Below are 61,315 nucleotides of genomic sequence, written 5' to 3' on the forward strand. Positions count from 1 at the left end.
AAGGGGCAGGAACTCCATGAGCCAGCTGGGCATGGTGAGAGGACAACACACTTCTCTTTGGAAATGGGATATTGAGTACTGAGCTCTCCCTGCTCTCAGCGTTGCCATCTGGTGAATAAAGCCCAGGGTTTGCTCTGATCAGTCCTGTCCATCTGCACAAAGCAGGACCCACAGAATTTCCTCCAAATCCACTTCAACCGAAACATCTGCAAGAATAAATCTGGGAATAAAATCCTGGGCAAAGGGGCTCCACTTGGTGCTGTGGAAGATGCGGGTTTCCCACATCACACACTTTCAAATCTAAATTCCTCTGGGTTTGCCAGACCAAGCCTCTGAAGGAAGAGATTTACACCGTTGTGTCTAAAGCAGAATCAAGCCCTGGATTTATTACTCTCTAGCTCAGAGCAGAAATGCTAAAGTACCACTCCATCTCTCCTTCTCCTCCTCCTCTTCCTCCTGGACCAATCTCTACCTTGTGATATAGAAAAAATGCCTTTCCCAGCTCCACAAAATAATAATAATAATAATTATTATTATTATTTGGGGGAGTGAGCCGTGACGCCTCCCCCAGGCCGGGCGTGCTGCAGAGGGCTCTGAGCTGTGCTGGGGACTGGTGACAGCGGGGTGGCACCTTGTCCCTGCCTCCTGTGCCGCACGCTGAGAGCCGCTCCTGCCCATCCTCGGGGAGCAGGGGACAGCGAGCCTGGCAGCCTGCAGGTGTCTCCCAGCGGAGGAGGCTGCGGAGCCCCCTCGGGAGGAGGATGATGTGCGGTACCCGAGCAGATGTTCACTCGCCTCTGGTGCTCCTGGGCAGGCAGAGCCTGAAGCTCCGCGGCTGCGAGAGCCCGGCCCCGCTGCCGAGCCGGGAGATGCTGCTCTAACCCACAACAGGCTCGGAGTGCAGGGGGAAGGATGGGAGTCTGCCTGCACAGCATCCTTCGACAGCACATTGAGAGTTTTGATGCCCGGACAACTGGATTGTGAAGCGTGAGAGGCTTTGAAACCATCCCCCCCCTCTCTCTCCCAAATAAAACAAACCCCTTTGACTTCTTCTCTCAGCAGGAGGGGGAGGGAGGGCGGATTTACCATGAAGACAAATCGAAGATGCAGAGCCCTGCTAGCAGTGAGTCTGAATCTGATGGCTCTCCTCTTCTCTACAACAGCTTTTATCACGACCCACTGGTGTGAGGGCACACAGAGGGTCCCCAAGCCGAGCTGTGGGAAAGAGAAGAAGACAAACTGCCTCAACTACGGCGGGAATGAGACCGCAAATGAGACGAACCAGAATGTGGTTCATTACAGCTGGGAGACGGGAGATGACCGCTTCCTTTTCAGGTATTTCCACACCGGGATCTGGTACTCCTGTGAGGAAAACATCAATGCTGCTGGTAAGTGGATAAAACAACTTCCTCCCTGCTTTTGTGCTGCGCCGCTTTGTGCGATAAGAGACGGGCAAAAAGCGCCGCGACTCGGGGCAGATTCGCCCTGCGGGGAGACAAGGCAGGGTGCTCACAGTTCTTTGGTGAAAAGCAACCTGTTTCCTGCCACAGCTGGGGGTTTTTTTTGCTTGTTTACCTGCTGGTTTGCTGCAGGGTTTGAGCTGGCCAGCCCAGGCGGCTGAGCCCCGGAGCATCAGTGGGGCCACCGGGGCAGCGGATGGAGGAGCTCCTGGCATCCCACAGTAATAGCCCTTAGCAGGGCAGGGAGAGCCTGGAGGAGCTCCTGGTACCCCACAGCAATAGTCCTTAGCAGGGCAGGGCAGAGGGTGGAGGGGCTCCTGGCATCCCACAGTAATAGCCCTTAGCACTGCAGGGCAGCACCTGGAGGAACTCCTGGTACCCCACAGCAATAGCCCCCAGCACGGTGGGGCAGAGGCTGGAGGAGCTCCTGGTACCCCACAGCAATAGTCCTTAGCAGGGCAGGGCAGAGGCTGGAGGAGCTCCTGGTACCCCACAGCAATAGCCCCCAGCATGGCAGGGCAGAGGCTGGAGGAGCTCCTGGCATCCCACAGTAATAGCCCTTAGCAGGGCAGGGCAGAGGGTAGAGGAGTTCCTGGCATCCCACAGTTATCCCCCTTAGCAGGGCAAGGCAGTGCCTGGAGGAACTCCTGGCATCCCACAGTAATAGCCCCCAGCACGGCGGGGCAGAGCCTGGAGGAGCTCCTGGCATCCCACAACAGGGCAGGGCAGTGGATGGAGGAGCCCCTGGTATCCCACAGTAATCACCCTTAGCATGGCAGGGAGAGCCTGGAGGAGCTCCTGGCATCCCACAGTAATCACCCCCAGCATGGCAGGGAGAGCACAAAGGTCATGGTTTTTACCAGCTGTAGCCTCTTCTCTGCTCTCCCTGACCTCCCCGGAGTGTGTGTTTATTGAGCAGGGAAAATGCTGCTAAAGGGCACAACTGGGCACAAGAAAGCTCGTTTCTGTTCCCCGCTCAGGCATTTACTTGCTGGGAGCCACTCAAAAAGAGATCTCTCCAGCTTATCAGTGCATTTATTTCCTCTGCTGTAGCCTGGCACTTCCCAAGGAATAAAACACTGGAGGGTGGATGGCAGGCAGCTGCCCTGGGACCGGTTTGAGTCTCAGCAGATGCAAACTGACAGCCCCTGCTCCCAGAGCTGTCTGCTGGAGCTAACATCCACACTCTGCTTTTGAAAGGGCTCTTCTCTAGATGATGTGACTGAAAAACTAAGTTTACCAATGTGACAGGGTATGAGATGATGGGCTGTGGGTACTTGTTCCTCTCTGGGCTGTTCCCATCCCATCCTGCCACAGCCCAAGGAGTAGATGAGGGAGTTGTGTGATGTCTCAGCCCCTCTGCAAAGGGAAGTTTAGGGTGGAATTCTGGTAGAATTGATAGAATTCTCTGTGAGAATGTACTACTAAATAGGGCAAGCCTGGGGAAGTGCTCACAGCCTCTTCCCCAAGGGGTTGTGTATTCTCCCTGGTGTTTTTGAGGAGAGTACTTGCAGAAGGAGTTGTTTATTAAAACTCAATTTAATGTAAAAAAAAAAAAAGGAAAGTTCATGAACTCCAGCTCTGGGACTGCAACAGCTCCAGGCTAGAACGAGAGCACCAAAGCAACACTCTTGATGTTAGAAAGAAAAACACAGGAAAAAAAAAAAAAAGGCTTATTTGTCTTACTGGTTTGGGAATCAGTTTAGGCCACAGCAGCCTGAGTGAGCAGCTCAAGACTCTCTGGCTTTTTGAGCATCTTAGCTGAGGTTGGCACCATCAAGGATGCCCATATTTCTGGCAGATATTGAAATCTTTCCAAGTCCAGATTTTATGTGTGAGATAAGTTGTAACTGTGTGACTCTAGCCCACTCAGAAAAGTGAGTTATCTGTGGGAGAAGAGAAACACAGTGATCTATTCTGTACCGGGTAAACAAAGCTGTGCTGTAGTGGGTGATTTCAGGAGAGAGTTGGAAGCCAGCTTTGAAAAGTTATGGTGAAAGCAGGAGAGAAGGGGTTGCTTTTCCCTCCCCACACCCCCAGAGCAGCTCAGTGAGTGTTTCCTCTTACTTGAAACTCTTCAGTTGGCAAACTAGGAGTGACCAACCTTTAGAAATAACCCAGGCAGGTACAGGGATAGACTGGCTTGGACTGACAGCTGCCTCTTTCAGATTTACCACATCTTCTCCTGGTAAGGACAGGAACAATGTCATGGACAAGGGTCTAAATTTGTCCCTAATAGTGCCAACATAAAATACCCGACAGCTCTTGGCTCAGACTGATGGCTTTGTAATACCAGACTGTCAGGGTGTTGTCATGGCCTTTTGCAGCCTGACTGATGATCATTTTATCTGAGCTGCAGGGCACTGAGGCACCAGCCCCAGCCCAGCAGCACAGGGACTGTGCTTACACAGACAGCCCCCACTCAATTTCCCTGCAAGGAATCCCCTCCAGAGGCTCATCCCCCATCCTCAGCACATCTGCTGACCTCAGTCCTCAGAAATCCCCTCCAGAGATTCATCTCCTCATCCTCAGCACACCCTGCTGACCCCTGCAAGCATCACCAGCCACACAGTCATGGGTGTTATATTAATACTGTTAAATAGTGGTGTATTAAATTAGCCAAAATGCCCAGCTGAAATGCACTGTACACTGTCAATAGCATCTCCCTTAAAGCTTCACCAGCAGCACACTGAAGTGACTGCAGCAGCAGCCTTGCTCCAGGCAAAGTCCCTTCCACAGTGACTCGCAGCCTCACACTTTGTCAGCAGAACATATGGCCAGAGCCCATGGGCAGCCCCATTCCCACAGCTCCCAGCCCATCCCTGATTCCTCCCTGACCCACTGATGTCTGAATTTAAGGAACATGAGAGGAGACCTCATCACAGTCTAAAACTTCTTCATGAGGGGAAGAGGAGGGTCAGGCACTGATCTCTTCTGTCATGACCAGTGACAGGACCCAAGGGAATGATCTGAAGTTGTGTCAGGGAAGGTTTAGGTTGGATTTTGGGAAAAGGTTCTCCCCCAGAGGGTGTTTGGGCACTGGAACAGGCTGCCCAGGATACTGGTCCCAGCACTGAGCCTGCCAGAGCTCCAGGAGTGTCTGCGCAACACCCTCAGGCACTGGGTGGGATGTTGGGGTGTCTGTGCAGGGCCAGGAGCTGGGTTTGATGATCCTTGTGGCTCCCTTCCCACTCAGGGTCCTCTGTGAATCTGTGCTGGATCCCACCAGGCACATGTGAATGCCAGGAACTCTGTGTGATCCTGGTACTGCCAAAACTCTCCGGAGCCTCCCAACTTTCTCAGCTATGAGCCAAATTCTTCCTCCAGCCACCAGGCTTTTGATTTCTCTCTCCTCCAGCCACACTGTCAAAACTTTCTGCTCCCTGCACTGGTGCAGCTGCAACACAGCAAATCTTGTAGTGCCAACAGGAGCAGCTCCCAGCAGGCTGATGCTGAAGGAACAGGATTCCAGGGCTCCCAGTTGGCTGGAGGAGCTGGCACTCAGTCACACCTTAAAGATGACATTTAGGCAGCGAGCAAACAAATTTCTGAGTGTCTTCTCCTTGGCCCTGTTTATCTGCAAGGTGCATTTAGATTGCAGAGGCTGAGGTGGGAGCAGCGTGCCATCCACTTTGTGCAGAGCCCAGCGGAGCGTGCCTGCCTCTTGGTGCCAGCTCCTGCCTTCCACTGACAGCTCTAACAGAGATTGAACGCTGTGATTATTTCTGAAATAATTTTGTGAATCTAGAGTTTATTTTTATCCGGCATGTCTAGGACAGCTCAAGAATTCAAAAAGCATTTAGTACCTGAGAAATGTAATTGTGAATCCCCTCTGGGAAAAGAGGGACTGGAGCATTTATATTTCGTTGGTGGGGGAGTCCTGTAATTATTTAGCACAATCTCTGTGACTCAAAAGTGTGCTGGATCCCAAGTCTGCCAGAAAGTCTACCCACCTTCCAGAGTGGGTTCAGTGCTTTGCATGGCACACAGGTGGAGGTGCTTTCTGTAGGAGCAACACACCCAACCTCAGAGGGGGAGGAAGATAAAGCTGTGGTGTTGCTCATGAGCCCTGATCTGCTTTCCCAGGCTGCCCTTGGGGCTGTGAACTCCTTAGCCACAACCAGATATCTCAGAGCCAAAATCAGCAGCATTTGATTTCTTTTTAAATGTGACTTTGAGCACGTATCTTGTTGCACACACAGTCCAGGTCTGTGCTTGGGCACCTCACAAGTGATGCACTGACAGCAGCAGTGGGGAACCAGCTGGTGGATTCCATGACTCCAGAAAACATACACACCATGAAGAAATTAAGCCATGAGATAGGCAAGGTGGCATATCAAACCCAAACAGGGGAGCTGGAGAGCTCAGAAGCAATAACAACTCAGACAGTTTTTGCTCAATAGTGTGTTTGCTTTGATGTTAATAGAAAAAAAAAAAAATCCATGAACTCAGACTTTGCTTTAGTTGCCAGTGAATAGATAAGCTCAGAATTATCATCCACAGCCACAGGGGAAGAGCAGCTGCCCAGCTGCCTTTTAAGAATATTGTCCATTAAATAAACAAGGATGCTCACCATGCTCCCAAGAAATCAGGAGAGCAGGAATGGTAATGAATGGCTTGTTTTGTTTGGATGGAATTTTTTGGAGGGTCTGTAGCCCTTTGTGTGCTCTTTGCCACCTTTTCCTCAGCATTCCTGAAGGAGAAAATGGTAGAGGAGAATTTAGATTGGAAGTCAGTGTCAAAATGGGCCAGAAGTGTGGGCACTGAATGTGCCTTGAGGAGAGAGGTTTCTCTTGCAGAAATGAGTAAATCTGTGACATAAATACCAGAAGTTGCCATAGCCTTTCCCAGCTGCAGAGCGGTTCTGCAACACCTTTGTCCCCTGCCCTCTGTGATAATCACACATCACGGTGATTCACCACAGGTGGCTGCCCAGAAAGAGGCTGGGGAGAAGTATCTTGTGAGCGTATAATTAAAAGCAAGAGGACTTGGGAATTCTTGCTGGATTATGAGAAATACAATATAATTGGCATGACTGAAACCTGGCAGGTTTATTCGCATGACTGGAATGTAAAAATTGCTGGTTATAAATCATCAGGAAGGAAAGAGTGGTAAAAGGAATGGAAGAGGTAGAGCTCTATATTAAAGATAAAATTTCCAGTGCTAGAGGAACTGAACCCAGGGGGCCAGGATAATCTCCATCTGAGGATGTTGGAATAATTGGTACACGAAAATGCAGGTTTGGAAGGGTCTGTACATCACTGTATTTAAAGAAAAGTGGAAAAAAATTGTACGGGCCACTTGACCCAGAAATTTTAGGACAGTTTTCAGAGAAAGCACTCATTGCATGGCAACAAATAGGTTTTATAGAAGGCATGGGTTTATTAAAGGTAAATCTTTTACCAAGATGAATCACTTCTCAGACAAGGGTAATGGATTAGATCCAGTCCCTGTGCATTTGCAAAAAAAATACGTTTGGTGGAATGTCCCAGTGAAAATTCTTCCCAGAAAAGCTGCAGAGAGTGGGGAGGATGGTAAGGACAGAGAGAGAGAGGCAGGCAGGCTCCCACACTGGGGGGCTCTGAACAGCCTGAGCTCCAGCTGGACAGAAGGCCCAGGGCACAGAGATGTGACATTGGTGAGGATCAAGTGACAAACAGCTCAGACAACACACACCACTGACTGCTTCCATGACTCCAGAACAAAAAGGCATAGCAGACAGAAATAATTACTCCTTCCTGCAGAGCTCCCTGCCAGGGAATGCTGAGAAGGCCAAAATTGGGAATTTCATGGATCCAGAGAGGAAAGAACCATTCCTGTTACTGACAGGATGATTTTAGAGCAATCCCCAAAGTGCTGGTGCAGTCCTGGTGTGACAAGGGGAGTACAGGAACAGAATCACCCTCTGCCCACCCCTTTGTTCTTCCCTAAATATCTGTCACTGGAGACAACACAAAGACAGTGGAGCAGAGAGACCTTTTGCATCAATCTGTGTGCCAGATTTACTTTCTTGTATTGATTATCATTGGGATAAGTAGATTGTAAACTGGCTAAAGAACAGTGCTACAAGGAGACTGTGGCAAGTAACACAAAAGGGAGAATTATCTCAATGGAGACCAGATGCTTCTAGTTGTCCTCAAATTTGGTTTTTGGGGCTGATTCTGTTATTTCTGGGATTAGCAACCTAGGAATAAAAGAGCAAGGGATACAATTAGTGTCACCCAAACAAATAAAGGTGAGATGAATCCTACAAATGTGGGTGTCTGTGCCCAAACTGATCAACATCCTCATTTTACAGAGGAGAGAGGGAGCACTCCTTGGGAGGTCACACTCCTCCTCCTGTGGGATGAACTGAGCCCTGGGATTACATATTTGCCTCATTGGCCAAAAGAGAATCCATCTAAGACGTTGCAATTCCCAACACAGAAGTCTTAATTTGAAAAGAATAATCCCGCTTTATGAACGCGCCTCTTACGTACGCGGCCACACAAAATCTGGGAATATTGGCATTACAGAGGAGAGATTTTCCTGCATAACTGAAAATGTGAGTTGTAAGAACAGCATTACATTTTTTAAAAAAAGGTTAAAAGCGCCAGATGCTGAGGACTAAAGCTCTGTGAGGTCACGGGTAGGTACCAATTTTAGGGGGAAAATAAGAATTAAGTTGGTGGCCAGTATTTGTCTGTGGGGTGGCTGGGAGCTGCCAAGTGCTGTGGCATAAAAAAAAAGGTTATTCCAGGGAAAAAATCAGCACTACAGGCAACCCAGTGTGTTTTGTAAATGCCACAGGTGCATGGGTATGGTTAAAAAAAAGAGAAAAGGTGAAATAGGTGCAGAGTGGGGTTTGCAGGGTAGTTAAGGAAAAGAGAATCTCCTTCAAGAAAAGAAAGCTGGTGTTCTGTAGTGTACCAGACTGAAGAGCTGGAGGGGATGTGGTGATATCTTACACATGTATGGATAAAGATAATACTAAAATAATATTACCTTCATAACTCATAATAGAGGGGAAAAAAAGTGACACTCCAAGGACAGGATGTGTGTGGACCTCACCTCCACAGAGGGCAGTGTGAGCAAAGGAAACCCATGGGCTGAAATGGAGCCTTCCAAAGTCCCAGCAAGAGCTGCAGGAGAGAAGAGGAACATTTTTGGCATGAGGAAGCTTGGAGGGAGTCCTGCAGAGCTGATGTGTTGGTGTTTTCAGGAGGTTTGGGAGGAACCCTCTTGCCTCCCTGGCTCACAGGAGACATCCCTGTTCTGTGACAACCCTGCTCCAGGATGACTGGGAGCCAAGGAAAAAATAGCTGCTGACTGAGAGCCCATCACGTTTTCTGGAGGTTTTAATGCCTTCCCTTAATCTGAAGCAGCAGAAATTGGCTCCAGGTGGAGGCAGTGTGTGAGGAGGCTGCTCTGCTGCTGCTGACATTATTACAGCTGCTCAGGATCTAATTGGTATGGCTGCTCATGCACTGAACATTAAACTGATGATCTAATTTGGGATCAGAAGGGAAATCTCCCTCAGGCTAGATAACAGGGAGAGTAACAAATTTTTGCCTTCCTTTACAGCATGGGAAGGATCCACTGCAGAAAAGCACTTGTGAACTCCTCCTGACAAATCCCTGGTATTTTGCTTTCAGGATGAGATAGGTCTGGCCATAGGAATTTACAGATTTATTCGTGCTCCTCACAAGAACTCTTGCTCCCTTCCTGTGGTACATGATAGCTGTGATTTCTGTGCTGGTGATTGCTTTATTGCAGACATTCAGGTTTTTATAGCATGTTGGGGATATTTTGTGTCCGCGGTGCTGTGGGAGTTTCAGATTTTAGGTCCTCCTGATCCTGCTGGGCAGAGTAACTATGTGAACATCCATCATCCATAAAACATGGACATAAAGTCCCTGCAGGCTCAGCCTCATAACGGAGCTAAGTAAGGGACCAGGCAGCTAACTACTCCTTATTAGTATGTTACTCTTCCACACGAGTGGTTGGCTGTGTCTGCTCTCAGCCATTTAACCCAGCAGCCTGAAAGGAAACATCTGAGCAGTTCTGGTAGTTCCTCATAAATGGGATAAACTTCAAAGTGCTGGAAGATTAACACACAGGTCCCAGATTTCAAAGGGAATGGAGATGCTTTACCCCAGTGTCAGCACAAAATATGAACAGATGCATTCAGGGCTGAGGAAATACAGAAGGGATGGAAGATCAATCACCGTGGTGTCCCCGTGGGTTTTAAATTACACCAACCTCAATCCTGGTGTTAAAACTTTCCTTATGTTGAGTTGGGAGACCTGGCTGACTGGCAGATCTCAAAATGGGGATGTACAGGTTGTTGTGGTTTAATAAGTGATAATTAAATATTGCTCAGCCCCTCACTCACTTCTGCCCCAGTGGGCTGGGGAGGAGAGTCAGGGAAAAGTAACCCCAGTGGGTTGAGGTTGGAACAGCTTAATAATTGCAATAAAATAAAATAAAATACAACAACCAGCAATAAAAATAGAGCAAAGGGGAGAGAGAGGACTAAACCCACCCAAAGTGTTGCACAGTGCAGCTGCTCACTGATGCCCAGCCCATCCCAAAGCCGCAACTGGCAGCTCCCAGCAAACTCTCCCCAGTTTACACACACAGCATCACATTCTGTGGTCAGGAATATCCCCCTGCCCAGCTGGGGTCACCTGTCCTGGCCATGCTCCCTCCTGCTTTTTGTGCACCTCCTCAGTGACAGAGCATGAGACACTGCAAAGTCCTTGATTTGGGCAAGCCCATCTCAGCAACAACCAATCCACCTCAGTGTTATCAGCATTATTCTCATCCTAAACCCAGCACACAGCCCTGGACCTGCTACAGGAACAAAATCAACTCTATCCCTGCTGAAACCAGGATAACAGGGAATAGGGCTGCTTCTTCCAGGAGCCTCTGGTAGTCACAAATTGATGTAACATCAGTGTCCTTGTTCCTAAACCAAAAGGTAATATCAGTCTTTGCTGATCTAGCTTAGAAAGGAATACAAAAGGCAGTGAGTAATTTCAAAGCAGATGTAATTACTGTGCAATGACATGGCTTGTAGAACAGTCACAGGCAAAACAAAATCCACTTTGCTGTGTTCCACCTTCCATTTGGCTACAAAAGGGACTCAAATCATGCCTACAGTGTGGAAAAAGAAATTGAGAGGTAGGGACATTCCACCATGCTTAGACTCACTAGGTTTGGAGAGACCAAAAAAAACCCCAACATCATACAGTTTGATTCCACTGTGCATCACCCAGGCAGACGAAAAAAACTAATAAGAATTGGCTTTTTTGAACAAATTCTAATAAAAATTTGTTTCAAAGTTATTTGATACGTGCTTGGGAATAAGGTTCACAAGAAGAAATGCAAGCACAACTTTTTGCACTTGATTTCAAAAACTGGATATTCATTTCCAGTGTGCTGCAGCTCACTACCTTTAAAAGTCATGGGGAAAAGGTTAAAATTACCTGTTTCTGTATCCCAAGCCAGGGGTTCCTACCTGGAAAAACAGGAATTTTGAACCCCAAGAGCAGCCAGGGCAGGCACAGGAGGGCAGGAAAAGACAAAACTTCATATGGTGAGGGACATACAGCAGCTACATTGGGTTGTGCCTGTCCCAGTTTTCTGGGTGTCTCAGGGGTCCTGGATTGCCAGTATCTAATTTAATTTGGCATATTTACATTGGCTCAGGGTCAGCACAGTCTGTCACCTCTGGGATGAGCAGGTGAAACCCTCCCCTTCCTGTTCCACAGCCTCAAACACTTAAAGCAACTCAGAGCTCCTTGATTTAATGAAGTCAGCTCTAATTTGACACCAAAATCATTGAAAACCTCTCTCAGCACCGCCGTTCCCCCGGTTTTCACAATCACTTGGAAACCTGAACTCTCTTCCAGCTCTCCAAGTGATGGATGTGTGTACACATCCTCCAGGTCTCACCAAGATAATCAGCTGAATATTGTGACTTGGCTGGGTTTCAATTAGCCATGATTTGAGAGCAGCCCGTGGAGATGTTTGCTTTGAGATGCCGAGGAAGATTTTTCACATCAAGGGAGAGTTGCAGCCTGGAACAAGCAGTTGCCATGGCATAATCCCAGGCAGAACCAGCAGCATTCCCAGCCCTGCCCACACTCCCTGCCCTTCCCTGCTCCAGCCACCCAAGAGGGGATCCCATCATGGGAATGGGAGCTCTGGAATAAAATCAGCAACATTCCTTTGGGAATGTGCAAACGGAGGGGAACCACGCGCCTGAAATGAAAATTTGGGAACCTTGATGTTTTTTTCCACTTCGAGAACATAAGAAGTTGGAAGGGATTGAGTTTGCTGAAGGAGAATTCAGGTGTAAAAGCAATCCTGAGTAATCACTGAGAAATTGGGCAAATTCTGGAGATGTTTAGACACAGCAGAAATGTTGATGGGCAGCAGCAATGAGTGGCAGCTGTCAGAGGAAGGGAAAATAACTATCTGCATAGTTCAAGAGATGTTTTTGTGCACAATTCTGCGTGAGCTTGTTTATTTTCCAGAAGAAAATATCTCTCCAGCAAAATCAACAGGGTCAACTGGAAAGTGTTGATTTTACAGATTAACACTCTGTTTTTCATTAGGGGGAAAAAAAAAGTCAATTAAGTGCTCTGAGATGACTTTAATCAAAGTTTGAATATTTCAGTTGGTAATTAACCTGATACAAGTCAGTTTGAGTGAGCCCATTAACCTGTATTTTCCCTCATGTAGTACTTTTTTTTCTTTTTTTTTTTTCACTAAAGTTGTGTTGGAGTCCTCAGCCTTGTCTAGGCTGGGATCCCTCGAGGGTTATATCTTTTTTTAGAAAAACACAGCGAATTTTTACTCTCAGTAGATGATGTGGGATCTCATCAGAATCACATGGCTTCAGATATAATTGGAGAGATAAAGATGTGTTAGGGCCTAGTGGGAAAAAAAGGGGACCTTGTCTGTCGTCGGCTGGGAGCCAGGGTGTTACTAAAAGGGAATGTTGTTTAAAACAAATGTAATCATTTAAAATTTCCATCATAACTGCACTTTTGAACTCGTAAAATTTTATGCAGAGTAAGTAGATACAGACAGCTTTTCTTTCTTCTTCTTTTTTTTGGTTGTTTTTTTTTTTTTTTTTCAAGATGAAAAGCAGAGTTATAACAGAGTTCAGCCAGAACCACCAGATTTCTTTTAAGTCAATTTATTTAACTTGAATATTTTTCAAACCGTGTCATTGCAAGACATACAAAGTAGGATTTTTTCAGGGTTGTTTTTATTTTGCTGGTCTCATTATAAATCAGCCATTTGCCCCTGGCTCGGAGGAAAGAACTGGGGAATGCAGGACCAATAAGTAGAACCCAGAACATCAAATCCTGCTCTTTGCTATGACAACAGCCACGCTAGAGACAGAATATTATCTTGAAATTGAAGCACTTTTTTGATGTTTTTTCTGCCCTATTCCTCATTTCCAGTCTAATCCTGGTGTGTGTGTGAGGTCCTGACGACAGGAGCAAACAAACCCCACCTTTCAGGTGGAAGAAGGAGTAAAACATGAGTCTCCCAAAGGCATAAAGGCAGAGGGCACCCAGGGCTTGGATGAACATCTGTGTGCTGGAGTTCAGACCCAATTTGTGTGCACCTAGACCTGCCTTCCAGCTGCCCTCTGCAGGTCTCTAATTCCATGGGGCCAGGGAGGGATTCCATCCAGGAATTGTGTGATGTGCAGGGCAGAGTAGGGAAGGCAGCCCAGGACCCTGGAGCAGCAAACCACAGTGGTTCTTTGGAAACTCAATTTTCTGGCAGGACTGAACTTGGGGGAACTTTCATATTCTGCTCAGACTGGAAAGGTGCTGAACTCTGAACTCTGCCTTGGGGAAGGTGTGAGGATTTTCCTCCAGCAGAGTCCCAGCTGCCCAAAGCGTGTGTGACACTGACCCAATGTGGGGAATGGATCTGTAGAGGATTCTCAAAGCCTGACTGAAGGCTCACAGAGTCTTGTGCATCTGTGTGTGAACTCTGAGATAAAGTGTGCTGACTTAGAAAGGCCATGGAATGAGACAGACATTGCTGAGAGAGAAATGGAAGTAGAAACAAATTTCAAAATATGACCTTGGAGAAATAGTAGTATGAAAGATGTATTGTAACAAGACCTACATGGGTTATTTTAATAGATAATTGTCTTAGAGGCATTAGCAGCATTGTGTGGCAAAAGCTGATAGGCCAAGAAACACTTATAATGGATTGTAATTAGGAAATAGTTTGGGTTCTGACAGGCTTCATGCTGCAAGCAAGACAGAGATCATCTCCTAATACTGCCACAAGTTTCTCTGTGTCCCCAGCACTAATGCAGTGATCAAACCCACACCTTCCTTTAACTGTTTCCTGAGACCACACAGCATCATCCCAAAGCTGAGCTTTCCTCAGTAGAAACTGCCATGGAGCTGGAAAGCCCTGAAGAGCTGAGAGATCTTCCCTCAGAGCCAAGGGATGGGAGAAATCGCAGAGAGCTTGTCTGAGAGGATGCTGAATGTGATTCCACACAGCTTGGGGACTTTAGGGTCCAGGAAATTCCTTTTTATTCATCTCTTTGCTGCTGGGTCCTTCCCATCCAGGCTGGGCAAGGATTCAGACACACACACACATGTGCAAGCCTGACACTGATGTCTCTGACCACACAGACCCTCAGAGGGAGCTGTGCCTTCATCAGCACCCACAGAAACATCACCCCCAGCACCAAACTCACTCCTCTTCCCCCTCTGCCTGTCCAGGTCTGCAGATCCAGCTGAAACACCTCCACCTGCTGCAGGTGCATGGGGACATCACACTGATGGTCCCTCAGATATTTTCATGGGCTCTACATCTATTACCCACACGACCTCCAGACTCTTCCCCACCCACCAGCTCAGTCTTCCCAGGTGTGTCTCCTCCCACTCTCTATCTGCTCCAGTTTGAAGTTCCCCAGCAAGTTACAAATACTCATAGATATGGACATATACAGAATTAGATTGATTAATTAAGATTAATTAGGCACAAATAAATTGTGGACTCCTGCTAGCTCCCAGTCCTTGTGTCCCCTCCTTGGGAAGCCCAGCAGAGGCACAGCTGAGCCTGTGCAGGGTCAGTGTGATTGAGAGGGAGTGAGTTTGCAAGGAGTTGCACAGATGATGTTTCTGCCTCTCCCTTGGGAAGAAGCTGGTGCCAAGAGCTTCTTCAGCCCTCTCTCCTCAGCCTCCAGCAGCTCCCTGTCACTGCTGAGCTCCAGAGAGCCTCACCCACACTGCTCATGGCCACTGCTCCTGTATGGAAGAGCAGAGAATTCCAGCCAGGTCCCACCTCTTCCTTCTCCTTGATGGAGTGCAGGAGAGGTCATTCCTTGGCTTTCTTCTCTGTCAGGATCTCAGCCACCGATGAGTGAAGGCAAGACTCTCAAGGGATGAATCCCAGAGACTCTTCTTGTTGCTTCTCTGAACAATCTTTTCTCTAAAGACTCTCCAGGAGCTTGGTTAGGGGCAGAAGATGCATCTGGAAAAGGACAGCACAGCAGGATAAACTCTGCCAAGTCTAAAATTAAACTTAAGAGGGCTTAAGAGATCAGTTATACAAGATACCCAAAAATAACTTAGAATAAATCCTAAGAGGAACAGTGAAAGCACTGCTGACATCTTCAGTTCTCAGTGAGATGCATGTCTGCATGTGCAACTGTGGCTGTGCTTTATAAATACCACCAGTGGTTACCACTGAAAAGGGAAGAGGGTTTTCCAGTGCTCCAGCAGCAGGAACAACAAAGGGAAGGCTCAGGAACTGCTTGTGCTGTTCCTGCCATGATCTCCAGCAGCAAGCCAGGCACAATCAGCCACTGAAAGTGAGGGGACATCCAGGCTCTTCTCTGTCCCCAGTCATTCTTTTGGCTATGACTCCTAAAGGACATTTTCTGCACACTCCAGCACTTTCTGTCCATGTTATTTAAGCTGGAGGCCTCACCACAGGGAGAGATGGTGCTCTGGGCAAGCTGAATTTGAGGGAGGAAGAGGATGCACATTCCTCCCACCAGGCTGTGACCATCCTCTCCTCTGTCCTGCAGACAAGGCACCTCCAGCCAAACATTCTGGTAGCTCAGAGAAACTCTGTCCCTCTGTCTGAAGGGCACCACCAGCTCTCAGAGCAGCCTGTGCAGTTTTTTCTAGGATCAAAGGCCATTCCCCTTTGCTTCTCTTAGGATAACAGTGTGGAGAGTCAGGTATTTGTTAAAGGTTTCCAGTAATATGGCTCTGGATTCACTGTAACAAGGGAGGGATGAGCAGTGAGAGACAGCTTGAAGTCAGGTTCAGATAAAACTGTGATAAAAGTAATAACTTACATCTGACACAAAAAAAACCACCACAAAAACCAGACCCAAGCCACAGATCCATGCAACTAGAATGAAAAATCCTGCTTAATCTGCTTATATCAAGTCCAAATCTGGAGGTCACTCTCCCTATAGTCCCTTGATTTTATGTCAATAAAATTCCTGAAAAACCTCATGCCCTAAAACTCAGAGTCTCTGGAGGAGGATGTTTTCTACTTACACCTTAGTGTCTTTTATAGTCCACTTATTTATCTGCCTTTCTTGGTCAGGAACCTAAAGTAAAGGACCTGGGGGAGCTGGGCTTGTTCATGTCCCTACAAACAGAGAAAGGATGATGACCTTGCTGCCAGACCAGCCACAGAATTTTGGGTTGGGTATAAGGAAACACTTCTCCAGAAGTGGACCAGAGTGGGAAGAAACTCCATCTCAGAGTCACTGAGGGATGGGTATCACCATCCTTGAAGCATTTCAGAATTTAGGAGGGAAAAGTCACGGCCCTGCTCTGCACAGGAAATGTGCAGGGCTGGTGATTTCTGTGATCCATCAGTTACCTTTCCATCTGCCTGCCCCAAAACTGCCTGACAGAGATGGTAATTTTGATAAGCCAAGTGTCACTTGCTTTTCTTGGCTGTCCTCTGGATTCACAGCATAGAAATCCTTCCCCTGGACATATCAAAATGTGCATTTCAATGTCAAGTGAACCTTTTCTTTTATACCTAGACTATGGACTATGTACACATCACCTCTCAGTGTATTTAGCATAGATTTAAAACTGAAAAAAAGTAAATAAAAAGTGGTTATAACAGTGTTATAACAGTGGTTATAAAAGTTTATAAAAAGTGGTTATATCTATTATAATAATAGATTCTTATGACAGCACAGCCATCATTTGAATGATTACGTTATCTCAATCTTGCCAGCAAAGACACCAGAAAGATGAACACTTTATATTGGTTTTCATGTATACTGAATTATAAATGAGAAAAAAATACACTGACTTCACCATCACTGTGGCATTTCACTGTTTATTCTTTTTTAGTGGCTCACCTTTCCTAGATTAGTCTTTTGAACTTTATAATTAAAAATGAACAAAGCTAATTTAAAAAAAAAAAAAAAAAAAAAAAAAAAAAAAAAAAAAAAAAAAAACAACCACCTAGTCCTATAACTGCCTTTGCATCAATTAAAACCTTAAAGGGCAAAATGGACTCTATTCCATGACCTCTGGCAGATGTGCCAGCACACCTTGGAGCAAAATCGTATCAAAAGGAGCACAGAGACTTGGTGGAGGGATGTACCCTGGGCAGAGGAATTGTTTTATCATCTTTGGTTACCTAAAGAAGTAAAAATAAAGGTCAAAGCATCCACCTTAAGATAAATTTCCTGTTCAGAAACTTTTTGAGAATTCCTGCAAGGCCAAAGGTGGGGTGCTGAACAGAGAGAGTTTAATTCACAGTGGAGCACAGGGAGTGGCACAGCTGTGATGCTCAGAGCAAGGCATTTGCCTGCCTCTTTTTAAACATTTTTTAAAAAACATTTATATATTTTCTCTGTGCTTCAGGTTTTGTCTTAGTCTTGTGTGTCACATCTGTCTGCGGAGAGCTCTTTGCCCCCAGCACTGGGAGGTTTGGCCACACTGGGTGGGCACAGGCATTGTCTGGTGATGAGAATAAGGGCAAAAATGTGGGTGAAAGAGTCTCAATTCCCTCCCAGTGCCACCTGATGAGGTGTTTGTGTCACCCTGCACAGAGACCAGCCCTGCTCCTGCCCCTGGGAAAGAGCAGCACAGACCCAGCAGGGTCTCAGGCACCAAAGAAGAATTTCCTTCACTCCTTATAACCCACAATTCTGCTCAAGGAACTGCAATCCCAGGGGAAATTTGGGGTTGGGCAAGGTGGGTGCACAGAGGAATGTCTGTCCCCAGGTCCTGTAAAGACTGGGGTGGGAGTGAGGGCAGGAACCCCAGGCAGAGAGAGACACCAACCCACTTCTGCCTCCTAAAAATAATCCTTTTCTTTTCAAGGTGAAAAATGCCGAAGTTTTATCGACCTTGCCCCGGCTTCTGAGAAAGGTAAGACCACACAGCCAAGGCTTCTTCCCATTTTACACATTGCATCAGGGTTGTGTCTGGTGGTACCTGAGGGCCAGGGGACCCACACACCATCCACATTACAGCACCAAGGGTTTGGGACAGCTCTTTGCTCACTTTATGCAAGTCTGTCATTTATTTGATTTTAACTCAGATGGTTTTTTCCAAGAAAAATAAAGATTTATACCATCAGACAGATATTTCCCTTCTTCCTCTAATGAAGAGGAAGGACATTTCTCTTCCTCCTCAGGCCACTAAGACATTTATGGTCAGAAAAATGCAGTCACAATACCAAATATCTCTTTGTGAGAAGGAATCATCCAGGTGCTTCTTTGGTCGGTTTAGCCTTGTGAAAAGTTACATATTCAAGTGCACAGAAGCAAGTTGAAATCATTTTCCTCACTCTGCTATTGGATTTAATTGATTAATTATTGAGATTTCTTTCATTTTCAGAAGCAATTTACTCCACATTTGAAAATCTGTAAGGGAATAAAAATAGATAAAGTTCAATTAAAGTGAACTGAGCCCATCCTGGTCCCAGCTGACTAAAGGCCCCAAATATTTTATCAGATAACTTAAGAAAATCCCAAAACCTTTTGGGCACAAGGTGCCTTCCCCAGGCTTGGTGGAGCAGCAGCAGTAAATGGCATAAGGAACAATTTTCCTTAATTTGCCTGAATTGCTGATCCACTGGAAAACGGGAAGAAAGGCAATTACTGCTAATAAAGCAGGAGGATATTGCAGGGAGAGAAAACAGCCACAGAGCCTGGGTGAAATTCATTGTAAGCAAGCCCAAATAAATTATGCACATAAGGGAAGAACAAGCCTGGGATTAGTGTCGCTAATGGGCTCCCAGTTAAATCTCACACACACAAACGGGACCTTGGGGCACAGAGGCTCTTATGAAACCACCAGCTCAACACTCAGCAGCCAGCAGAAAACAAACTCTGGGCTGGAAAACATCACAGAAGGACTCAGTGATGCCTCGTCAGGCTACCTAAAAACAGAGGCCAAACAGAGTTAAGGGAATAAAAAGCAGTTATATTTATTGAAGGGCCTTCAGGTACATTTTGGGCAGAAAAAAAACCCAGGGGCTGCACCCAAAAAATGGATGATGGGTCACAGGTTTTCACACTTTGATAAGTTTGGTCCATTTGCATATTGAGGGTTCATCTTCCAATTTCAGCTTCAGGTAATGAAGTCATTGACTCCAAGTTTGCTCCTCTCAACTCACTTTTGTTTACATTTCTTGGGTCTGAGGCAGTGAGGTGTCCTTGATCCCCAGGCCTGGAGAGGAATTGTTGTGTCTGACCAAAATGGGAGAACAGCAGCTCACACTGTGTGTGGAGTTTGGAGTTATACACTAAAGAATTGCATGATTACAAATATATGAAAAAAATAAAAGCTAAAATCCTAAGACATCATCAGAAGCAGAGCAGAGAGCAGCCTGCATGGAGCTGAAAAAGATGCACTTTTCTGTAATACAATGGGGTGTTTTGTGCTTTTTTAGTGCAGATTCCAGAGCAGCAGTGAGGACATCAAAGTTCTGCAAAGTTCTGTCCACTGATGGGAGTAGGGCTGCACCCTGGAGGAGAGACAGAGGAGAGGAGAGAGAATGGACAGTGCTGGGGGTGTGAGAGGAGCTGGAGAGGCAGCAGGGAAAGGGAAGTTCCCTCCCTGTCCCATCCCCAGGGCTGTGGGCACAGAATGGCCCCTCCAGCAGACACAGCACAAGGTGCTGCTCTAAAGGCACTGCTGTGGTTTTCTCCTTTATCCCCTTTCTGTGGAACTTCATTATGGTGCAGAATGCTTGGTGGCATCACCCACACACTTTCCAAAACAGCATTTAGTGCTTTACTTTTAGGATTTCTTTTGGTTGTGTGAAATGCTGTCAGCATTTTTATTTTTTTTTTCCAGGAGAATTTTAGAGTTGTTGCATGATGTCAGTGCATATTTCTAGATGATTCTATTTTTCTTTTTTTTGAGGAAGGAAGGCTCGTTCTGTGTAGTGTTATGTAGAAAATTCCATCTATTCCAGAAGTTTTTCCATGGAGTTGTAAGGCATATTGACAGAAAGAGAGGGGAATGCTTTGTCAGAGATGGAAAGTGCTGACCATCAGACTCATAACCAGGATAAATTCCACAACTGTGCATCAAGTTGGGCACTGCAACATGGTTAATCTGTAATTCTCTCTGTCAGTTTTCTAATCTCCAGAGCTACCTTCACCACATGTGAAGAGAAAATTGATGCCTGATTTACTTTCACTGAAGAATTCTTCAATGTTTTGACTTAATCTACTCTTTTCCAGTTAGAAAGAACCTCCCATTCCTTTAATTTCTTCATCCCCTCTCTCAGCATTGACTTTAATGGTCAGAGGCTTATCAACTGCTCAGCTCCAGCCAGTCCAAGTCAATGAGAAAGGATGAAATACAGTGAATAGCAAATTTGAGTTCAGTTCCAATGTTGTGGTTTTCACAATTGGCAATTGTGTAACTGGGAAATTTGGCACTAAACTTACCTTCACAATGAGACTAAAACTTATTCATTTGCTGTTTTGAAAAACTTTTTTGAGTCCACCACCAATTAACAGCAAGTTATATATTCAAGTGCACAGAAACAGGCTGAACCATTTTCCTCACCCTGGTGTTGGAGTTTAATTGATTAATTATTGACATTTCTTTCATTTTCAGAAGCAATTTACTCCACATTTTAAAATCTGTAAGGGAAAAAAAATAGATAAAGTTCAATTAAAGTGAATTGAGCCCATCCTGGTCCCAGCTGACTAAAGGCCTCATACATTTTATGTTTAACACCACCAGCAAGGTGGTGTTAAACTCCTGCAGATTATTTAAAACCTTCTGATATAGGAAAAAAAAAATCTATCACAAAAACTCACAGTAAATAAAACCATCCCTGATGTGGTCTAGTCACAAAGCTTGCATTCATAAATGAAAATCCTTACAGTAAAAATCTGATAGTTTATGGCTGAGCTTCCTATCTTTATGCATCAGTGCTGATCTCCAGTGGAGCTGGAAACTGTCTCTCTGATCAGTTATTGTACCCTTTTCATATATCTCACCAATGACACCTACTAAAAGGAGGCAGCAAAATTTGGGGCAAACAGACCCACAGTATGGTATAAATAAGCATTTCCAACCCACACTAGTAGAGCTTTTTCCTGCATTTAAGGCAGCTGCCAGCAATCTGTCAGAACCTCATAAGCCTAACATTGAATTTATTAGCTGTTGCTGGTTCTTAGTGCCAAAGCTGCTTAGCAAAATCAGCTTCATGATGGTAGATATTAACTAGAAGAAAAAAAAAAACATTTTCCTATGAGAGTTTACATTTGCTATTGATAAAAATGATAGAGAAATAGCTGGTTGCAGTGGCCAAGACTTTTAATGGGCTCTCACAGAGCAGATGTTGGGGCCCACAAAATGCTCTAATTTTCACTACAGACATGAGCAGTAAAACAGCAAATATTTCCAAAAGGAATTTGGAAGGGAGCTGTCGAAGTGGGCTGGACTTGATATTTCTTGATATTTCAGTTCTCAATTGCTTCTGGGATATTCTCCACAGAACTTAATCAAAGTTTTTGTTGCTGCTGAATATTTTGCTGCCTGAGGAAGAAAAGGGTGACCTATTCAGGAAGGGACACTTGTGGTGCCCCACCAGAGCACTGAGGGTGACACACTCCTCCCATGGCACCTCCTGTCATCCCTTTCCCACAGCCTCAAATCTGTCCTCAAGAGAAATCCCAAGAGACCAGACAGGGTATGTTCAAAAGGAAGAGAAACCAAGACCAAAAATTGCATCTGGAAACCATGACACCACAGTGATCCCATCAAATGATCAGATAAATGGCTTTGGTGACTCGATGACACCACAGCTGGACACATCCACAGGTGTTCCTCCCCCTGCCTGGGGCTGTGTGGGCATCCAGCTCCTGCATCCTGCCCTGAAAGCATCACTGCCACAGGCTGAGCCCAGCCCAGCTCCTTGGGAAAGAGAAATCACCTGTGCTGGAAGCATTTTTCTGGAAAACAGCAGGGTTTTGCAGGAAATGTGGTGCCCCCAAGAGTTTTTTGAGGTTATGCTGGTGGAGGCTGTGACTTTGCAAGCACCTGGAGTGGTCACAGCATGGAAATGAGAGGCTCATCCTGAGGGGAAGCTGCTGCAGGAACAGGCTCAGCATCAGTGTTGGCTCAAAACTTGGAGATGGACACACAAACACAGGGCAGGATTCCCAGGGCAAGCTCCAGCCTGGTCCAGGTTATTCCAATGTAGTCCCTGATTTTGTGGAACAATTCCCACAAGGAATGGAAAGGCAGGATGCCCTCAACAGCTGCCTGCATTGCACTGCTTCCTCACACACATAAAATAAACAAGGCTTTTCAGAGAGGTTGAGGCAAGGCAAAACCCAGCAGAAGGAAAAATGCTCATGGCTAGTGAACATTGAGCAATCCAAAATCTTACAGGAGGGGCTTTTTAAATGAGAGACTGTCCTGGCAGAGGTAGGAGATGCTTCCTGCACATCCTCCACACAGCCTGTGATGGTGCATCCTGGAGAGATGAAGCAATAACAATTCTGTGTTGCCTAAAAAGTGGCTGGCAGAGCTAAAGTAGCACATGGCAAACAGCAAGTAAACAAATCAAGTCTCACCTAAACACAGCACAGTAAAAAGAGAAAGCTGGGCCAGTTCTGTACATGCTCCTAAAACCAGCATTCCAACAGCAATTAATGAGAAGAGAAAAACTAGATGCCTGATTTTAATGGATCCTGACATAATAGGTGTACCAGAAATGTGATGGGAGAAAGATAATTAGAGGGACAATAACGTCTTGGTGCTGATTACACTGAAAGACAAAGCAGATGTCATGTACTAAAGCTGAATCAGAATAACAAGGTAATGTCATTAATGAGCAACACAATCTCTGTGGATGGATTCCATGTTCAGATAAAAAGTGCAGAATTATGTTAGTGATCACCCCTTGGGACAGCTTCAGAGACAGCAGGGTTAACCTTGATAGCAGAGAAGGTGTAAGGACAGAAAACAAAGCAGCAGGAGCTGACTCTGAAACACCATGCACAGACCAAGAAATGCCATGCATGGTGTAGAGACAAAATTTTGATATGGGCATGGAGAAATTAGTGGGAAACTTGTTATTCTTGACTTACACCTGCATTTGATTCAAAATATTAGTAGGAGATCCCTGGTATGGCTGACTAACAGACTCAGCATCCTTCAGAAGCAATAAAAAGTGTTTTTAGAAGTTGTGAAGAAGGAAACCCGAGAAAAAAAAGCAAATGCTGATTAAAATACATTAAAATGTTCAGCTAAAAGGACAACTGAAGCTTGAAATGCTGAAAACCAGTGGATATCCTGCAGGCCTCTGAAGCAGCACAAACCCTTCACCGAGTGAGAGCAAATGGCAGATAATGATCAGTGCTGATAAATGCCAGGTGGGGAACATGAGGAGTCATCCTACCTTTACATATATACTGATGGCTTCTGAATTAGCTTTTCCCCTCAGGATAGAGCTCTTGGAGCGATGACAGACACCTCTATGAAAACATTAATTCACTGCTCTGCAGAGATTAAGATGAAAAAGAAATATTAGGATCGTCGTAGGAAACAAAGAACAAAACAAAAAAAAAGTCACCATGCCACCAAAAGAACTCATGATGTGCCCACATGCAGCTCCCTGTGAGCACCCCTCATCCCTCCCATGCCAGCCCCTGCTCAAAGCACTGACAATAAAATTTAAATACATAGAGAAAAGAGTGACATTTATGGTCAAAAATAGAGAAATGCTTGTTTGTATGAGGAGGACAACACAAAGCATATTTCAGGCTGGAAAAGAGACAAACAAGACTTGTAACAGCCAAGTTAAAAAACAAACCTCCTTTTTTATGTACTGGCTAGATGTTCCCAAGAAGAAAAACAGAGGATCAGTTTTCTAAGAGGAGCACTTAGAGACCTGCATCAGTAAAAAGAAATGCAACTGAGTCTCCCAAAAGAGCTGCACACTTTCCAAAACAGGCTCTGTATTCCTCTTGAATACTTCCTCTTGCATTATTGTTCATATATCTGCAATGGGGTAAATCCATACTCACACAGACAAATACCTGGTCCCTTGTCATAGGAGAGCCATGATTAAGTATGAAGGAAAAAAATGTGTTTCTTTTATTTTATCTGTGTTCTCTTACACATCTGTCATGAATCACTGAAGTTAGTCTTAAAAGGCAATTAGACACACAAAGATGAAACCATTCTTACCAGCAGAATTCAAGATAAATTCCTAATTACTGAAGGAAGAAACAGTCTTGTTTTTCACACTGGGATGCCAAAGACACTGGGGATGCCAAAGTGGGGACACTGGTCTGAACATCATTTATTTCTCAGCCCAGTGATGAGGGTGGAAGTACATCACAGGCCCTGCACTGCTGCTCTTCAAAGAGAAACATTGAGCCCAAATATATTTAGTAAGGTAAATGGGATAGTCCTCCTTTAGAGTATTTTTCATCATCCTTTCCACTCTCTTGCTCTACTCATTATATTACTACTACACCAGGAAAAAGAGAATATGGATACAAAGATACTCCACAGTCTGCTGGGTATCATGCACAGGATTCAATCTGCTCCATGCCAGAGCCATCAAAAGTCAGAGAAAACACATCATCACATAGAAGAGAATCATTTTATGAGTCACAGCTCCACCTCACCTTCTAAAATAAAGAGCCTAATGAAGAGCTGGAGCTAAACAAAATCAAAACATGGCTTTTCCTCCCTCCCCTCAGCAGTGTCAAGTATTTCTCCTCTGGTTTCCCATGTTCTGCAGAGCTCAGTCCCTTATCTGGGTGCCAGCCCTTTACCTACCCTTTACTGCCTGATTTGGTTGACCAGAACAGGCATCTTTAGGTACCTGAGGTGACATTTAAGGTGACAAAGCTTGCCTGGTCTCTGCTGGCTCTGTGGTGTTCCTCTCTGCAGCACGAGAGGAGCGGGCAGATGGTCGGCTCTGCTGTGACGCATTAACCAGCAGCGCTCCGTCCCGCTGCCAGCCACAACAACATGCTCAGGGTTTATTCTTCTCACCAGTTTTTATTGATCACTCCAGTATTTCTGGCTTGTGGTTCCCAGTATTGGAGTGGCAGAGGAGAGCAGATGACTAAACCCATCCGAATGGCGCTGGAAATGAGAGTGAGGATCCCGTGAAGTTGGCCTTACTGCTCTTCCAAAACAACGTGCACAGCATTGCTCAGTGTGTGCCCATTTGCTCTTCCAAAACAACGTGCACAACATTGCTCAGTGTGTGCCCATTTCCCCCATTTTTTTCCTCTCTTCTCTCTTGAAGAAGAGAGAGATTTAAGCCAGATCCAGGTGTCGGTTCCAACAAAGTCACTAAGCCTGAAAAAGCAGAGCAATGAGTCCAGAAACACAAGGACAGCAATGAGTCCAGAAACACAAAAATAGCAAGGACACACATGAGCAGAACTTTTTGTTGCTGATAACAGGAGCAAGGGTAACAAGCTGGGTTTGTTTATCCTGGAGAAAAGGAGACTCAGAGGTGACCTTATCACTCTCTACAACTCCCTGTAAGGTGGCTGTGCTCAGCTGGGGTTGGTCTCTTTCTCCAGCAGCACTGACAGAACGAGAGGACACAGCCTTAGGCTGAGCCAAGGGAAATAGAGGTTGGATATTAGGAAAAAGGTTTTCTTGGAAAGAGTGATAAAGTACTGGAATGTTCTGCCTGGGGAGGTGGTGGAGTCACCATCCCTGGGTGTGTTTAAACAAAGACTGGATGTGGCACTCAGTGCCAGGGTTTAGTTGAGATGTTGGGGCTGGGTTGGACTTGATGATCTTGAAGGTCTCTTCCAACCTGGTGATTCTGTGAATTCTGTGATTCTGTGAACTCCCCCATCTCCCTGGCTGCCACAGTGTGAATGGAGAACAAGGAGGAGAACAAAATGCTTTTGCACAAAGAAGAGATGACACCTGCAGGATTTCCTCTGTGCAAGTTCACACCACCCAGAACCAGGGCTGGCCCTCAGGCGTGGTTCTTTTCTTCCCACACTGGGTGACATCTGTCTAGTTGACATCTCACAGCCTCTTGTGGTTTCCCTGTGTTTTGTGGCAGTTCAAGTCCCCAAGTCATTGTGTCGGGGACAATGACTGGGAACTACAGGGTGAGAGGAGCACTTTCTTCCCCAGGCAGCACCAGCAGTGTCTGGGTTAGCACTGCCAGTGGGGAGGTGAAAAGGTCCCACCCTCTCCATTTCTTGGACACTGACATCTCCTCATCTGCTCAACAATGCAGCACTGGCTTGTTCTTCAAGTGCCACACTCTTGATGTCACCTCAGTCAGGCACGAGGATCTCAGTGGTTATTTAGGAGCACACATTGCTCAGCTCCACTGCTTTGAGCAGATAAAAGGGGGTTTTGTCATATGATGAACTGTGATGCAGAAAACTCCCCAAAGCTCCTACTTGCCTGCATCAGACTATCTCAGGCAGCTCAGGGTTGGAGTGGCAGAGGAGTGACTGGAGCTGCTGTCTCACTGTGGCTCAGACAGACCTTGGCTGACGTGTGACACTGAGTGATGAGGAACTCAAACCTCTCCCAGAGCTCTCTGGCTGCCTGCAGCTTTGTCCAGCCTGATCACTTGCTCAGGGACAGCCTGGCAGAGTGTGACAGCTCAGGGGAGGCTGCTTTGGTCAGCCCCCTGAGCCCACAAGGGCAGCTCTGCCCTGGGAAGGGCTGGGATGCAGCAGCCACAGATCCACAGGGAGCACAGGCTGAGGCAGTGGGTGCTCCTGAGGAGGATGAATTCCCACTGAGGCATTCTAAATACGAGCCTGCCCTAATTAGGAAGCTAATTTTCTGTCTGAAAGGGCCCTCAGAAATCAATACAGATTCCAGACCATTTCTTCTTGGGCACAGGCAGGCTGGGCTTTCAGCAGGCAGTGTCACACAGCAGGGCAGGTCATACATTCATTTATGGCTTTCTTATGCTGGGGAATTTCCAAGCCACTCTCCAAAATGCATGACAGACATTTCCAGGCACACAGTCCCAGCCTTTGCTGGGTATAACATGGTTAACATGACTCAGCAGCATCCTTCAGGAATAGCAATATGATTTTTCCCTGAAGAAATCCTCTAAGACAAAACAGCTCATGTTTATGGATTCAAAACGCTTTGAACTCGCCCAGCAATTCCCCTGTTGGCCACCTCTTCAGTGTTTCCTTGAGAACATGCACCAACACTGGATCTTTGACAGTCATTCCCATGGCCTGACCAGCCTGAAGGAGCAGCCAGAAGAGGATTTCACTATTTCATCTGGAGATAGGACCTCAAAATCTGGCATTAGATCCCGTTGGCATAGTGAGCTGGCACCAAATCCCAACTTTCCTGATTTGACAAGTGTGCATCAAACTCCATGGCTGCATGTGACTGTAGGTGGTAGGAGGTATAGATGTGATTTAAACTCTCCAGAACTGGTTTGTTGGCCGCATTAATCTCAAAAAACTCGACAGTAATTGAAATTACGGAATTTTGGAATTCCAAAAACAGCAGCAAATGTTTCTTCATCATCCTGCACATAATCCCGTTCAGATGTTATCCGAGTTCTTGGTGTTTCAATCCAAATTGCTAACAGGCCTGAGAATGGTTTTAATAATGCAACACAAGAATCATCTTGGCATTTTGTGGGGAAGGAGCACAGAAGAAGGTGTTGGGTTTGACAGGCCTCAGTTCTCCCATGGAGAACATGGAGTGAAGTGCTGCTGTTCTGAGTCAGGAAATGGCAGTGGGTTTGAACAAGGAATAAACTTTGGGTATCGAGCAGCCAAACTCAGCTCAAACCTCCTGGAAGCCATTAACAACAGTGTTCTTTAGGTTCCTTCATCAGGAACTCACTGAATGCCTCGAGTTCCTCTGAGCAGAATTCCCCTGACTTTGCTCAGGATCCCTGTTGCACAGGAAGCTCAGCACTGGAGCTCCGTGCTGGGAGGTGACAGTGTCCCCACTCACAGTGCCCTCCTCAGCAGCCAGGGCTGACCTCAAATGATTCCATGTTCTGGGAAAAAACTCTGTGAGACTTATCACAGTCTGAGCTGAAGGTTCTTTCTCTCACTGTCATAAAGAGTGTTCCCTTTGTTTCACCCATTCAGGGCTGTCTGGGATATCCATTTTCTAACGTCTCAGTTCAGGTGGATGCACTCGAGTTGATCAGCACCTTTGCAGAGATGCATTCAGCTCTGTGGATCTTCTTTCAAAATGCTGCTGCTCTCTGCTGTCAGACAGAGAGACAAGGGGCTGATCCTGCCAGAAGGTCCATGGAGTACTCGAGTGCCTAAAACCCCAGTGATCTTGTGGGGAGCAGTTCTCCTCTCACACATGAAGAATATGTTCACTTCACTCAAAAGTCCTGGAAAATTAATTTCCTTGTAACAATGCTGCTGCTGCAGGGGCCAAAGCCTCGAGGAGGTGGCACTGGTGCTTCCCACCATGAACTCCACAGACAAGACAGTCTCTCACACATTGATTAGGAAAAAACAAAGTTCAGAGACACAAAGTTCTTTAATGTCCCAGCTACTGCACTGATCTTCTTCCTGCCATGAGATCAGATATGAATGTGATATGAGTCCTTCAGATGAAGGAGCCCTTTGACATAAGTTGATTTATGTGAAATCTTTTGGTGAGTCCCAGCTTTTTAATCTCAAATTCTGGGTGAAAAGGTTCTGCACTTTCAGGGGTTTTGCTTCACAGGGAGGTTGTCCTGAAGCTGGTGAGCCCTTTTCCTCCAGGAAAAGCCTCACAATCTGTGGTGCTCAGGTTCAGAGCAGTCCCACCTGGACATACAGCATGTCTGTGGGGTGGGAGCAAAGATCACAAGTGTCCCACAGTGCACAGGAGTCTCTCTGTCATTGCCAGCAACGCTGCTGAGGAGTGACAGACCAGCTGGTGGAGAAGCACCAAGGACAAAAATGACAGGAAAAGGCGTGTTAGAACAGGAGGTGTTGATGGTACTGATGTCAGTGGTCATCCAGACCACAGTGCTCATCTCCCTGCAGCTTTTCAGACAGCAGGATGGGAGATCCAAGACAAGCTGGTGTCCAGAGAGATGTGACAGGACAGCGAGACAGATCCCTGTCAGCACAGAAGGGAACATGCAAACCCAGCACGTTTTTATCACCTAAAAAAAGCCCAGCAGGCACGAGGAGGACTTGACAGCTGTCATCCTCTGCATTATTGCAGGGAATCCTGGAAAGATGGGCTGAACACATCGTGGTGCCTGCAGGCTGGGTGGGCTCCTCACACAACCCCATCCTCGTGAGAACGTGTGTGCAGGAGTGCCACTGAAACCACTTTGGGTTTAGTTTTGGCTTTAAAATCTCAGATTCTCCTTTCCTGGGAAGTCTCACATTGGAATGTCCTTGGCACAGTGGCACATCCCAGCTGAGCTCCTCCCCAGCCCTTTCTCTGCACAGGCAGCATTGGGTTTGTTGGACAAATAAACTTGCATGAACAGGATGAAGAGCAAAAGATGAGAAGAATCTGTTGATTGATGAGAGTGCAGATCCTCAGCTACAGGCCATCCAGGTAGAACTCCCTAAGTGAACCAAGTTCTGACTCTTCTGAAGGAAAGATTTTTCATAAAAACTGAGTTAGGCCAGACAGATCCCTGGGGCAGAGGACACAGGCTGGAGGGGAGTAAGCAGACAGAAAAGATGACAGGAGGGAAGATTGGAAAAGAGAAAAATCCCCTGGAGATCTTCTTCCCTGTCACCTGGAATGACTGAGGTCCCCTCAAGAGAAGGAGCTCTCTACTTTGCAGGAAGGAGGCTGTAAGAGGTTGTGAGTGGAAGTGATGCCAAGTGACTGCCTCATGAATCTCGTGTTGAGAGAGGAGCAGTGGGAGATCACTTCACCATCAGCACAGAACAGAAAAACTCTGTCTCCTGAATTAATAACCTGAAGCAACTGTTCTGCTTCAGGCAACCACAGGAAAAATGCAAAAACTCAGGCACAGGTTGCACTTTCTGGGTGTTATTATCTCAGATGAAATTCAAAATCAGAGAAGGAGCACAGGACATAGAACTGTGCAAACTCTGCATGTGGGACTTGCCTTTCCCCACATTAGATGCACTAAAAAAAGGCTCAGAGCAGGTATTCAGTTACACCATGGAACAAGACAAGACAGTTCCTCAGTAGATATGAAAAGGGCCCTAAAAAAGTAGTAATTGACTATGCCTCCCACAGCAAACTCACCCAGCCTTTGTGTCTCATCAGAAAAAGGATTTACAGGAGAGCAAAACTCACGTCTCATTGAGCTTTTCATCATTTCCTTGCAAGGTTATCCTGCTGGCAGAGCCACTCTTGTCCCAGCCCTGTGGAAGGGAAGCCAAAGCACTGCCTGTGACACCAGCCACACAGGTGTTCCTCCCTCCTGTTCCTTTCTCCTTCCTTAGGAGGAGCAAAGACACCAGCTGGGCCACCAGACCCTCCAGGCTCAGCTCCCAGAGCCCTCTGAATGTGTCCCCTTGCAATGGACACACAGACCCAGGTGCTCCCACAGGGATATGTGCACCTCCCCAGCTCCCTGCTCTTCCCAAAATCCCTGCACTGGTACCTGCAGCACCAGCTTCAGGCACTGGGTCATAGGTGGAGTGTGCAGATCTAGAGCTGAGTACATCACCTGAACCCCCAAAACCATCAACCAAAACCCCAAAACCATCAACCAAATCCCCAGACCCCTCCTGCAGGGCTGCACTCCAGCTCCTTGTTCCCCTCTCTGTAGGTACATCCAGGATTACCCTGTCCCAGGAACAGAACCCAGCATTTGTCCTTGTTAGATTTCATGTGCTTGGTGACACACTCAAATCTACCAAGATCTCTTTTCCTCTACTCTCAAGGGACTCAGGGTCTCCTCCTGATTTAGGATCACCAGAAGCAAACTTTCTTAAGTGTGTCCAGGTCCAAATATGCAAGAGAGTTGTCCCTAAACCTCAGCACCAGCAGGCTGATGTTCCCCCATGGAGTGCAGCTCTCTGAGCCCAGTTGCTCCCCCAGGGAAGCACAGATGGAGCCACAGCACAGTGGTGAGGCTGCAGACACTGTTACAGCCCTGTCCTGGTGTCCACAGAGCCCCAGTGGGGTCCACAAGGGTTGACTCAGGGCAATAAACACCTTGGGCAGGTGTGTTGTACATTAATATTTCAAGTGTGGGCTAAATGAATTACAGCTCATTAGGTGTAGGGCTCTCTGCTGCCTCAGCTTGTGGGTCAGATTTACATCATCTGATCCTTCCAAACTCAAATCATTCCATCATTCTCTCATCGTAGACACTGCAGGTTTGAGAAAATGAGGTAAAAATCCCTCCTAAACCCTGCTGTATCTCAGAACAACACCCTTGCTCTCTCTCACTTGCATTCCTTTTTGGAAGACTGTGCCAGTTGCCTGATACCAAATTGACTAAGAGGAGTGAGATAAGCAGCTGTTTGCTGTTGATAGATGCAATATTGCACACACAGACACTGTGAGCAATTAAAACCTTTATTTATTGCTATCTCTGTAGTGTGGTTTAAGAACTCAAAAGGTCAGCTACAGTGGCAACAACGAATAGCACATATTAATTAGATGTAATTATAAAGATGAGTTCAGAGACAAAATATGAGCTGGGATCAGCCTGGTCACCAAGAGGACACTCAAATATTTGATAAAAGTGAGACTGCATATCTGGTTTGATAAGCTGGACTGTGGGCTTTATCACACATGTGCTCTCACAGAGAGGAGAGAAGGTATTAATATAAGTGAAGCCTGTAGCAGTCTCTATGGTTACAGCTAACATTTTCTAATATAAGCCATTGTCTTCAGATGCTTAACTTTCCATGTTTCAACTGCTTAGGCTGAAATTTTCCATCACTGCTCATTGTTTCCAGGTGAATTCTCTAGCAATCAGGTTAGCAAATGTACTGGAGAATTCGAGCAGATTCTCATGCTGAAACAGCAATTGGCAATTGGGCAGGGACTCAATCTTATCATCTGTTCCCATCCTCTCCAATTTATCCCATGGCCTGGTGACTTTTAAAGACTCAGCAGATCTTGCTGGAGGTTTTGTGCTGGAATTCCCAGAGGTGACATGTCCTGGTGGTGCATCAGTCCCTGCTGGGCGCTGCCCTGTGCTCCCAAAACCCCTGCCCTGAGCACTGCCCCAAATCCTGCAGAGCTCAAACACAGCCCTGACTCTCAGGGCTGCACCCAGGGGCTGAGGAAACTGGAACAAGGCTGAGTTTTGCCTCTGCAGCTCTTCTGAGCATGTTATAAACGTGTGTGCCCACCCTGTGTCAGTCTCTGTGTCAGCGCCAGCAGCACAAACTCTGCAGCTTTGCCATCCTGCAGGGCTCCAGTTTCTGATAACAGCCCCCAGCTCTAGGCTTGTGGCAAGAATTTTCAAACATGGACTAAATATATTTTCTCTTGTGGAAAAGAGGCATCCAAGGATGCCCAACTCCCACCAGCACACAGCCAGTCAGGTATCCTGTACCATCACCTCCGTGCTCATCTAAACTGTGGCACAGGTGGGGAAATTAATTCTCTGAGCTGTGCCTTGGCTCAGAGGAGCCAAGAGGTTCTCACACGTACCCACAGAGGTTCTGTAGCCAAGCTGAGAAGAGAAACGAGCAACAGCTTGTTCTTCCTGCAATGTCTTTACCACCCTGCCACTCTTCACATCTTCATTACAGCTTTTTCTGGTTTTCAGAGTTTAGGCTGTGGTTTGCTGAGTTTAAACTCTGTGAACCACAGAATCATTAAGGCTGGAAAAGATCACCAAGATCATCAAGGCCAAATTTTTACCAAATGTCCCCATGCCCACAAACCACACTGGGAAGTGCCACCTTCACTTGTTTTCAGAACACTTCCAAGGGATGGTGACTCCACCACTTCCCTGGGCAGACTGTGCTTAATAACTTTTTCAGTAAAGAAATAAGTAGAGAAAAGAAAAAAATTTCTTTTCTTTGAGCTAAAGTAATTTCCCCAATATATAGTGGATGTGATAAACACTAAAAAAAAAAAAAAAAAAAAAAAAAAAAAAAAAAAAAAAATTACAATTGGCGGCTTTAAAAACCAACCAACATTTTTTTAAAAAAAATTCCTAATACACTAGATATTCCTGATCTCCTAATTAATTTTTTTTGCCAACTTTAACCTCTTTAAAGTATCTCCCAGGTGATGACTGGTTGCTGCTCTCTGCCCCCAGGTGTGCTGTGGCTCTCAGTGGTGTCCGAGGTGTTGTACATCATGCTGTTGGTCGTCGGGTTCAGTCTCATGTGCCTCGAGCTCTTTCATTCAAGCAGTGTCATAGATGGGCTCAAGCTAAATGCCTTTGCTGCTGTCTTCACTGTGCTTTCAGGTATGAAACCTCCCCTTTCCCCTTTTACCACCTGGCGTGGTTTGAAAGCAAAATGAGTAAGAGGTTCCAAGTCAGAAATACAATTTAATAAGAAGAAAGGTAAAAAGGTAAAAAAAAAAAATAAAATAAAGGCAATAATACAAAAGAGCACTGACAGAGTCAGAACACACCCTGAGCAGGGTGGGGGGAGCAGTCCAGGTGAGGGGCTCTTCCTGAAGCAGTGATCCCACAGAAAGGTCTGGGAGCTCTGCTCCTCTGGGAATCCAGTGGCTCAGGGCTGCTTGTCCTGTCCCAAATCCCAGATTCTCTCCAGGTGGGAATGCTTGGCTCCTCCCCCTGGGCATTGGGAGCATCTCCCAATGGGATGAGGAGTCGTGCAGTGGCTCCTTGATGGCCCATTAAACAGAGAGAGCTCCTGGAGGGAGTTCCCTGTGAGTCCTGGGCAAGGCATTGATGGGCCATGAGCAGAAGAGCCCAAAGGAGGGGCCTGGGAAAACACTGCCCCACCTGGTTCCAACAGCTCATGGGGATGGGGATGGAATAAATAGTTTGTGCACATCCTACACTGCAACCCAGGACAACACCACAAAGCAAAATCCTACAACTTTTGAAAGAATAAAAAATCCAGATCTCCAAGGTTCTCTTATCCCCATTTAGCCATCGCAATTTTTCACTGTAATTTTTCCTTCCTTTGGCACAAAGACTGCATGATAAATTCGCCTCTTGCCAGGGAGAAGTGAACATCCTCATTCCTGATTTCACAGCAGCAATGCAGTAATTATCCTTCCCCAGCCTGCACAGCCATTACCACAGCTCCAGCCTCAGCTCCATTTGCAGCATCATCACACTCCCTTTTCCAGAGGAAAATTTAAAACATGAAATGCTGAAAAGTCTTTTTTTTTCTGTGTTAATCCTGAGAGTAGGTGAAGGTTGGAAAACCAAGGGAAGGATCTCTTCTTGTTAATTAATAAAATTGAGGATGAAAAGGGTTCTGATGATGGCACTGAGGAGCAGCCCCAAGAGTGCTCTGGGACAGGGACATCCCTCAAAACAACAAATTTTGGGCTGGTTTTGTCTCCATCTGAACTTGTGGCCCCTCTTTTTATGAACTTGAGGCATTCACCTCTCCAAAAGAAGTCTAACAATGTGGTTAAGTTATCCTTCTCTTCTGTGAGGCTTTTTCTGGTTAAAACCCCCATTTTCCAGGATTTATAGCAGCAGCCAGGGTGCTCTGTGAGCATCCTGCAATGGGCCTCTCCAGCAGAATAATTTCTGCAATAGAATTGCATTTTATTCTGCTGCATTTCAGGCTGGGAGACATCACAACAGGCAGTGTGCATTCTGGGAAGGACTTTGAGCTGCAAATGGTGAAATAAAGCAAAAAGGAAAGGTCAGAAGTAGAGCTGAGTGACAAAAAAAAATTTGATAAGAACTGTCAAAGCATATTTTTCAGCTTTGAATATAATTTGGAACTTTAAAAAAAATCAGTTCCATTTTCAAAATCAAACTATGTGGAATTCTTCAGCATTCAATCAATTACTTCCATGCTGTTCCTCTCTCTCTTCACCATTAACTGCAGTATTAAAGTTTTGTAAGAATGATGAAGTTTTCTTTCCTACACAACTTTCTATTTTTATTTTGGCCTTCCCTCTTTCTAAGTTCATTGCCAAGATAGTCCAAATATAAACTTTACAGGGAAAAATGATGGAGGAATTGAAACAGGGATAAAACCCCAAACCCCAGCACGCTGCTAGCTGTTATTTTCAATGACAGGGATATCAGAGGAAAGAAGAAAACTATATTTATTTAAGCTTAGCATATTTATAATGACTAGCTTAATAGAAATTAGGTAATGAAGAGGACTTTCCATTGGAGCATAACGCTCCTCATTAAATTCATGCTTGAATTCCCTCATAAAAGTGCAATGAGATCTCCACATTCTCATAGCTCAACATCTAAAGGTTAGGGAAAAATATCCCAATAGTGTGGTCACTTATTGCTGTTCCTATGAGCCACTAAAAAATAACCTACAACATCACAATTTTGGTATCCCTCTTAACCTGACACAAATAAAAAACTTACATACGTCTCTCACGTAATATTTATAATAAAACATTTTAATTATTGTTATATATTTCATAAATAGAATTTCTAGTCAAAAGATATGGGAGGATGCTTTAAAATATATTGTCTTTTCCAAATTTCCTTCATCTCCAGCTTTCCAAAGTTCTTAATTTCTCCCATTCCAAGCAGCTCTGGTCCTGCAGGGCTCAGGATCTCAAGCCAGCAATGAATGATCAGTGTTTCTGCACTGGAACCACCCCAGCTCACCTCATCACCAGGATTTTCCATCTGCAAACACCTCCTGCCCTGGAGCCCTGATGGGCACAGGCATTGTGCCTTCCCTGCCCAGCCTCCAGCAGCCAGCTGGGGGAAAAGATGATCCTGGGCATGGAGCATTGGCTGATTTGTGTTACAGGCAGCTCGTTTTAGCTCATTAAATGTACAGCAAAAAGGACCAGAGGGTTTCCCCCTGGAGAAAACTTGGCAAGGCACAGCTAAAATAGACCAAACCACAAGTGAACAAAGCAGGACAAGAAAAGATTTCCATAATTCTGCTTTAGTTTGGATGTGGCATAACAGCACCAAGAGCCCTGCCAGGTGCAGATCCAGCCCCATCCTGCCCTGCCTTTAGGCAGATAAACCAAAGAATGTTTCCAGTGTTTGCTGGTGACCTCCTCCTCCTCATCCCCTGGATCAGTGAGTGTCACCTCAGCCTCCCACACAGCCACAGGGCTGCAGGTGGCTGAAACCCTGAGCAAGGTTTGCGTGACAGAACCCAGCAGCTCAGCCCTGCTGGGGCTGGTTCTGGCTGTGTCAAACCTCCTGCTGGCTCTGAGTGACTGTGACAGCTCTCAGGGCAGGCTGTAATATTTTATTAGGGTTGAAAAGTTACTGACAGGACGTATAGAAACAGCGAACTCCAAACTTAAGATCAAGGCATAACAGTCAGCTGAAGAAAAAATCCACTGATTTAAAAAGTTCTGCAAGCTCCCGGTGCATTCTGGAAATTAAATACAACCAGGGAAAAGCAAGGTGTGCAGCACTTTGCTGTGCTCCCATTAGGCCACCCACCCTGCCCAAATCTCATTTCTCCCGGAGTGATTTGCTCTTTCCACCTCCTATCTTTGCCGAGTGTGACTCCAACACGAGGCAGATGAGCAAATCACCCCAGCCTCCTGTAACACAATGTCCTCCCTCAGCCTCTGCAGTTGTTTGTATCAAATCTGACATTTCTCCTGCTGAAGGTCCTGCTCAACATGCCCACAACACAAACATTCCCCAGCTTCCCTCCCCCAGAACTGCCCTGAATCATCCACACATGTTTGGGGAGACTAATGGAGTGGTTTGGGTTCTGAAGGAAAGAAGAACCAAAAAATTGGGTGTGGTTGGGGGAGGGAAATCAGGATCTTCCATGTACAGGAAGGGCAACCATGGAAAAAATTGGATGGTCATAGAGAACAGTGAATGAACGGTCAAAGTGTAACAGACAGACCTCACTGCACCCACCATGGCAGAATATTGGTATTTCTCATTCCCTTGAATGGCCACTACAGCACAAGAGGCTTTTGCACACAAGTAGGTCCAAGAATTTGGGATATGGTGATCCAGCCCCACCTCCTTTGCCTGAACCCTGAACCCTCCTTAGCCTGAACCCACACCCCCCAGAGCTCAGTGGGGATCATCACCCTGCCTGCCCAGGTGCCAGGGCAGGAACATCCCAAATTACTGTAGCTAGAAAATTCTCCAAGCCTCAGAGCTGCTCCTGACCACCACTGCTTGAAAAGTGGGGTTTGGTTTTCCTCAAAGGAATATTTAAATATAAAATTTAGGTGTTTTTTTCCTGTTTAAGCTGCAGGACCAGCTAAAGGCAGAGCCGCTCAGGTCACCCTGTGATTTACTGCAGCCTTGTTCTTTAACATGACAGAGACTGAAAGTCCGACACGTTGTTCTCATCCTCACCCAGCTGCAGTTCTCTCAGTGAGCTCTGACAGTGTCACAAAAGCATCACCAGCACTGCACCACCAAAAGTATCCCAGTGGTGTCCTCTCACCACACATCACCAGGAAAACCAAACTCACTTCACTTCCTGGGGCAACTTCCAAGTGTTTTCTGAGTGTTCAAATTCATAAATCTTTGCAGCTGCTGGGACAAAATACGGTTGTGTGGCATGAACACACTGAGCCTCTCCCCTCATTGTCTCACCTGAGGCCTGTCTGTGATGGGCTCTGAGATGACTGTGGGTGGCACAGCCCTGCCTTGCAGCAGCAGGGTTGGTGGGGATGCTCTCTGTGCAACGATTTTCTTCAACGATTTTCTTTCTTCGACTCCTCTTTTAATTGAGGAGTCAGAATGATGTAAAATAATGAGCTCTCAGTCACATCTTCCCTCTGCCCATGCAGCTCCCTCCTCCACAGTGGAACAGGAGGCATAAAAGTACAACAAAGACTTTTTTGGAGCTCTCAAAGCACTTACAGCAGTAGCTCCCTCAAGAATGATTTTTAAAAAAACGAACGTTGGCACAAAAATTCCTGTTCTAATCCCTGCTTCTCAGGTCTCTTGGGGATGGTGGCACACATGATGTACACTCAAGTTTTCCAAGTGACAGTCAGCCTTGGGCCAGAGGACTGGCGACCACATTCCTGGGACTATGGATGGTCCTTCTGGTAAGTGTCACCCCCCAGTTCATCCCTTTTTCTCTTTGGAGATGTCCCATCAGCCTGTTGGGATGTTGCACACATCACCAGGAACATCCCTGTGGATTTCCAGCTGGCAGGAGCACGAGCCCCCAGGGCTGTGCAGGTTTTGAGAGTGGGGGACAGCTCTGGGTGTCTGTGCAGCAGCAGCAGCAGCTGTGCTATCAGCAGGTACAGAGCATTTGTAAATAAACAGCACCCACAATTACCAACACAGATTGAGCACTCTCATTAAAGTTCAATTTAGGAACATAATTGCCATGGCATTTCTGAGAGTTTCAGCTTTTTTTTTTTGCTTTTTTTTTTCCCCTTGTTTTTAATTAATGTCTCAGCTGAACCTTACGGTGCAGCTTTGAACACAACTGCAGAGGAAGATGCAGTGCTCCTGGCACGATGAGACTTCCCTGTGGATCATAGGGAGAAGGCTTGGGAAAATGGACATGGCATAGTTTGTTTTGGGTTTTTTTTTTTTACCTTTCTCATTTATCTCCCAAAATCACATAAAATTAATTTGGCCAGGACACAGCAACTGTGTTATATTGCTTGCAAGGTTATAAGAAGCTTACCAAAAGCAGGAGGCTGTGGAGAATAAAAATACCTGCAAACAACATTCCCAGTCCTCCAGAGGCATCAGCCTCTTTGGAAGGATAGGGAAAATACTTCCTTCTTGTCATTTCTAAATATAGCCCATTATTTTCTTTCCATCTCAAAGCAAAGACAACAATCTTTGCTAACACCAATAAATAAATACTTCTTATGCACAGCACTGCGGGGAATTATTAGTCTTTCCTTCTCACCTCTTTCTACTGTGTTTCATAGGAGGAGTTGCTACCATTTTAACAACATGTTACAAAATACAAATCACATTATATTTAAAATACAGCTTATTTGGTGTCTCAGTAATGAATATTTATTGCATGTGATGATGGACTTATAAATACATTGCATTCACATATTTATAATATTTATATTAATATTTATAAGAACTCTGTCACAATAATTGTATAATTTTCAATAGATTTAAATAATAAGGCGTATTTGTCTTCGGTAATCTATTTTGTAATTTCCTGCAATACTCAAACTTCGAAATGTTGGTAAATGTCTTGCATGATAAACACTCATTAGATTATTCTCCTTCATCTTGTGCCAGCCAAGAGCCCCCATGGCTCAGAGTGGGCACCAGGGTCCCTTAGGGCATCCTGAGCTCTCCCTGGGCCCACTCATCCCACCCACACTCCCTGCTGGAGCTGTGTCCCATGGAAATGGAGCTGGTGTCCCATGCGACATGGGGCTGGGATCTGGAATCCCACAGAGATGGGAATGGGAGCTGTGTCCTGTAGAGATGGAGCTGGTGTCCCATGGGACATGGGGCTGGGAACAAATGTCCCATGAGAGATGGGTTTGGGATCTGTGTCCTCCAGAGATGGAGCTGGGAGCTGGTGTCCCACAGAGATAAGGTCCATAAAAACTAAAGCACATCCATCCTAATTGCCTAATTACTATGATTTCCCAAATGCCCAAGTACTGAGAGTCTTCATCCTGTATTTCCTTCTCTGAAGCTTTCATTTCTTCTGATTTCACATTAGAAACCATCAGAAACATCCAAGAGAAATCCTCCCTCAAAAATCATTCCACAGGCACCTCCCAGGCACAGTGAGGCTCGTGGGTTTGGCTGGGAGGAGAACCCTGCTTGGGAGCCCAGCTGGAAATGTTTGCAGCTGCTGGAGCTTTTCCCCACACTCCACATGGGAGGCAGACTCATGCCAGGCCAGGAGGATTTTGTGCCTGGACACTCACACTTAGCACAAACTCCCTTCCCACTTCTCCTCCCAGCCATGGGAAACTTCAGGGAACTTTGTCACCTCAGGGGTCACCACATTTCCTTCTCATTTGATTGCATCTGGCAAACAGGTTCAAAAATGGCAGGGAATGAGCTGCCTCCACACATCTCATTGCCTCAGGAGTCCCTGCAGGACTTGTTATAAGCTGAATTTTGAAATCATTGAAATGAGCCATTTCTGTTTACTTGAGCCATTTTACCCCCAGATTTTTTTCAGTCCATGAATATGTGCTCTTTTTCAAGTTTTGTCTAATTTGAAATGAGAAACTGCTTCCTTGTCTGCAGGTCCTTTGCAGAATGGGAAAATAGCTCATGCTGAGGGCTGTGTTGACAATGCTTATTTATAAGATAATGCTACTGGGGCTGGATTCTTTCTGCTGTGCATAATTCAGATCAATTTGTCATAGAAAAAAAAGTGCAAAAAGAAGCAGGTAAAGTGTGTCACCATCACAGCTGATGGAGTTAATCCAGCTTAGTTAGGCAGCCACTGTGAACTATGTGTAGCCAGAGTTGTTGGGCTGAGTGTGAAGCCAAGGGGAGCTGGAAGCCAGAGAAGGTCTCCAGAAAAAAGGAGGAATTCAGGGCCTTTTGTTGCAGCCTCATTTCATGCTCAAAAAGCATCTCAACTCCCTGGGGCCATGAGTCCCTCACCAGCCCCATCTGAACACGGTCAGGGTGGGCAAAAGAAGCTGGGGGAAGCCCTGTGCCCAAGCAGGGAACAGAGCAGAGCAGCTCCCAGGACACCCAGGACAACATTTGCTGCTGCTCCAGCTTGGCTCTGGGCCAGTCATTTTTTTTATTTTCACTTCCCTTCTCCCTCTGCCTCCCTGTGCTTCTGGCAGGTGTCCTGCCCCTGGCTGGCCAAGGTTATCTGGCACTGCCTTCACACTGGGAGGGTCAGTCAGGAGACCCCCAGCTTGGTGACTGCACAAAATGGAAATGTTGTCTTCTATTCTGGTCAGGTTTTCAGAGAGCAGACACAAACCAGGAATGCCTGAGGTGTCCATGAACCCATAAAAAAGGAAATAGAGTAGTCTGATGAAGGCATGAAAAGCAGAATAGAAACCACCCCTGCAGTGTCCCTGTGCAGCCAGTGTCCCATGGACTGGAAAACTCTTCCAGGAGTGTGTGCATTTTAGCACTTGTCTGCAAGGCTCTGAGGCCCTTCAGGGGGAGGTCAGGATGTTTTGTCAGAGTGCACCAAGTGTTCACCTTAGCACAGGGCTCTCCATGGGGTGCAGGCTGTGCCCAGCCCCCAGGTGTTCCCAGGTAAGACAAGCAGAATGTCACTCCCCACCCTCCCTGCCCGGTCCCAGCCTTGTGTGTTTGTGTCAGAGATGGGACAAAGAGCTGCTGCTGTGTTAACCCAGCTCTGTCTGCTGGTTTCTCTCTCCACAGTCTGGCGTGGGGCTCCTTCACCTGCTGCATGGCGGCCTCGGTCACCACCCTCAACTCTTACACTAAGACTGTCATTGAGTTCAGACACAAGCGCAAAATCTTTGAGCAGGGCTTTCGAGAAGAGCAGAACTTCCTAGACCAGGAAGCCATCAAGTACTTCAGAGAAAGGTCAGTGCAGTCAGTCACTCCAGCAGGGGAGGTTTTCATGGACTCTGCTGGTGTCAGAAAATCCAAGCTCTCACCCAGCTCAGCACTTGTGGGTGAAGTCTCTGAGACACCTGGGAAAGGTGTGTGTGAAAGGCAAATGCAAAAGATCCTCCTTGATTTGGTATTTCTTAATTTGTGATGTCCCAGTGCCCATCCTTTCTCCTATACTCATTAAAATCTTTACAATGTGCATCCAATTCACAAAAAACTGTGCTGCCAATGTAAGCTGATTTCCCCCCCTGAGAAAGGTGAAATTGTTGGGGTGTACCAAATGTGACATCCATCCTTTCTCAGCACGTGCAATAGGCACTTCCCCAAAATCCAAGTAATCCCGATAATCCCAAGAGCTGCTGAGGCATTCTCCAGCCACCACCAGGCCACTTTGGAGCTGCCATCTCCCTGGTCATGTCCCCATAATCCATCCCTGGCTGCTTTGCACCACCCATCCTCTGGAGCAAATCCACACAAATACAGCACAACACCCACAGGGTGCCACCCACACAGTGCCACCCACCCTGACACCCTGGAGCCCTGGTGGGTCCCAAGGCCCAGAGATGCTCTGTCACTCTGGCCCCTGTGGCTGCTCCAGGGCTCCTCATTCTCTGATGATGAAGTTCACCAAAGCTTTGGATTGTGAAGAACACACAGATCCTGGGCTCACACACCAGGGATGGGCTCCACAGGGTGATGGACCTTCACAGAATGGAAAGCTGAGAAGTACAGAAAATCCTCACCAAAAGTCTGTGGTCTGAAGTGATAAAAAGATGGTTTTGAGGGCAGAAAATATAAGCAGGATGCATTTCTGCTTGTCAGACCAGTGGGGCAGTTTCTCCATGGTGGAAAAGAGTGGTTGGGAAACCCTGAGGGAACAGAAGGTTTGGAAGGATCAGCATTTCAGCAGCAGAGTGAGGAGCTCTCCTGATTATTGCTCCCATGACAGCTCCCATGATTATTGCTTTTCCTTGGTTGTCTTGTTTATTATTCTGTTGTTGCAGTTATCCCCCTGCTATCATCCAAGGTTTCACTCTACCTTTCAGACAGCCTGCAAGGAAAAGGGAAATGAGGCAAACAAGTATGATTTTCCTAATTTTGCATTTGGACACGACAGTGAATTCTAAAAAATTCTCTGTGGGAGAAAAAGAAAGCCCAGACACAGTGAAGAGGAAGGGGTCAATGTGTGCCTCAGGGTAAAACAGCACACAGGGACAGAAACCAGGCAAATTATTGAAGTGAGAATTGCAGATAAGAGCTCATAAGAATTACAAGGAAGAATATTTTGAATTAGATTGGGAAATGCTAAGGAAACTTGTTGAAGTACCACTAAGTGCCCTTTCTGGAACAATAAATCTATTAATGGCCCAGAGGACAGGGATCTCTCTGTCTCACATGGGCATTGTGGGTTTGATTTGGGTTCTCCTTGCCCTCACAACATGACACAATTCCACCCCCAACAATTCCCTCCTCGGTCACCTCCTCCCAGCCCTTCCACACGCACTTGGCACACTCAGCTCAAGCATGTGGTGTTCCCTAACTTCATGATTATGACTTTCTTTTTTTATATCACATTATTTTAATTGTTGTATCTGAATACATAATAGGAAGCCCAGAGACAGTGTTACCATGGGATCATTCTAGAAATTTGAAGGTGTGCAGCAATATACAATTTTTTTTATTTTTTTTTATTTTTAAAGTGATGGTATTGATGCTCAGCTTCACTGCTGTGCCCTGGGAATGCTCTGGCTGCAGAGGTCCAGGCATTGTCCATTAGCATCACCCTGCTGCTGCACATTGTGGGTGCCCTCAGTCCCACACAACTTCCCCGAGCTCCCATCTGCCTTTGCACAAATAGAAAATAAAATAAATCCTCTTTCCTTCCTGTGCACATACCCAGGGATACTTCACATTCCCTCCTACTCCTCCACCTCCATGTTCCTTTTCATACCTCATGAATAAAACCCTCCAGCCTTTCTTCCTTCCAGCTACTTTGCACATTTCTTCACCTTTTTTTGCCTGTTCCTTTGGCTCAGTGCAGAGCCAGCACCCCCTGGAGCACACATCCAACCTCTGTGCTGGACACACCCTGTGCAACAGGTACTTTTCCTGCTTTATCATTAAAATTAAAGCTTTATCATTATCCTTAACAGCTCCATTTATCATCTGGGACTCAGGGAAGGAAAGTGTCAGCCTCGTTTTGAGTGATAAAACTTTTTTTGTTGGAATATTATCCCTACAGGCCCCCACTCCCAGGGAAGAAATTGGCTTCATGAAAAGTCCTGACAGCAAAATGCTGCTAATCTTGCACGTGTTTCCTCAACTGCACCATTGTATTGTGCTTCATTTTAATTGCATGCAACTGCACATAACAGCAGAGGATTTGCTGGAAATGTGGATGCAGGAGGTGAAATGGTCCCTTGAGAGGTCCAAGTTCACCAGCTCCTGTCCCCAGCAGAGCAGGAGGTGCAGGGGGTGAGCCACATCCACATCACCCCATGGTTTGCTGTGCTGATCCCCCCTCCAGCAGCTCCCATCCCCTTTGTGGCCCTGCTGCTCCTTCATTTCATTCTCCACACCCCAAGGGCAGCCCCTGCTCTGAGGGACATGGGGAAGGCCTTTAACACACATGAAAATATCTGTGGACACTCCAAATTCTGCTCCACAGCCTGGTTTGACTCCACCTTGACCAGCACTTGGAGTTACCCAGCCCTCAGTCACATCCCAATCCTCTGCCTCCCTGGACCCCAAGGCTGTGTCTCACACCAGCCAAGCATCTCACTGAGAAATGGGAAAACAATCCAGCAGCTGCTGAAAAATCAAAGATTCGTGGTGTTACACACAATTATGTCCTATCCAGGCCTGGGATAGTTTGAAAAGTCCAGACAAAACAGACTCTGTAGCTCACAGTATAAAATCAAAAGATACCAGAGCTCTTCAGATGTAATAGGTACAATAGGCCTCAGGGTAACTCTAAGAAAACCAGGCCAATCATACAGACTCGGAGGTGTTATTCATGTTTTAAGTGTTCTATAAAACTATCAGAATTATCTGCAAAGTCAGCTTTCAGTCTTTGTCCTTCAAGTGTTTTTTCCTTCCTTTTTTTTTTTTGTTTTCCTTTGAAATGAATATTTGCCTATAACTTTTGCTCATCTATTTCATTTTTTTTAAAGTTCATTGGGTGTCAGTTCATAACAAGTATCTCTCTTCCATCACTCCCAGTTTCTCTCTCTGCTCTGTTTCACATGAACATTCTTGTGGGCACAGTCCCTCATCTGTGGTTTACCCCAGCCAGCAGAGAAGGAACCCTCCCTGCCCTCCTCCTCCCTCCTTTCCTGCTCAGAGGATCCCTCCAGATAAGCCAAAGGGACAGGGATTCTTTGTTCTCTCCCACGAATTCTGATAATCTCTGTGACAACAGCTGCAGGAACGGTGACAGACCTTCTCCTCTTCCCCTGCCCAGCTGTTTAGTAGCTGCTGCTTTAGCAGCTTTAGCTCTCCCCTGCTTTTTTGGCAGCTTTGTCCTACGGCTGTGTAATAATTAGGATGCATTCACAAGAATTCTGCTGGTTTAGACCAAGCAGCTCCACCAACACCATCATCACATCCATCCAGGCAAGGGCTAGCACAGCCAGATTACTCAGATTCAACATCTTTCCCAAGTTTGTTCTCAGTTTCTTGCCTTCTTATATTCATATATTTAAAAAAAAAAAAAAAAAGACAACTTTCAGGCACCCTCCCCAACACACCTTTCCCTTCTCCCAGGATTCTGGCAGATTTTGCTTTTAGGTAAAGAATGAAAAATTTCCTCTCTGTTTCTTTGCTCTGCTGGAGCAGGGCAGGAACTGCTGGTGGGGCAGAGGGACAAGGGGCACAGCTGCAGGGACAAGGACAGAAGAGCTCCAGGGAGGACAAGGGAATGTCCAGACTTGGGGGGAAGGTGTGTGAGGGCTGAAGGGTGAGGTGAGGGATTTGGGGCCTGAAAGGGTGGAAATCAAGTGAGATCCTCGTGGAGAGGCAAAGAATGCAAAGTTTGTGAAGTGATGTGAGGAAACTGGAATTACCCATGGCCCTCTTTTAGTGAGGAAAAGAGCAGTTTTTGGAGCTGCATCCAGGCTGGTCAGGGCTGCAGAGCCCCTTGGAGCTGAGGCCACTGCAGAGAGGGGTCAGGGGGTTATCCCACCCTGGCTCCAGTGGGAGGGGAGACCCCAGAGATCAGCACAGCCCTGTCCCAGTCTGGTATCCAGCCTCCTGCTTCCTGTGAAGCCAATCTCACTTACCAGGGGCTGTTAAACCAACATATTTAGCAAGTAAATCTGGAAGATTCAGCCTCCCCCAGCTCAGCCATCCGTAGCACAGCGTTTGCAGCTGTCCATCAACACCCATTGTGCCATTGCAGCTGATTTCACAACATTTTTCTTGCTGACAGGGCCCTTACTCTGATCTGCAACACCAACCTAAGCAGGCAGATGCTACTGGTGAAATTCAGGAGCGAACTGAGTTCAAACTGCCATCGATAGCAGTGCAGACAAAATATCTCTGCAGGGACAGAAAATGTAGTTTTAAGTGCTAGGAGCAGTTTGAAACAGACAGCAGGACCACAGCTATTGCAGAGCTAGTAAATCAGGACTATTCCCACCACTGTGAGAACCAGAACTTTTCAAATCATCATTCACACACTGTTTTTTTCCCTTTTTTTGCACATTTCTGTAATGTATCATACTCACAGCTTGCTTCCTGTGACTCCACTGTGCTCGTGTCAGATGTGCAGATCATACCAACGCCTTCCAAAGACATGCCAACCTTTTGCTCTGGTTTCCTCCTCGGTCACCCAGGTACCTGAACAGGGTTTTCAGTTACTGACCTAATGTACCTCCCATTGGCAGAGTCAGTAGCTCTTCACACAGACATCAATATTTCCAATCTTCCCATTCCTCTTTCATCAGTGCACAGCAATGAGTGCAAAACCTCCTGCCTCTGGATTTGTTCTGTACTTTATTCTGCAACACAGGAAGCTTTTATCCACAGAGCTGCTCCTTCTGGAAATCACATGGACTGGCACTAAAATGGTGCAGCAGCAGCACCAGCCCCACTTCCAACACACACATACTGTACAATGCTGTTGGGCCGCAGCCTTAGATCCATCCTGCAGAGGGAAAGAGTGGAGAGACACAGCCCTGAGCCCCTAATTTCTATCCCCCATGGCCTCTTTACATGAGCTTTCCCCAAGAGGGGCAAAGCCAGGGGAGCCAAGTCCTTCTTGAGCCCATCAGGACCTCCATGGTGGGCCTGGCTATAGATGGAGGAGCCCAGGTACGTTGGACTCTTATTGGTTTTGACCCTTCCATTTGTGTACATTTGGGAGCAGCTTTTGTTTCTGTTAAAGGTGCTACTTGTATATTCTCTTTTCCAGGGCTGAGGAGGAGAGGGCTGAGGCTGGGGACCTGAGGTTACAGTGCCTCCATAGCTGCTCCCCAAATAGTAAGTGACCGTGGCTCGAATGTGTGCGGCTCACAGTGGCTTGTACTTGTCCCCAACGCTGGCTCCCCAGGGCCCAGCATGAGGTCTGCAGTAGGGTGAAGCTTTGGGAACAGAGGTTTGTTGCTTTCCCAGACAGCAAGCATTGCCCAAGAGATAACCAAACCAGCATAAGAACAGTGCAGAGTTCTCCAGCATTCAGTTTTAGGGTGTGCACATATCCTATAATTTTGTGTTATCTCAAGAAGCTGTGACTTCATAGTAGTTTAAAAATATGCTCTAATTTACACCTGTATAACTTTCATTATCACTACCTTTTTTCATCTATATTTATCACCAATTCATGATGATGCATGCTATTGAATATAAAAATGATTGAAAGCAGCTTTGGTAGACAATAACGTTGGTATAATTAATGCCATTTCTTGCACTTTCTCTGGAAATTGCAGAGTGCTTTTATTCAGTGTTTGCAAAAGCTCTTGCTTTAAGCTATGGGAATCAGTGGTTCAATGTACAGAGCAATGTTGGAGCGTGGCTCCTGCCCTGCTCTGAATACTATACTTTTTCTTTACTCTCCAGGAAAGATGTGTGCAGTTTCATGCATCTATTTCCTTGGAAAGAAAGCAAGTGATCCTTCATTCAGCAGGAGGGAGCCTTGGGAGAGTGACTTGCTGGCTCTGCGCTATTAAAATTTGGAAACCTCATGGCATTTTGCTGCCTCTGTCTTGCTGAGATGCACATCTCAGCCACATACTCATGGAAGCTTGGTGTCTGTAACCCCAACCCCTGAGGGTACCTGCTCCCTCCCCAGACCTGCTGGAACAGCTCTCCAGTCCCATGTCACTGCAGGTGGTGTCCCCACAGGCATGATAGTGCTGGCACTGCTCCCCAGCTGGGTTTGTCATCAGCTCACTTGGTAACTCCTGCTCCTTGAAAATGTCATGTCAGTCATGGACCTTTCCACAGGCAGATCCATGTCCTTCATTCTCACAGGCCTGAAAATGTCTGTTGGTACAAAATTGATCTGTGTCACATTTGCTGAGAAAGTTTCTCACCTGCCAAGCTCCTGGCAGGTGCTCAAATGTGATTATTTTATTACCAAAGCCTCTCTAGAGGTCTTTGTTTCAAAGAACTAATAACAAGTCTTGACAATAGGTGTTCCAAGGAACAGGCTCTGCTGGTCCTATGGCCAGCCCTGTCCCAAGTGTTTCCATTTTAAAGGACCCAGAGCTCACCCCATAGAGTGCTGACAGCTCTGGGAAAGAAAACCCCAAACAAGGAGCCCAGAGTCAGGTTAAAGAACAGTGGCCAACCCTCAATATTCCATCAGGCTCAGCCTCACATCCATTACCTTCTGTAATGAAATCAGATCAATATTAATGAAATGACAGGAGTGAAGTTGTGCTCTCAGTTCACAGTTTACTTACAAATCCAATAGAAGCTGCAAAATGCTCATTATCCATGCTTATTAGGGAGGGAAAACCATTAGTTACTGCTACTTGGGATGGCACAAAGCCTCACAACGTTCAGATGAACCTCTCCTTCCTCCAGCAAGACCACCAAGCCATAACTGGCCTGGGCCTGAGCCCAGGATCCTCCTGGATGCTGGTTCCAGGGTCCCACACTCCCAGTCCTTGTCACATTCCCCATTCCAGGGGCCCATGGCCAGCAGAGGATTGAGAACGGCGTGAGAAGGGCTTGGCTAAAGGCACAGCAGCCACCAAGGTCACACTGACCCCATGGGGGGTGTGGAAGAAGGGGAGACATCACCTGGAACAGACCAACCCAGTGGCACCAGCAGAAGGAAATGCCAGCAGGTCACTGGGAGCACTCCATGGACACTTCCCACGGGGGTGGCCCCGTGCCAGCAGGACACCAGGGAGCACCACCTGAAGTTATTCCTGCTGCTCTCCTCCACCAGCACCTCGTTCCCTGCAGAACCTGCCAGCTGCCCTCACCCAGGAGTGCTCTGAGGAGATACCAAACTGCAGATGAGGAAGACTGGCTCATCCTCAGGCATCGTGAATCTTTCTGTCCTTCCACGAAGACAAAACAGGGCATCTGTCCTTGCTGAGAGGAAAGGAATTCGGGGAGTGTCCCTGAGGAGTGAAAGAGCAAAGGCTGTAAAGAGGAGAACGAGGCTGAGCAATTGTGGAAGACAAGCACTACCTGGCCAGGTGATTTTGGAAGAGAGAATATTAAAGGTTTTTGAGCAGCCCAACAGCACTGTGGGAGCACAGGTAGCACAAAGGGCCTTATGCCAGGACAGGATATCAGGTTCCTCTCTTGGCAAGACTGAGCTCTCTGTTTTGAGAAGTGGCCTTAAATTATAAATTCCATCAGAAGCTCGAATCCAGAGGAGTCTCAATCAGGACAATACAGTTATTCAGTCTGGATAATTCTATATTAAACCATTTAATGTCCATCACTGAACTATAATTTTCTTTTAACAGGGTTAAAAAGAAAATTATTTTATTTCCTTTAAACCCTCTTAGGAGAGTTTAAACTTACCTGAGCTGAGAACAGCACCAGGGAGCTCTAACTATATCCTGGCATCCTCTGCTCTCCCCAAGCTGCCTTCCTGTGCAAACATATGGCACTGGCCCCTATACATCTGATACCCTGGACATACCAAATGTAGCATTTCCAGATACTTTTAAAGTCTATTTGCTGTCATTTTTTGACCTTGGAGGTCTCAGCTTTTTCTTTCAGAAGTGCAGGGCTGGGAGATCTCAATGCTCCAGCTGTGAATAGCCACAAAAATATAGAAGGAGATGTTTCACATCAGGATGTTTTTGATGTTGTTGCACAGGTATTTATTAGCAAGAAATGCTCACTGTTTTTAGGCTCCAGCCAGCAATAATCCCTGATTTCAGACATCTGTATGTCCATGGCACTTCCACTCTTTCCTCCAGAGTTGTCCCACCACGAGGCATTAACGTGAGGAGCTTGGATCCCATGGGGCAGGTGGGAGAGATGCAGATGGTGAATGTCAAATGGGCAAGAGAGAGGCAGGAGAAATATCACAAAGGACAAGGAGGGACAGGTGTGGTGGCAGAGCCAAAGAAGAGATAAATAGCCCAGAAGAGGAAGAGCTGAGCAGGAAACAGCAAATTCTTACCGCCTGTGGCTGAAAGCCTTGGTGTTATTTGAGGCAGATAAACCCAGAGTTCAGGACACCAGCTGCTCTTGTAGAAAACTGAAAGATTATTCAAAATTAATTCAGTGTTAAAGAAATAATATGCCACTGTTTTGGCAGCGTGGGCCTTTCAGAAGGGTCACCTGACAAAGAGGAGGCCTTGAAAAAAATAGTTTTATTCTCATGTCATCACCCTGTAGGCATTTCCCCTGGGTCCATCCCACAGCTCCTTTACCATCCTCCCACCCCGGCTGTCTACAGTGAGATTTATGCAACCAATCCCTCAGTGCTTCACTCCAAAGCATAGTGTAATTTTTTTTTTTTTTTTTTTTTTTGCTATTCAGACAAGTTCATCAGAAGAACTCTAGGTTTAAAACACGGTGGAAATGATTCATAAAAAAAAAAAGAATATCCACTGGGTTTTTGGGGTTTGTTTTTTTTTCCCTTCGGTCGTGAGCGCCATGGAAGCAAAGCGGTGCTGGATGCGCAGGCAACTTTCGAAAGTCTCCAAAAAAAAAAGTCTGTAGCACCAGCTCAGCTGGAGAGGGCAAGGCACAGACGGCAGCCAAGGTCACTGTGACAACGGGGAACATGCTTTATATGCTGAGCAGCACAGGCTGGGAGGCGGCAGACAACAAGGGCTTGACGCATTTGAAGTGTCGCTCAAAGTTGAGCCAAGGTTTCTCCTTGTGGAGGTACCTGACAGCTGCAATCAGCTGCCTATTTCATGTCAGCATCGATTCCAACTCCGGGTCTTGCAATTCTTCCTGTAATTTATTCAGTTCATAGTGATTCACCACATTAAAAAAAAAAAAACACGGGTGGGGAAAAGTCCCCTCTGATAAAGCACCATGGTTACGGGTCGAAGATCCAGCCTTGCTGCACTGGCACCAGTGGGAGTCTCATTCCTGTCTTCAGGCAAAGCCTTGCCCACTAGGAAATTCCAAAGCTAAAGGTCTCAGCTCTGTCCTCATTTACCTCTGCTGACATCCAGACTGACATTTTGCTTTAACATTGCTTCCTGAGCTACCAGTTTTTCTGCTTCTGAGATAAGGGGGAGGATAAAAGTAAACGCAGTCCCATGTGCAGAATGGCAGCCCGTGAAAACTAAGGGGTGGAAAAGGGAAGCAAAATAAGCTGACAGTTTATAATACATTTTTTTGTTGTTGTTGTTTCCTCCAGTGCACAGGTGAATCGAAAGGTTTCTTATATAAATTTCAGTGGGATTAGTTATGAAACGTGCTTTCTGTCACTCTTTTAAATTGCATCCTTCAATAAATGCTTCATCTCCTACAGCTAATCCTGGATTTATGCAAAAAACTCCCCAAACCACCCCCCCTTCCCAAAAGCCAACCCTGTCCCACACTGCTAAACATGTGAAATGAAGTCTTTCAGACTGTGTGTGCACCCAAATAGCCTTTCACTTACTGTGCATACCCTATTCCCCCCTAGAAGAGAGGGGGATTGCTCTCAGATCAGGTTCAGATCATTTTACACAGAGATATTTTAGGATAAAGATATGTGATTTTAACAGCAAAAACGCATATTTTTTTTAATTGCCTTAAAATTAAGTTGTCTCTTGTCTCCCATGGTCCAAAGCCTGAGGTACTGACCCTGACATGCAAGAAAGGGGCAGCAATCCCTCCGAGCCAAATAACTCTGGTTTTCCTGTAAAAATCTTTTTATTCATGAGGGACTCTCCTGCAAGAAGTCCTATAAAGTCAGTAGGAAAAGGGCAAGCCCAGAGGCTCCAATGGAAGAGAAGGATGGTGAGGTGGGACTCAGAGGGGAGAGAACTGAGAGGAGAAAGGGGAACGGGGGGAGGAATAAATTATTTTAATAATTAGGCAAAACCGCAGAATTACACAAGTGTGGGGAGGGACCCCAGAGGGCTCTGGTCCAGCCCTGAGCTCCCAGAATGTCCAGGCTGGATCAGGCTGCTTCATTCCTTGTCCAGGTAGATTTGAACACGTCCAAGGATGGAAACCCCAATACCTCTCCTGGCCTCCACCCCACTGTTTGAACACCCTCAGGGTGAAAAGACCCTCAGTCTTTGGCCTCCCAGTCCTGTTCAGCCAAGTTAAGAAGGCAAAGCACTCCCAGGTGCTCCCTGGGAGCTTATTTTGTGCTTGTTTTCTCTCCTGCCCTTTACACAACCCATTTTATGATTCCTTTTAGGTTCTGCTCTTTTATGCAGCAGCTCTGTAACTGCATTTCCAATTATAAAACCTTTAAATTTGATTTAAACCTGATAATTAAGCTGCGATTTAGCAAATTAACCCTATTGAAGCCCAGAGGTGTGAGACATGCTCTTTAGAACCTTAAATGTTTGGTGTTTAATTGCATCCAACACTGAGAAAGGTGCAGGGAGGAGGAGAAGTGACTCTGTAGCTAATTCAGGCCTCTGGTGCTGACAGGACAGGACCTCATGCACAGATCTCACACATCCCATCCAGAGCAGGGTTTGCTGCTGTCTCCCACCACAAGAATTTACCAGATGCACAAAAAGACTCAGCTGGTCCCTGGCATCACTACAAAAGCTTGTCATGTCCTTTGGCTGTTAGAAATCCTGCCCCATGATCTGCACAGCAGTTGTCTTTGTGTTCCCCTTAGAGGTCAGGGCATTTCTAGCTCCATTCCCTACCTGTCAAGACAATTCCAGGCCATGGGAGTGGAACATCTTCCTCTCTTGCCTTCCTCATTATTGACAAACTAAGCAAAATTTAGCCATCCCCTAATTCCCTGGGTTCCCAAGGGACTGAAGCTTGAGGGCCCACAGAAGGAAGACAGATCTTCACACTGGGCAGGATGGGCAGGGAGAGGTGCTCTGGCCACCTGCAGCCAGAGTTTTTGTGTTCCCACAGTCATTATCGCAGTAGCTTTCATCCCTTCCTGTCCTTCCCCAGCACCAAATTCGTGGTTCTCACAGAGCTGTGTGACTTTTGGGAAGGAGAACGTGGATGTCCCAATGGTTCTCACACTGAGGATAGCTGAGATGTGCTCACTTGGCAGCAGGGAGGAGCTGGTCCTGAATCCATGTGCCTTATTCTCAAACAAGTGCTTTGCTCTTGGTCATGAGAAGTAGAAGGGTTTAAGCAGACACAAGAGGCAAATCAGCCTGTGGGGAAATGCAGTTACGGGAAACAGGCTTAAAATTGTCCCAAAACAGGCCTAAAATTTTCTTATGAGCCTTTAGCCCAGTCCAGAGGCAAAAGTGTGTGTTTGTCTTTCTTTAGGGCTTCACAACACCCAGCTCTAAGTGTCACTAGCCCGCAGAGGAACAGGAGTGACCATAATGCTCAGAAAATACCCCCATTCGCTACGTCAAGCTCTTCCAGCGACACATCAAGCAGCTCTTCACTTTCATCAGAACCAACCAGCCAGATCTCCATGGTTCAGGATCAAACCCTGCTGGACATCACCTCCATCACTAGATTGGCCCCAGGGGAATCACCAAACCCTCAACCACTTGAGCAAAGAGATACAAATTTAGCAATATCGTGTTCCAGCCCACTGGGAGCAAGGACTATTCCAGCATCTTGCCCAGCCAGCCTCAGGCTCAATCTAACACCCAGCTCAGCCAAGCCACAGCAATACTCTGACTCCTCTCCAGTCAGCCCAGGGATCAATGCAGCTTCCTTCTCCACCTTCTGTCCTCACACAGCACAAAACCTACAAGCTTCGGCTTCAGATCACACACTGACCCCAACCAGGACAAGCACAAGGCCTCCAGCAACAGTGACTCCTGAAGAGAGTTCCCAGGCTCCTGGCTATTCTAAAACTGAATTAAAGAATACAGGAAAGGGGTTTGAATCAGATCTGGAGGATCCTGATCATGAGAGGTATGTATCCAGACCACACAGGTGTCTAAGTCCTCAAACAGCTCACGTTGGTATAGAACCATTAAGAGCCCCCCCATAAGGAAAGTTAAATATCCTTTATGGTTCAGATGTTACCAGTGTTTTTTTGTTGTTTTTTTTTTCCAGTAACCACCCCATGCTTTCATTAAACCCTGTTCCCCAGGAAGAAAAATGCCCTATTTCCATACACCCATTTAGCTCTCCAGACCTCATGACAAACCCAGGCCAGGTCATCAACCTCAGCTCCTCCAGCAGGGCAGAATTTTCAGGTGCCTCCTTTCCTTCCATTCCCTTGTAGCAGCAGAGAGAAGCTCTGCTGTCCCCTGGAGCCTGAGAGAGCAGAGCAGGGCTGGGATGTCCCTCCCAAACCTCAGCTGGGCTGATCCCACTGCCCTGAGCCTCTGAACTCCACCCTGTGTCTCTGCCACTTCTTTCCTTGGCAGGAGATTTGTAACCACACAGGAATTCCAAGCCATGGAGAAAGAGCTAGAGGATGTAAAGGAAGACCTGAAATGCCTGAAGTGGAAGGTGAGACACATCGGGGAGACGGTGCAGCCCCTGGCCGAGGACAGCAAGAGGTACAATGGCTACACCCTGACGGAGCTCAAGGCCATGGTGCAGTTTGAGGATGACCCTTACAAAGCTGCCCACAAGATCCTCACTGCCCTCTTCAGTGATGTCTACTGGCCACAGCACCCAGCCACAGAGCAGCCCTGCAACTCCCGCTCCCTGCCCAAGCCCAGGATAGACCCAGAGCTGTACATGGTCTACTGTGACATCCTGAAAAGCATATTCCCTGGAATCAGCAGCCAGACCTGGAGGGAAGAGACGCAACACGTGCAGAAAGGCACCCAGAAGGCAGTGCAGTGACAGCAGAGCCCACAGGGGTTGTGCAGAGTGAGAGGTTCTGTGGTGACTTTAGAGGACTGGACTGTGGTGGGTCCTGTCGGTTGGGTCTGTCCCTTTTAGGTATGGATTGTCTGTGAAGGTGTTGGTGAGCTCTGAGCCCTCATGCCACCTGCCCAGTGACACAGAGTGGGAGGGCATCCTGCACTCTTCCCACATTTTAGAAAACAATTGCTCCTTTGGTGTCTCTTTCAATCTATGGACATTTCCTTGTCTCCAGCAAACTACAAACGCTGACAAAACAATCCCACGAAGGCGTTGTACGTCCAAGCAAGGGCCTTCTCCCAGCCCCAAACAGACCAACCCACCAGCATCTGGGTAGTTTCTATTTTCTAGAGTGTATCATTCATTAAATGACATTACTTGTTAGAAAATTGTGCCTGTGCTTTATTTATTTATTTATTTGTTTTGTCTAAAAATGTTTTGCACATCAAATCCATCAACATCATAACTTGAACACACACTGAAATGAGACCTGGGGATTTCAAACTCTCCTCTGCCCAACTGAATCCTTGGTTTCAAACCCAGGGCACAGTGGTGAGCAGCTGTGGTGAGCCCAACCAGGTTCCCTTCCAGGTTAAAAAACTCTGCCATGTGTCCCCAAATCACCAACCCAGCAGTGGGACAGGGGGAGGTCTGTGACCTGCAGCTCTCCCACTCTGAGATGACTGGGCTGACAGGCCAGCTCAGATGTGTTAACCCAGCTGAAAGGTTGTGGCCCCTTGCAAGGGTCCCTCAAGGTGAGCACTGCTATGGAGCCTGTGCCAAGGGAAGGAGGCTGCTGGTCATGGAGGACACACAGGAAAATGTAACTCCTTCCTCTCCATCTGGGAATAAACAACATGGATGAACAGTTTGTCCCCCAGGTTCTGCCCACAGGCCTGGCCTTGCAGGCTGCTCTGTAAAGGTGACAGAGGAGGGCTGGAGGGATGTCCCTGTGCTATGTTGCTCAGTGTCAGTGGCAGCCACACTCCTCTGCCCCAGTGGCCCACACAGTCCCTCCCAGAGTCAGGGACATTTCTTGGAAAGAGTCATTTCCCTGGTGTCAGTGTGACAAACACATCAAACCCAGACACATCCATCCTGCTGCTCCTGCCAGGCCCTGAGGAGGACAAGAGGTAACCTGAGAGTTCATCTCCCCTTCCCCTCTGCTGGGCTAAAATCCACTTCTAAAACTTATTCCAAAAATAACAGGGAGGAGGAAAAAAAACAATTACAAAAACATTGATAGCAGATCATTCCCAGCACCACCACAGATCAGACACCTTGGGTGATGGGAGGGGTCCACCACCACACTCTGAACCTGCTGGGCACATCTCCATGGGGACACTGGTTTCAGTGGCAGAGCCTTTCAGCAGGATGGTCCCTGCTGCACTCACAGTGACATTGGTGTAAACTCATTGCAGGGTCCCTCAGAGCACATCCCCCAGGCTGGACCATCACAAACCCAGTGGAAGGCTCTGTGCACTGTGGAAGGGGTATCTGAGCCTCACACAAACACCCCCTGCACCCTGTTCTGCCTTCATGGCTCTTTCTTGTAGGAAAACCTGTCCCTTTGGGTGACACGGGTGGGACTGGGCTGATCCTCCTCCCACAGGACACACACAGACACTGTTCCACACTCATTTCTCTGTGGCAGACCAGACCCCCAGCTCCCTCTGAGGTCTCTCTTTGGAGCTTTCCACAACCTCCAGTGGAAACTGAACAGATAAATACATATTTAGCAATATCAATCTTTATATGTTGCATCCCCTGCCCTCCCTGCCTGTAAAATCTTTATACATTTGTTCCTCTGAGAACAGGCTCTGTGCTTTCTCATGTTCATCAGGCCAGACAATATGCTCAGATTTTCTCTTTTAGCCTCATTCTCCTCATGCCTCAGACCCAGCACAAGCCCATGAATTACTTTTATTAACCTTACATCATCAGGGCTGGTTCTATCAAACAGGGTCAGTTCTGGGTCCCTTTCAGGTTCCAGTGTCTTCTTCTACAGGGTCAGTTGTGCTGTGAATCACCTCCACCCACTCTGGAGATGTCTTTTACCCTGATAGTCTGGGCTTTTAGCTATTCCAGTGGAATTTCCAGGTTATTTGCACCCAGCTGGGGCTGACCAGTCTTGTCAGAGATTCTATACATTATTACTATTATTATTATTATTATTATTATTATTATTATTATTATTATTTATCTGCACCTTCTGAGCCCTCCAGCCTGTCCCACAGCCTTTCCAGCCACAGCAGCCCCAGTGCTCAGCTGGGAGGGAAGAGGGAGAAAGCAGCAGGACAAATCCACTCCACCTGTCCTTTGCAGACTCCTCAATTCTTCCTTTCCCTCTGCTGCATTTACACCTCGAAGGCAGCTCTGCTCTGTGAAGGTGTCCCAGCCTTCATCTGCATTATCTTTGTACCATTTCACCAATTCTTTGCATTATCTTTTGACCATTTCCTTGTACTTGAGGCACCTTCTCTGATTTTTATACAGGTAAAAAAATCCACTGATTTTCTACTCATTTTCCTCCTGTTGATGTGCATTACCAAGCCCTTTCATCCCTCCACAAGTCTCAGCTTTCCTTGCTGCTTTGCTGGGGAGAGAAGCACAGCTGTCTGCCCACAATCCCAGAGTTTTTTCTGTGTCCAGTCTATTTTTTTCCTGGATTCACCCACTCCTAACACAACAGGAGGGCGAGGGCTGGCCGCCCACACCTGCAGGAAGAGCCCTTCTCCCTGCAGAGTACAGAACTGAGTCAGCACAACCAAACTAAGACAGCAGTGTCTTAAATATCCAGGCCTGAAAGCCATTTTTTTTTGGCGTTGATTTTTTAACATCCTGAGCTTTGCCAGAATGTGCCCTGTTACAAGCTTGCTCTGTCTTAAGGCTCTAGGTCTTGCTGCCTGGTATTCAGACAGAAAAGCAATTACACAGCCCCATTACTGTGACAGTTAGAGAGATTCAGCCATTGTTCTTCTTGGACAATTCACACTGATTCCAACCCCTCCTGCACGGCCCTTTAGCATAAATAAGCCTTCTCTCCAAAATGTTATCACCTCCACTTGTATGGAGACAGGCAGGGCAGGCAATCAGACACACAGTGAAAAATTAGCCTTTAAATCCACCCTGCATTCTACTCTTCATTAAACTATTATTTTTTTTTTTTCCTTGAACACATATTCTCCACCTCGAAGACCCAATACCCGACCAAATGACTTTCTTTCTTTTTTCTCTCTTAACTACAGGCATTACATTTGCTATTTTCCAGCCATGCCCGGGTGGAGAGTCATTAGTATCACACTCATCCAAGGGACATGCTGGCTGCTAGGACTCATCCTGCCTGTATCCTGAGGGCCTCAGAGCAGTGGCACAGGCTGCCTTTCCCCTGTGTCACCTCCCAGAGCAGATGTCTCTGGTCAGAAGTGTGAGGACAATAATCCTTTTTGCAGCCTGGGGCAATCTGTAGTTTGCACTGATTGATTGCATTAAATAAGCAACCTATTAATATCCCCCCCTGCTGTGGCTCCATGGGCTCCAGTTGGCAGAACAGATTCTGCAGCAGATAAGTTGTGTTAAACAGAGGGTCCTGATGCATGCTGCTCGTGGAATCACAGAATAACTTCAGCTGGAAAAAGCCTCTGGAGGTCAGAGGCTTGTCCAACCCCTCTGATCAGACATCATTCCAGTAAAAAAATTGAATCATAAGCTCTGTGCTGCAAAAACTAAACCATTGCAATAAAAACAAACTTCTAAGCTCTGTGCTGCAAAAACTAAACCATTGCAATAAAAACAAACGTCTAACAACAACAAGAACATTTTAAAAAGAATAAAAGAATTTAATTTACGTCGGCATCAGTGGGTAAGGAAGATAAATGGCAAACTTTTTGTAGCACTGAGGTTTGGAGGGCTCTTTGCTGTGGTTAGATCTACATGCATCACCAATTCATTTATCAGCCTTCTCATTAATATCTCTAATGCATAATTGCAGTCAAAGTCACTCATTGAACCATGCATTTTATGACCTCAAGGGTTACCCCTTTGTACTGTTAATAATAATATCCCTGCATAATGCAAATGCTTTATGCAAAACAAGTCCACCAGCTCTTCTGCTTTACGACTTAAAATATAGCACAGCAAGTTTTAGGCAACTGTCTGCATCTTTATATCAATTACAGGCATCATCTGTGCTGAATTGTGAGTCACAAGGGCTTGGGCAGTGCCATTAATTACCAGTAATGCCTTCTCCATTATTCCTACCTGAATGTCTGCTCCTCATGGTGTGTTCTCTATACATTTATATATCCAGTGCCTCTGGCACACTCCATTTCAACCTGACTTCAGAAATTCTTCCAATAAACCTACAATCTTTGTTTTCCAAGGTGAAAGTGCCTCCCAAGGCCCTTTTCCATTTCTCCCATCCATCCCTTTCTGTGAGTGGTTACTTTTCCACTCTGAGCTGGAGCTCTCCCCCACGGGCTCTCCCCTCCTCAGAGTCTGACAGGGAAACAAGTGTCCTATAAATCATCTCTGGACACTTATTCCTAACCCACAGAGAGGTGACAAAAGTGCAGATATCCTAAGGGCCTTAATGCTGCTCCCCTGGGGAGTGACAAGAGTGACACTGGGACATCCCAAAAGGCTTCAGAGCAACACACAAGGACAGAACAGTGATCCTCCCAAGCACTGCCCTGAGAAATGCAGATCGGAGCTTCTTGCAGATTTATTATGAAGAGTAAATTATCTGAGTGGCCCAAAGAGAGTGATTAAAATACACATCAGTGCCTTGCTGGGTCAGTGGGTTTTGATCAGATCTCCCATTTTGTGTTAATATTCAGATACGTTACTACCCCAGAGAGATGAATAATAGTGGCTATTTAATTTCTCTGACAATATTAAACATAATGAAAAGTCATACTATCATCCCACATCCTTCCCTATGAATTCTGGCCACCGACGGATCTCCTGTTGGTAATGGAAATGTCACTTTGATTCATCTGTTCACCAACAAATCCTTACCAAACAATTTCCAGTATACAGAAAGCCGTCCCAAAACATTCCTTTGGAAACAAGCCAGAACTGACATTCACTGTAAATTAGGTTTTTTTCCCACTGTTTAGGCTCAGACCATTTCAGGTAGCTTTGCTACTTACTCTATTTTTAGCAGTGTCTCCAGAATACCAGGAAAGAGGTGGATCATAAGACTTCTGCTAATCTGCAAATCTGAAATGACAGTTGAGAGATGGAATTTATTATTACACAGCTCAATGACAACAACAGAGATGACCTTTCTGCAATGCCAGAAGTCTTATCCATGCTGATCTGTGCCTTTAATTTGGGGGGAGCGAGGAGTACAGGTTATTATGTGGCAAAGGAAAAACTTTTTCCCTATTAGGACAGTTAAGTATCAAAGCAGATTTGCCTAGAGAGGCTGTGCATCCTCCATCCCTAGAAATTTTCCAGGCCAAACTGCTTGAAGCTCTGTGTAACCTAGTCTGACTTCTGTAAGGTTAAAAAATAAATAAATAAAAATAAATTTAAAAAAACGAGGTGTGTAATTGCAGCAAGCAATAAGGGAAACCTTTGATGAATGGGAGCACAGAGCCAGGAATAATAAGAGGCAGGAAAAGCCTCCCTGGGGTGTTACAGGGCTGAGCCCCACTGTGCCCCAGCTCCCTGTGCTGCCCAGAGCATCCTCCTGCTGTTCTGGGGCTCCCCCAGCCCCCAGCCCTGTCTGACAAGACATAAAAGCTCTTTCTTGCTCAAGATGAAAGTCCTTTCCCCAGCTTGTTCCACACAGAAACCTCTGTTCTGGCAGCCACCTCACGCTGTCAGGCAGAAGAGAATCTCAGCGAAAGAGATAAAAGGGCTCAGCTGTCCTGGCTCGTCGTATTCACCACAGGAACCTTCTCTTCCCCCAGCACAATGGTCCCCTTGGGTGAGGACTCATTTCCCTGAGAAACCCTCCCAGCCATGGCAGTTTCCTCTGTGTCCCCCTTCCCTGCTGCTGACCACACTTGCTCTGCATCCCAGCACTTGCCCCACATCTGTTTCAGCTGCAGCTGCACTGACTGGGGACAGTCTGGAGACCAATTCAGGGATAGAGTCTGGAGACAGTTCAGTCCATAATCCTTAGCTGGGCTCACACCCTCAGGAGGCAGCAGCTGAGTCTCTGACCAGTCTTTCCTGGCCTTTATGATGGCTCTGAGGTGCAGTGTCCAGACCCAAAACTTTCCCCTCCACTGCCCCCACCCCAGGCTCCTCCAGGGCCACGAGACTCTCAGGTTGTAAATGCTCTTTTGCTGAGAAAGAGAATTGGTTGTTTCTAAGTTCTTTTAACACTCCCTGATATTCACCTCACAATGTTCTGTCAAAAACCAGTGTGAAGCTCCTTTCCCTGTTAGATCCAGAGAAGCTGAGGAAAACAAGCAATGGAGCTCTGAAAGAACAAATTC

The 61,315-nt window shown here is 46.4% G+C and overlaps 1 protein-coding gene across 1 annotated transcript; it reads left to right on the top strand.

The window, feature by feature from the left end:
• The first annotated feature begins 918 nt into the window (after positions 1 to 918).
• Positions 919 to 54,172, top strand: GSG1L (GSG1 like). The gene is made up of 7 exons (XM_083872804.1): positions 919 to 1,388; positions 17,816 to 17,863; positions 33,147 to 33,299; positions 37,915 to 38,026; positions 41,295 to 41,462; positions 46,906 to 46,973; positions 53,346 to 54,172. The coding sequence occupies exons 1-7, from the start codon at positions 1,088 to 1,090 to the stop codon at positions 53,366 to 53,368; spliced, it is 873 nt and encodes a 290-aa protein (XP_083728930.1). The 5' UTR covers positions 919 to 1,087; the 3' UTR covers positions 53,369 to 54,172.
• Positions 54,173 to 61,315: the final 7,143 nt, after the last annotated feature.

This window comes from Zosterops lateralis (genome assembly GCF_965231275.1).
Source record: "Zosterops lateralis genome assembly, chromosome: 15".
NCBI lineage: Eukaryota > Metazoa > Chordata > Aves > Passeriformes > Zosteropidae > Zosterops > Zosterops lateralis.

Coding starts and splice junctions, on each gene's coding strand:
- GSG1L (XM_083872804.1), top strand. CDS start 1,088: ATGAAGACAAATCGAAGATGCAGAGCCCTGCTAGCAGTGAGTCTGAAT. Junction 1,389..17,815: donor GGAAAACATCAATGCTGCTG/GTAAGTGGATAA, acceptor TTTCTTTTCAAG/GTGAAAAATGCCGAAGTTTT. Junction 46,974..53,345: donor CCATAGCTGCTCCCCAAATA/GTAAGTGACCGT, acceptor GTCTTTCTTTAG/GGCTTCACAACACCCAGCTC.